The sequence below is a fragment of the Bidens hawaiensis genome, unplaced genomic scaffold (genome assembly GCF_021521415.1).
Source record: "Bidens hawaiensis isolate Kalapana, Puna unplaced genomic scaffold, B.hawaiensis_p1.1 tig00013302_1, whole genome shotgun sequence".
NCBI classification, from domain to species: Eukaryota; Viridiplantae; Streptophyta; class Magnoliopsida; order Asterales; family Asteraceae; genus Bidens; species Bidens hawaiensis.
The window spans coordinates 373,402-444,801 of NW_027492128.1; the positions used below are offsets into that span (position 1 = coordinate 373,402).

General features: G+C 35.8%; 5 protein-coding genes and 3 pseudogenes across 8 annotated transcripts; 1 reads left to right on the forward strand and 7 right to left on the reverse strand.

The window, feature by feature from the left end:
* Positions 1-1,215: 1,215 nt before the first annotated feature.
* Positions 1,216-3,932, reverse strand: LOC143543818 (uncharacterized). Of its 2 annotated transcripts, none has more exons than XM_077036054.1 (8): positions 3,608-3,932; positions 3,300-3,405; positions 3,028-3,105; positions 2,464-2,824; positions 2,268-2,380; positions 2,029-2,193; positions 1,722-1,954; positions 1,216-1,583 (listed from the first exon to the last, which is right to left on the reverse strand). In XM_077036054.1, exons 1-8 carry the CDS (start codon positions 3,637-3,639, stop codon positions 1,424-1,426), a joined length of 1,248 nt encoding a protein of 415 aa, XP_076892169.1. In that variant the 5' UTR covers positions 3,640-3,932; the 3' UTR covers positions 1,216-1,423. The 2 variants fall into 2 exon arrangements, with proteins under 2 accessions (XP_076892169.1, XP_076892170.1); XM_077036055.1 differs by having other exon boundaries at positions 3,300-3,480.
* Positions 3,933-17,146: 13,214 nt separating this feature from the next.
* LOC143543819 (salutaridine reductase-like) lies at positions 17,147-18,464 on the reverse strand. The gene is made up of 4 exons (XM_077036056.1): positions 18,225-18,464; positions 17,909-17,977; positions 17,621-17,809; positions 17,147-17,548 (listed from the first exon to the last, which is right to left on the reverse strand). Exons 2-4 carry the CDS (start codon positions 17,945-17,947, stop codon positions 17,150-17,152), a joined length of 627 nt encoding a protein of 208 aa, XP_076892171.1. The 5' UTR covers positions 17,948-17,977; positions 18,225-18,464; the 3' UTR covers positions 17,147-17,149.
* A 1,852-nt stretch (positions 18,465-20,316) lies between these two features.
* On the reverse strand, positions 20,317-21,791 carry LOC143543833 (salutaridine reductase-like; annotated as a pseudogene). The gene is made up of 4 exons (XR_013137148.1): positions 21,543-21,791; positions 21,079-21,147; positions 20,788-20,976; positions 20,317-20,715 (listed from the first exon to the last, which is right to left on the reverse strand). The product of XR_013137148.1 is annotated as a salutaridine reductase-like (transcript).
* A 1,572-nt stretch (positions 21,792-23,363) lies between these two features.
* LOC143543834 (uncharacterized) lies at positions 23,364-30,586 on the forward strand (annotated as a pseudogene). The gene is made up of 23 exons (XR_013137149.1): positions 23,364-23,368; positions 25,140-25,481; positions 26,221-26,289; positions 26,380-26,517; positions 26,609-26,726; positions 26,800-26,882; positions 26,961-27,056; positions 27,136-27,304; positions 27,376-27,518; positions 27,637-27,723; positions 27,783-27,968; positions 28,048-28,215; positions 28,282-28,402; positions 28,490-28,559; positions 28,637-28,724; positions 28,803-28,923; positions 29,008-29,201; positions 29,293-29,401; positions 29,495-29,650; positions 29,719-29,821; positions 29,905-30,078; positions 30,165-30,310; positions 30,378-30,586. The product of XR_013137149.1 is annotated as an uncharacterized LOC143543834 (transcript).
* A 425-nt stretch (positions 30,587-31,011) lies between these two features.
* LOC143543820 (uncharacterized) lies at positions 31,012-33,444 on the reverse strand. Its single transcript, XM_077036057.1, has 8 exons — positions 33,340-33,444; positions 32,431-32,841; positions 32,216-32,336; positions 31,818-32,127; positions 31,673-31,745; positions 31,502-31,592; positions 31,338-31,417; positions 31,012-31,256 (listed from the first exon to the last, which is right to left on the reverse strand). The coding sequence occupies exons 1-8, from the start codon at positions 33,403-33,405 to the stop codon at positions 31,119-31,121; spliced, it is 1,290 nt and encodes a 429-aa protein (XP_076892172.1). The 5' UTR covers positions 33,406-33,444; the 3' UTR covers positions 31,012-31,118.
* A 1,139-nt stretch (positions 33,445-34,583) lies between these two features.
* On the reverse strand, positions 34,584-38,704 carry LOC143543839 (uncharacterized). The gene is made up of 13 exons (XM_077036067.1): positions 38,634-38,704; positions 37,842-38,085; positions 37,713-37,754; positions 37,557-37,628; positions 37,330-37,465; positions 37,077-37,234; positions 36,908-36,992; positions 36,644-36,813; positions 35,916-36,077; positions 35,647-35,796; positions 35,290-35,550; positions 34,933-35,205; positions 34,584-34,814 (listed from the first exon to the last, which is right to left on the reverse strand). Exons 1-13 carry the CDS (start codon positions 38,702-38,704, stop codon positions 34,584-34,586), a joined length of 2,055 nt encoding a protein of 684 aa, XP_076892182.1.
* A 4,236-nt stretch (positions 38,705-42,940) lies between these two features.
* LOC143543835 (formin-like protein 3) lies at positions 42,941-49,887 on the reverse strand. Its single transcript, XM_077036065.1, has 18 exons — positions 49,184-49,887; positions 48,400-49,103; positions 48,091-48,312; positions 46,107-47,788; positions 45,893-46,016; positions 45,636-45,714; positions 45,010-45,123; positions 44,853-44,935; positions 44,639-44,771; positions 44,457-44,536; positions 44,302-44,388; positions 44,106-44,230; positions 43,949-44,009; positions 43,776-43,829; positions 43,600-43,680; positions 43,430-43,535; positions 43,209-43,357; positions 42,941-43,120 (listed from the first exon to the last, which is right to left on the reverse strand). The coding sequence occupies exons 1-18, from the start codon at positions 49,254-49,256 to the stop codon at positions 43,022-43,024; spliced, it is 4,056 nt and encodes a 1,351-aa protein (XP_076892180.1). The 5' UTR covers positions 49,257-49,887; the 3' UTR covers positions 42,941-43,021.
* A 4,304-nt stretch (positions 49,888-54,191) lies between these two features.
* LOC143543836 (secreted RxLR effector protein 161 pseudogene) lies at positions 54,192-54,928 on the reverse strand (annotated as a pseudogene).
* Positions 54,929-71,400: the final 16,472 nt, after the last annotated feature.

Genomic DNA, 71,400 nt, shown 5'->3' on the forward strand with positions numbered 1-71,400 from the left:
GCAATCTAGTCTGATTCTCACGCCGGAGGGTGGTCACAAGGAGGAACCCCCCCCCCCTTCTCAGTGACGAGCTTACGGTGTTTGTTTTGCAGGTCCCCTGAAGAACAACTGTCTCTGTTGGACCTCATTCTCGTGGGAAACATTACTTAACCCCCAGATTATCTATAATCTGTACCGGGTCACTTAGTGTTTCTTCAATGTGTTAACAAAAATTCAGTGTTTATTTTATGCCATACATAGGCTAATAATGCGTTAACAAAATTTCAGTGTTTAAGGAGTAAATTATGTCCGTATGCGAAAATTTTAACCACTTGTGCAACATGGCATTAAACAAGTGATTCAAAATAGGGCCGCAACATTTTACATGTTAACATTTCTATTTTTCGTATTCGAAAAACATGACTTTGAAATTGAATATGTATTTCATCGTAAAATTAACTTTGCCACTTAGTGAGAAATGTACATACACTAGCAAAGTAGCAATTAATGGCAAATAAAATGCCATCACAATGGCAATTCATTACATATTTATCTAGTGGCAATTTATGGCATATTTAAAAGCCTTTATCTTAATTATGCATCGATTAAGTTTCTCCATGGAAATTGATATGCAGAAAGATGATTTTCCCAACTCAATGATCTAAATTTGTTACTCTAAAGCCCGGTGTTGACTTTGAACAAGTTTTCTTAGTTTTTGTTCTTTTACTTGATTTCATTTTCAATTGTAAAGGGCATGAATCATTTCTTTGACTAACTTGTCAAAAATCGGACTCTAATTCTTCGACAAGTTCACGTTGGAATTAAGCCCCAATATGTGAACGGGAAGGACCTTTTCGAACAAGTAACCAAGGATCAAACCCATCTCTTCTAATTGATTAGAAGTGGTGCCAATACCGAATACTTTGCGTTTATTTAGATTTACCTTGAGGCCTGTGATAAATTGAAGCAACGAAGAATCCTTGCAAAAAAATATAAAAAAGAACGTACTCCTTTAAAATATTCCACAAAATATACCGTAAAGGAAAAACATACTCAAACACCACATAGGTTCCAAAAACGGGTCAAATGGCCCTATTGGACACGTTCTAATATATTTCTAAGTCATTTAAGAATTTAGTTTTTGATATTATGGGCTAATTAGGAACTTAAAATTAGACTGTAATTCATGCTCATATAAGAATAGTATGTTTGTGTTGACTCTTATCCCACAAATGATAAAAGAAAAGTGACACATTATATATATACTTGCTTCATTTTAAAAAGATACATGTGCCAATGTCCTTTTCAAGTACATATAATACCATGTGAAACAAGGTGGAAGCTACCTAGGTAGTACACTACACATCCTTTTAATTTTCAAAAGTTAATGTACTTGATGAGCCAATATCCCTCAAACTAAGCACTTGATGAAGTTAGATCGGATTTATTGAACCATTAAGCGCCCTTTTTGTCCTCGAGATTTCCACGACGACTCAAGTTGCAACAAATGCAACTTCTCCACAAACGGTTCCAGGACTTCAGCTTCTTCTTCGGGTGCAAATGCCATGCAAATGCTTAGTTCTTGAACCGCCTTCCCATAATCCCTGGAAAAGATAATGTTATGTCAACCCAACCTCAACCACACCAAAATGACGTATTTTGGCCTAAACCCATTTTGACACGTTACCGACACATCTAACGTGTTCATTATGTCACTTTTATATTAAGAAAGGATCTCATACCTACTATAGTACCACATCATGCCATAATCCCTCCTCAAAGCCCAATTATGTGGCTGCAGGATCACCAATCTCTCCGAGGCCATGATAGCCAACCTAAGATCTTGAGGGCACAACAAGGGCATGCTAGAACCATTAATCTTACTCCGTTTCTCATTATCATCATGAACGGGTCTAAGTGGAGAAGTCAGCATCAATCCATGGTTCGTTCTTGAGGCGCGCTTCCAATGAAGCCTCTACAAATATGTTAAAGAATTAAGAAAAAAGACCAACAAATGAAGTTTTTCTCATAGTTTAAGTAACTTCTTACAATCAAATTAGCAAGATAAATCCCTATTATGTCCCGGTTTGTAGCAATATCAAGACCCAGAAGTGAATTGCCGGTTAAGTCAGACGCCATTGACCTCGGGTCCTCAACACATCGTCCATTAACAATCCCAAATAAGCTATGTCCTGAATTCACCTTAAAAAGCTCCTGGACACAAAAGTTTTCATTTTTCATATTTCGTTATATGATTAACTGATTATTTGATTTAACGTCAAATGTACCTCTGGATTCCCTGTTTTGGGCCAAATCAAAAAGTCTTCACCGACCCGCGACCCAACGATGGTCAAATTCAATCTTCGACAAATTTCAATGTATATTATGCTAAGCAAAATCGCTGCCAAAAAGATAGTCATAAATCACATTCAAAATATCTTAAAAAATGCAAGTTATATATAAATACAATGAACATATACATACCACTGCCATATTTGGAGCATAAAGCAGAATGCAAGTATGAACATTTTGAATCTACAACAAGTGATCTTCTGAAGCCAATAGATTCAAACAGAACTTTGTTAACAGCCTCCAAAACTTCAACCAAATGGCACCCAATGTCTCTTGAAATCAACTCAACTTTAACTTCTTTTGCTATGTTGTCTAGTTCTAACATCCAATCATCAATTTTCTTTCCTGCCATAGGCATAGATTCAATGCCGTCCCAATCTTGATAATCAGACAACACATTAATATCGCTCCTTTCGGTTTGGAATGAATGTGCATCCATCTCACGGTTATAAGCCATAAACGCTTCATCTTCGGCTGAAATATAAAGCAAAGTCTGCAAATCGCGTATAAAAAAACAGAAACATCAAGATTTGCTATTTTCTTAGAATAAATAAACACTACAAACGAAAGATTTAGCGTATGCATTCGTATAGCCCGATTTCCATGTAATTTTTCTGAATAGTTAACAAAATGTAACAACTCAGAATAAACTTTAGTGCTTTATTGATATAAAACAGGACAAGAAAGAAAGTTCACCTTAGCAAGGGATATATCTTTATCCTTCGACCGAAAAGATATTTGTTGTGTAAATTTTTCCCTTGCCGCAATAAGAATCTGAAAATGTTCCATGATCAATAATTATAAGCATGTTTATAAACTATAATCAATCATTTCAGTCACCTACAACAAAGTAATTAAAAACCAAGGTGATCCAAGCACTAATATGTCTAAATTAAATATAAAGTTACATAAATGCATAAGGGTATTAAAGAAATGACACAAAATGTAAAGTTAACATGTATTCAAACCTCATGGCAGGTTTTTGAAGCATTAGATTCATGAGTTTGCACGTTGGAGATCGTTGTCACCGGTGAAAAGCTTGATTTCCTCTTAGTAGGTGTGTGATCACCATACCTGAATATGGTAATTCAGAATAAACCATATTGCCATATGCACAATATCTTCTCCAATTCACTAATATATGCCATACTAGTAACAAATACAACTAAATAATATCAAATTATTGAAAGTTCACCAAAAAGAACCAAATCCCATTTTCAAGATTTTTTTAAATTTTGGAATTGTTATTTAAAAAGAGCCTAATTATAACATGTACCTGATGGTCAGCATTGAAGATACAAGCAACATTCTTTCTTCAAGAAAAGTTGAAAAGGTTTGAACTTTACAAGGGCCAAGTGAGATAATAACAAGAAAGATAGAAAATTTACGAACTTAATTGGAATCTTGAGAAGATTAATGGCTAGTTGATGATGATGATGACATCAAATTAAAAAAGAAAGTTCCCAATGGCAAGGAAGACAATAATGGTGATGATGAAAAGAAAGAAGAGTGAAGACAGAAGCTATAGTGGAAGATGACATTAGTAGAATTGGCAACATCCATTGGATTATTTTGGATTCTTTATTCTGATTTTGATGCTATTTTTAATTTTTTATTGCTGTTTCTTGGGATTTAATTTCTTTCTCACTCTTTACATTTACATACACAGAGACATATAGATGTCTAGAGAGAGATGATGATGATGAAATTATGAATCTAATTTGTAAATTTATAGGGTGTGGGGCTGGAAGTGAAACAAGGAAGGGGGGCCATGCTAGACATATATGGGTGATGATAAGGTGTGAATTTTGAAATTATATCATCATATTGACAAATGTAGGTAAATGTACTGTTACCCCCACCAATCTTAAATAAATGCTAGCTGCTTTTGTTTGGATCTAAATATTTTACTTTTTACATCATTAATTATTTATGAGATGGTTTATGAGTTAGATCTAACAAAAACTAGCTCTTTACAGTTTACATCAATGTTTTTTACTTATACTAATTGTCTAGAACTTGAAGATGTTTTTAGAAGCAATGTCCGTTAGATTTATTCGCTCCCGGTTTTGAGGTTGGCATGCCCATTAGGTCTATCCGCTCCCGGCTTTGAGACTGAGGTGGCATCCGACTAGTGGCGGATGTAGTGTTATGTGAGGGGTAGCCTTCGCTACCCCTCAACTTCTCGTCGGTAGTGTAAAAAAAATAATTTAGGTCGTTTTTCGTGTTTCGTTACCCCTGAAAAAAAATAACGTTACCCCTATGCGTTTTAAGCTCAACCATACTAATAATTCAACCCGACTAAAGCTCAAACAAAAGTTTAAAGCCCCAACCAATAAAAACTATTGACCCTTAAAATAATATATGCTACACTTAAAACAAAATTGCCGGTCCTCAATTAATCAAAAACTCCAAGCCACCACCGTGACCAGACACCACTGCCCTGTTGTGGGCTTCCCTCTGTCGGTCTACCCTCCTCCTCCGGTCACATGAACGGGTGACCTCCACCGCTCCACGCTGCAGCCGAGAAGATGTGGTTCACCAGTTCAAACCCTCTTTCATGGTTCGACATATAGTTTGTCAAGTTAGGTATTCTTCAACTTTTAACTAAAATCATAAGTGCTTATAAATTGTTAATGTGAAATTATTATGGGCAATTGAATAATTGATTATGGTTTATTGAAATTGTTAATTGGAATTGGTTAGGAATTTATGGGCTATGTCTAAATTGGAATTGATTAAAGATTTAGGGTTTATGTCTAAATTGGAACTGAATTGAATTGATTAGGGAATAGGGATTTAAGGTTTATGTTTAAATTTGAATTGACTATGATTTTATGGTTTAAATTTTGTTTAGAGAACTTGGTGGATGAGTAAACAAAGTATTATTAGCAATCTTTTTAAACACCAAAGAAAAGACAATGATGATATCGGTCCAACACCAAGTTCAAATATTCCAACTCCAATTTCAAATATTGTTGATGATACGCAAAATTGGGTGGAATGTGTGACCTTGCTCGTGTAATGGTGGAAACCGAAAAACACACCACTTTTCCTTTGGTTTAGCGTATATTGAAGCTAGCGTTGGTTTTACCGGTTGCAGCCGCAACAATTGAAAGATGTTTTTCTAAAATGAAGCTTATCAAGACGGATTTCTGCAATCGAATGGTGATAGGTATTTGAGCAATGCTTTAATTTGTGTGGTCGAAAAGAAACGCTTAATAAAGTAAAAGAAGATGATGTAGTAGTTCGATTTCAAGCTTTCAAAAATCGAATGGGAGAAATATGCAGCTCATGAATTTAAATTTATTTATCATCGTGTTTCTATTTCTGTTTAGTTTACATTGTATGAAATACAATTAAAAAAAAATTTTTGAGCGTTACCCCTGACATTTGGTTTTAGATCCGTCACTGCATCCGACCCTGTTCTTCATTATTGGGCAAGGTCGTTTTCGGAGTTGTGGTTTCATTGACGTCTTAATAAAAACGATATTTAATATTCATAAGAGTTGTATTTATTTATTTAAATAAATAAATAAATTTATTAAAATATTTTAATAAATATTATTTAAATATTTTTATAATTGGTATTGTATGTAATGTTTAAAGAATACCAAATTAAAAATAAATTTTTGAAAATTAATAATTGGTTATTAAAAATAAATGTAAAGTTGGTGATGATCGATGCTTCTCACGCTATTATATTTGCTATCGTTGATGTAATTTCCAAGATCACCCCCCCTCTTTGGTATTTCAATAAGTTGAATAGTAAAATAAAAACTTTTGTATTAATACATGTTTATGTTACTTTAAAATCGATATAAGTATCTAACTAATATATTAAAGCAACACATGTTTCACATGGCTTTTAAATATGTCATCCCACATAGGATGTCAACTAATCAATATTTATTTATACATATTCCACCTAATTAACTAATATTTTAGTTACCATTCATTCAATTTAATAATTATAATTGTTTTATATGTTTGATTTCACTTATAACCTGTATCAAATGTGTAAATATTTTTTATTAACATTATATCATTTTCTAGCCCATGTAATGCACGGGTTATTAACCTAGTAACACATCTAGAAGTCAAAAAACAATCAAATTGGGGTTTCCATCATATGCTTATTAAAATGATACAAAATTAAAATACTAAAATGTCCAAGTATCTATGAAAACGAGTGACTATAATAGAAAAATATAATATATAGAAAATCAAACACTTAATTGTTGAGATAACAAAAACAAAAATATATAATATTTATATCTTCTTCTCTTTTTTTTTTTAACAGAAAAATCCCGCATTTATCTTATGGCTTTGAATGCATAACCTCATACACTGATAAGTCAAGATTAATGATTATCATCCTTAAAATTTTACTTTGGCTACAAATAAAATCATCAAACTAATTTGTTAAGAGTATTGGAGGTAGACGGATAATTATGGTGAATTATGATAAATAATCAACCAATGAAAAAATCGAAAAAATCTCACGCTAATAAAGAATTATAATGGAAAGATATATTTGAAAAAAATATAAAAAAATAAAAAGAATTATTATTTACAGATGGCCCAACTCTTTTCTCTCTCACTCTCCCCCTTCACCCCCTCTCCATTGGGTCCCCATACCTAAAATCTTACCCGAGTTGGCATCCTGATTTAATCAAGATGCACACCGTATTCAAGTTCAACAATCTTGAATGAAGCTGATGGCCGTTGTAAGTACATGTATTAATTTTCTACTATTTACCTATAAATATACATACATATATACTTAAACTAAAAGTAAAAAAAAAATAATTTTTTTCTTTTAAGTTTATAAGAAAGGAGTGATTCTTTTTATAGTCATAGTATTTTATTTTATTTATACGTTTTTAAAATTGAAAAAAAATGAATGTATTTTTTTACTCCGTATTTTATTTAGAATCTCGTGTATTTTAGACGTTTAATAAATGTAATGTTATATACTTACTACTATAATGTGTGAAAACGCTCGTAGTGTATTGCACGGGCTAAATAAACTTGTGTATTACATGGATTGAAGAAAAATATAACTTAATTTGTTAATGCATGCAAACACATCGAGGTATGTGTCTTAAAATTGAGCTTTGACGTGACGGTTATAAATTTCGTTTAGTTACTTTTTAAAACATTTTTTTTCAACAATTTTATTTTTTTTTTACAATAATTGATACATGTTAATTCAATTAAAGTGCACTAAGTTCTTTAAATATACTTTAGCATAATTAAGTTAATTTAAATTGCAATTATAAACATATAATATATATATATATATATATATATATATATATATATATATAAAAGTCATAATTTATAACTATCAATTTATAACTATCAATAAAAGTCATAATTTCCACTTAACCAAGTTCGATTCCTGCCCCCGTCATTTAGTTTCGGTGGCACCGGGTGATAATGGTAGACTAGGCGAGTATGTGGCGTTCACTAGTTAGATCCTTGAATTGAAGGGGTTTTACCTCACCGCGCTGTCATGCCTTCAAGCGAGTGTTCACGGGTGTGACCTTAGGTGAGGGTTTTCCTCAGATCAAAAGGCGAGTGTATCTCGATGTGGTGAAGTTAGCCAATAGCTCATTTGAACGATTTGCTGGCTGTTATAACTATCAATAACTAGTGCGTTGCCCGGGGCGTTGCGCCGGGGGCAGGCTCGTAAAACATGGGCGGTGGTGAAACCCAAGTGTTGAGTCTGTAACTTGACGCGAATTTGGTCGGTTTCGGTTACATGCGCTATTGTACCGGAACCAAAACAAAAAATAAAACAAAAAAGTTATAAAAATCGAGGTGGACCAGTGGGGCGGCGTTAGGCCCTGGCGTCTCAACCACTTGAACAAGAGATTATTGATGTATTTTGTGTGTGTGTGTGTATAAAAGGGTTCAAATAAGAATAAAGAGTTTCCTAAGAATGGTAAGAACCAATAGATTTTGACATTTGACATTAAAACCTATAGTAAAAGAATAATTCTAGGAAACTATGTCGATTATAATGTTGAAAGAGTAATTCTAGGAAACTATGTCGGTTATAATGTTGAAAGAGTAATTCTAGGAAACTATGTCGGTTTTTGGTAATTTTAAATCTCAACCATTGATTAACATGATCAAATGGCTATGATTTATTCATAGTTTTCCTAGAAGACTATCTCTTTTATTTTAACCCACCCCTATATATATATACATACTAGATTTTATCCCCCGTATTACGGGGGTTGTTTTACATTATTCGCTTTTAATATTTATATATGTATATTTGGATTTTAATTGTATTTATTGTAAGAAAGTTAATGATTAATATACTTGATGTTTGATGATGAAATGGTTTCACAAATAAATGATATGTTATAATCCGGTTTAAAAGCTATCTGGGTTTGGTGATACCCATTACCCGTTTATTTTCTTTATTATAAATTTGTTTCTTAATTATAAATAATATCTTTTTTTAAATAAAATAGGATATTAATTTTTAGTATATTCCTATTTTATAGGATTTTCATATCAAATATTTGATGAGATTATTTTTTAATATAATGCGATGTTATAATCCGTTTAAGAGCTATCTGGGTTTAGTGAGACCTTTACTCGTGAATTCAGGTCAAATGCGTGAGAAACCTTCATTTACAAATAAAGCAATCTGATGGCTTGAGAGAATGGTTGTTTTACATTTTTTATTTTTTAATATTTATATTTTGGATTTTAATTTTCTTTATTGCAAGAAAGAAAATAATATACTTAGGGTTTGATGATGAAAGGGTTTCATAAATAAATGATATGTTATAACCCATTTAAAAGCTATCTGGATATGGTGACCCATGATCTGCTTATGTTTTTTACTATAAAATTGTTTATTAATTATAAATAATATCTTTTTCTTTTTAAATTGGATATTAAATTTTAGTATATCCCTATTTTATAGGATTTTCATATCAAATAATTGGTAAAATTAATTTTTAATTTAATGAGATGTTATAACCCGTTTAAGAGCTATCTGGTTTTGATAAGACCCATATTTATGAAATTGGGTTAAATCAATGAGAGACGTCCATTTAAAAATCAAGCAATTTGGTGGCTTCCATAAAAGAGGGGAGCGACCACATCGCGACACATTGGATTTTAGGGGTTTCGTTTATATATATATATATATATATATATATATATATATGTGATTATAAAATAATATAGTATAATGTAAAAGGATGAAAAGAGAGTGCCATGGATAAGGTTGTTAGCCAGAAAATATGGAAATAATTGACACTGACGCAGCTGGATGCCATCATACTTGATTGATGAAAATTATACACAGATATGTTAAACCTTTGTTAAAATGTAACCAATTTCTTAATGATAAAATAATAATGTTTGATAGCACATATGCATTTATTTTGGATTATTTTATATGTTATTATCTTACCTATAAAAGATATGCAAAATAAATAAGTATCTAGAAAAATGTAATATTAGTTTATTATAAATACGTATATATTCAAATCCTTAGGGATTGGATGATGACTAGATGACTTATATTATTCCAAAATGATTTCATTTTGGTCCCTATTATTTCAACTCATTTTGATAATAATGTACAAGTTGATGTCATCTTTGTCACTTTATTTCTTTAGTAGTAAATACGCAAAAAATTATTATAGTATATATGGATCCAAATCATTAAGAAATTGGTTAAAAGCTTACATGATAATACAAAAGGATAGAAAAGCTTAAATACAAAAGGGTTAGAAAAGCTTATAGTATATAAGAATTTTAGCTTCGAAAGCCAATTCAACATGTTTGAAATCCAAATCACATGGCTATGTGATCTCAAGTACATAACGATAGAAAAGCTTATGGAGAATACAAAACCTTATCCATCATCACAAAATTACATTGATCATCTAATAAACTCGATAATCGACCTACGAGATTTCATATTAGTATGTATAGACCTCCCAAACTCTAATCCTTATCATTAGAAACCTAATAATGAAAGTAATTTTTTAATTTTAAATAATCAAAGACGAATATTTCAAGGGTTATCTTCTTAATTAAATTTAAGTTAAATATTCAGTTTGAAATTCAACTTCTTCTTCAAGTCTTCAAAATGCTAATGAGATAAGATGTATATAAATTAACATAGAAGTCGTAGTTAACCTCGTCAGTGGCAATTGCTTTCTCGGTCAAAACCTCATTAGTGGAAACTCTAATCACTTGTAACTTACTCGGGCGGTGACAAGTACAATGAAATTAACTATGTTGGTACCAACCGATATCAACTCGATCCATGGGAATTGATCATTCACCTTACGTATGGTCGACTTCAACGAGTTAATTGCTATAACTCGGTCAACATTAACTTGATCGGTTGTAACTTGTAACTAATCAGCAGTAAGTTCCTACTATTGATGCCTTCAGCAATGACTCATCTTTCTCTTCTTTGATACCAAATTGCATCGAATTGATGGCAGCAACTTAGTCATACAAGACTACATCATTATATTCTAAGTATTCCGTGAGACATGATTACTATATGCTTAACTAATTAAATCCAACTTTAAATGACATGAATACTTGTGTAATTCGCTATTAGAATCTCATTTCTTTTTATTCTGTTTAAATAGGACACGGTTATACAATGCATGGTAGATAATTGTTGCCATCCTGTAGATCAGTACCGTGTTCAGATCAAAATCAACATCTTGGAGTTGTACCTAATACTCAATTCAATTGCTATAGAATACCCATCATTGAAGTATAGTGACTTATTGATATGTTTAATCCCGCATGTCCACATTTACCTAAACACGCAACTAGCATTTACCATAAAATTTAATCTTTAAATGTTATAGTCAGGTAAATATGTATTTTTTTAGAATATTTTAGGTGGGAGACTGTTTTGTTGTGAAAGAAAACGAAAACATTAAACATGTAGTTTTTATATAAATTTGTCTATTAAAACTGGAAATAATTACAAAAACCACATTAGTATATATTTTAACTTATTTAATCATAAGTCTACCACCATCTTCGAATCATTAAAGAAATTACCAAGTGGTACTAATTTATACATATAACCAATATAAAGTTCACTTAATTATTGTTGTCATTCAAAAAGAAAGTAAAAAAGATTGTAGGAAAGGGACATGCGTGGCTAGTAAATTATTGCCCTCATAGCTAGAGAGAGTGACACAACAGACACAACTAAAGCTGGTCTCAAAACTAGTTAGGTAAAAGCAAAAACATGCAGATTTACGGCTGGTTAATTAAGCTGGTTCTAGTCAATTCAGTATGTTTCAAACTAGTTTTAACTTGCCAGGATTTGGCTAGATTTTGCAGGATCTGGCCACAATGTTACTAGAGTGCTTTGATGGAATATGCAAGGCATTCTGGTTGCACATCGGCTCGCCTCATCTGGGCACCTTGGTCGTTTTTTACTAGGATTGTTCAAAAAACTCGCGGCCCACTTAAAGCTCGCTCAGAAAAAAACTTGCTCGATATCAGCTTGTTTGAAATGAAATTAAAGGAGCTGAGCTCGAGCCAAGGTAAGCTTGACTCGTTGGCTTGTTTAGATTAAAGCACAAATCTTAATATACCCTATGGTGAAACCCAAAACGCAGGATTCAACCCGTTGATGGATGTTTCGCAGGAATGACCCTTGTGGTGGTCCTTTTTTTGCAATTGGGTTTTCCATCCGGTCAAACGTTTGGTTGACCGTTAAATTCTAAATCCTTGAATAATCATCAACTATAGTAAGAAAAAACCTAAATCCTTCGCTGCTTGGGATCTTATAAGGACCCAAACGTCTAGATGAGCTAATTTTCCCAAACATTTAGTCTTGTGATCACTCAAGGGAAAGGGTTCTCTATGTTGCTTAGCTTTGTGACATACTTCATAAAGGGTATTGTTTTCAACTTTAGACAACTTTAACGAATCTTTTAAAACGTTTAAAACTATATTTGATGGATGTCCTAATCTAGCATGCCATAAATCATTACTGCTACTGCTACTACGCTATCAGATACAGCAAAATCACCACAATATAGCCCATCAAGTTAACTATCAATAATTGGTTTCATTAAATGACACAATTCGTTTACAATCCTTTGCTAGTTTATGTACAGACATTAAATTCACACAATAGTCAGGAACAACAAACACATCACACAATGCTACACAACTATTTAGTTTATGTTACCAATCTTTGTTACAACAACACTAGTGCCATTGGGTGTCTTACTCTTATATTGAGATCAGACACATCAAGTTGATTAATCAAATTCATATCAGACATAACCATGTGTTAGTTTGCCCCTGAGTCAACAACCCAACCAAGATTCGGCTCATAATCACTTTTACTAGCAAAGCAAAACACAGGCTTTCTAGAACTAAAAGAATAAAACCAAGGATTAATAATACCTAACACATTACAGCTTTGAACACTGACAAGAGTTTTTTCACTCAGAAGACTCAACAACTTAGTGACATGATTAGGAGTAAGACCACTAGAAGGAGAGCTATTTGATGTACCTGAATTATTACTAACAGTGTTGTTACTAGAAACAACCTTTTCCCTGCGTTATTTCTATGTTTCATCCAAACAAGATAACCAATAATTTCAAAACACTTATCCACACTATAACCCATTTTATTAAAATGAGAAAACTTAACAGCTTGGTTAGGATTTCTTACAGTGTTCCTTTTGTTGTCAAATACTTTATTTGACTTGGAAACAAAACCAACTCCTTGGGTTTGTCCATTCAAAGAACCACTGTTATAATTCCTATGATAATCTTCTCTAGACACAATAGCAAAAGCAATATTGACAGTAGGAAGTTGTTCTTTTAATAGCAGACTTGTCTTAACAGCCTCATAACTACTGCCAAGGCCCATTAAAAATTACATCAACTTTATTAGATGATTTAAGTCATTAAACTGTTTTAAAGCCTCACAAGTACAAAGAGGCAATTGTAAAATTTGATCCAACTATTTCCACATTATGTTTAACTTGTATATATTGTTTATTTTGAGTAAACATATTAATTTTTTTTATACACATTAAAGACTATAGATCCATCCACTTTATCATATGTTTTATTTTAAACCATTCCACACTTCTGTGGCTAATCTAGAATAGACCTGCCCTAAATATAACTCCTCATACACAGAATTTAATAACCAAGTGAGAACCACATAATTGCATCAATCCCATTATTGTTTTGCAAGGACTTCATGAGTGGTAGACCTAACACACGTACCGTCTATAAATCCAATTTTATTTTTCACCTATAATGCCAGGTTCATAACATTAGACCAAACGTTATAATTTTCAATCCTTGTTAGTTTTATGCTAACAATGGCAAGACTACTTGAATCACTTGCACGCAAGTAAAGCGGATCACTAGCTTCAAGTTTACTAATCAAGGTATTATTATTATTTTCATCACCCATGATAACAATCAATTAAGAATGAATTATCACATAAGCACACTCAAGAATACAGTGAAGATTCAAACAAAACCTCACAAGATCACCAACACAGTGATCTGAATCTCTCTAATCTTAACCTATTAGACTACTAATTCAATCATTATGATGAATCTAATCCCGAATTACAAGAATACAGAGAGTACAACTGAGAAGAAAAAATGTGTGTTAGAACCCTAACAACTGCTTTATATATACTGAAACAAACTCCAAAACCCAATTACATGTGAGACTCAGAATTTGTTAACTTGTCTTAGAAGACGGCACAGGTAGGCCCAACAGCTTCACTCTTCAAGCCCAATACCTCCGTAAACCATCACAAGTCCAAAGAGAAGTATCCAGCCAAAATTTATATAACAAATAAACACCAAACATTAGATACATTAACAGTTACAAATTTAGTATATTTAATTGAAACAAATAAGAAATTACCAAATTTGTTAGCTCTCTCTCTCTCTCTCTCTCTCTCTCTCGTTTCAGCATATATGTTAATGTTACCACATACTCGTATTCACAATAATATTTTGAAATTTTTCTACAATTGGTTTTATGTAAGCACTGAAAAGTAAATGGCTTTATTCGGCCTCTGGTTTGGTTGACTTGTCGATGGGTGATTACAAATTTACTATGGTGGGAGCTAATGGTTAGAAAATGAGTAAATTGGACGGATTTCTCATCATAGGAAGTATTAATTGGAGTTGGTTCCTCTTCTCGAGGTGTTGGCTTTGGATAGATTAATATTGTAGTATAAGGTTTTGTTTGGAAAGAAGTAATGAAATAAAATGAGGTATTGAATTGGACAATGGAATGAACTAGATCGCCATCATTTCATTGAAATATTTGTTTATCATGTGAGAATAAAATGAATCATTCCTTTGCGTTGTTTGGTAAATTGGAAAAGGCGGAGGAATAAAATAAAAATGGTTGTGAGTGACGGTGGTGATGATAGTGGGTGGCGATGGACGGTGGGCAGTGATGGTGGCAGGTGCCGGTGGTAAGCTGCGGGCAGTAATGGTGGTTGGGGGTGGACGATGGGCAGTGATGGTGGTTGGCAATGGTGGCGATGGTGAGCGGCGGGCGGTAATGGTGGTTGGTGATGGTTGGGGTTGGCTTTGGCGATGGTGGTGGCAGTGCAGTGGTGGGTGGCGATAGGTGATGGGGACAATGGTGGTTGTGGTGCTTGTCGTGGGTGGTGATGGTGGCAGTGGCAGTAGTGGGCGGCAGGCGGTGGTGGCGATGGCCGGGGGCGATGGCTGTGGGCGATGGTTGGTGGAGGTGGGTGGGTGGTGATGGCGTTGGTGTGGCGGGTGGTGGTGGCAATGAATTTGCGGGTGTTTTAGAAATAATGTAATGGACTAGGTAATAAATGATTTTATTTCATTAATCAATCTAACATTTTTTTTTTCCATTCATTTACGATGGTTCATTTCGTTTTGTTTCTCGTTACTACATACCAAATAGTGCCTAAATGTGGAATAATTTTGTTTCAGTCCCTTTAAAAGTTTTCTAATTCTGTGAAGTGGATGGTTTTAATCAAATTATGGAAAGAAAGATCATAAATGGAACAAAGAGAGTTTGTTCTAATGAACGGTAGTCCTTCATGTGAGTTTTAACTGGAGAGAGACCTTAGACAATGTTACATGCTGCTTTCCCATATATTGAAGTAAAATGTTTATTTGTGGGAGTAGAAGTAGGTAAGGAAAATTTTATTTGTTTCACCCGTGTTATGCTAACGATGCTTTGATTACAGGGGAATGACGTATTATCAAGTGTTTTTATTTACATTATTTTTAATTCCTACGTTTAAATCAAATATAAGATTTTGAAATAGTAACTATTATAACAATACAACTTAGGAAAAAGTTAAAATACAAATGGAGACAAAAATGAGAAGTGTGAGAATGATTTTTGCACACAAAAGAATCCCCTAAACAAAATCAAAAAAGCTAATAAAAAATCATAACTTAAAATATAAATAAAAAACTAAAAATGTTTCTCACGTCATTCCAGTATCATAAAAAACTGACGAAAATACAGAATGCTGAGAAAAAGACACAATAACGAAAATAAACAAAAAACACAATGATAAATTAAAAAAAAAAGACACAATAGCTCACAAACTATAAGACAATGCCGAACAAAATGTAAAAAAGGTTGAGTAATATATTACACAATATCAAGAAAAAAATACACAATGTCAAGGAAAAAACACACAACCAATGACGAAAATAAACAAAAAACACAATGATAAATAAAAACATACAATAATATTTTTTTTCATAACATTGTGTCTTTTATTATTATTATTATTATTAGAACGAGAAAGACGGTGGAAAAAAAACTGTGTTTTTACCCTTTTTGTTTTTTATTAAATTTTAAGTTATGATTTTTTATTATTTTTTAATTATTTTTAAAGATTTATAGTTCTCTCTTTATAGAATATCATGGCCCTATAACTTAGCATTTATATATAAGTCTCCCTCTTCAAATTTACACAATAATTTAGATATACTAAATATAACAAAAATGAAATCATTATGAAAGCAGTAGTTTTTTTTTCTTTTTACATCCTTTGTGTTTGCAAGTTTGATTTCATTAATTTACAAAATGTTTTTATAACTATTAGGGAGGTAGTTGTGCATCTAAATTGGAACCCGCCAAGAGAGGAACCAAGGAAGATAACATATAAACGATCTAATTCATGAAATGTATCAAGTCAATTACCGTAAATATAAAGAGGGATGTGAAAATAATTGGGCAACCTTACATGCACACAATACACAAATAAATAAGCATATCCCGCCAATAATATCACAACTATCGAGTACGGTTCAAGGAGAATAAGATAACGATAAACCTTAGGCTACCGAATGAGACCCCTTATAATTAAAACCAAAAAACCAAATTTTTACATGCATACAATATATAATAATAAATTGCCCCTAAGATATTGATAGGACTGATTCAAGATAGTCAATCTTCCAACATAATTAATCCATTGAATGGATCAAGTTTCAAAGAAAGAGATAAGAGAAGAACAAGAGACTAACTTTGCTGACATTTTTTTCTTCATTAACTTTTCAAAAGGGAATTACACAAAATAAATATGCATAACTTGAGTGTAAAACTTCACTACTCCACTAGCTTATTTTAAGGACATGCATGCAATACCACTACTTCCTAAAATGCACGAACAAACAACTAAATTAAATATGTGACAATTCAACTAAACAAACAAAACTAATCCAAATATTGACCCCAAGTTGAGTCGGGTCATGGGTTGGATCATATCATGATCACCTTATTAGATTGGCCTTTCTTCTAATGTAAATGGAGCTATTTCCATTTTATTGAAGTAGGCACCAGAAGGTCCGTCATCCGACAACAAAGCAGCCAATACTACAGGTTTAGCACCTTCTTCTACTGTAAGGAACAACGTCTGATACGTCAAATCTGTTACCACAAACCCGGGATGCACGGCATTCACAAGAATATTTTTAAACTTTTGTGCAATTAATCTTGTGTAAGCATTAATAGCTGCTTTTGAAACTTTGTAAGCAGAGGCTGTTAAAGGCCATCCGTTCTCTCTCAACTTGGTCGCCTTAAAGTCACTCAAAAACCAATGAATAACCTCATTTATTCTTTCCTCGGTTAAGCTCTCGACATCAATCAATTCTTGTTTCAACTCCTCGTTGTGAAACCACTAAAACAATAAAGAATTTGTTGGTGGAAATTTCAACATTTTCATATGGATATATGTGATTAAGTAACTTACGTGCAAGTCGCCAAAAGCAGAGCTAACGTTCACAATTCTGGGTGATTTAGAGAGTTGGAGAAGAGGAACAAAGGCCTCTGTAACTCCTTTGGTTCCATAATAATTTATATTCAAACATTCTTCTCCCAAATCATAAGGTTCTGCCCAAAAGCCCCTTACAAGGTCTACATTTTCATCGGTAACTTGCATCTAATAAATATACCAAATTAGCATCACATCAAGAAGTTTGTGGGGAAACAAGAATAAAAAGGGATGATTATTTAATGAAATATATAGAGAAATACTTACATATCCTTTATCGTCTTTATATTTTTTATCATCAACCATAACAACTCCATTTACTGCTGCATTATTGACCTGCATACAAAATTCATAACTTCTTTAAAGTAACAAAAGACGTTTATTTTAAGATATTGGAGTTCAATATCTTTATGTTGTAATTTAATTTTTTCAACCTAAAACTAGTTGTGAACTTCCTTTTATGTCACAACTCGCAACACAATATGTGAGTTGGATTATATTAACTCGTTTACATTATTTTTACAAGGATTATATTCACGCTTTTATATATAGTTCCATCTCTGAGTTTTTACTTTTTACTTACCAAGATATCGAGTTTTTTGAAGCGTGTTTCAATGAATTTGATCAAATTTGCAATGCTTGTTGAATCTTCGATGTCCAGCTGATGAAAAACAACATTCAAGATGCCAGAATTGTTGAGTTTTTATACAGCTTCAACCCCTCGACTCTCATTTCTAGCTGTTAATATGACATCGATGCCGTTTGAAGCTAGTTGCCGACATACTTCAAATCCAATCCCTTTATTTCCTCCAGTAACTACCGCGCATCTAAAATTTCAAAACGAAAAAAGATTCTCTCTTCAAGCCTTTTGAACTTAACTATTTATGCAAAGAAAAAAAAAATGAAATGTACCTTCTTGTCTCCTCCATTACCTCGTATGAAGTGGACAATAAGAAGAAAACCTATTTATGTTTGCATTAATAAAATTCGCAGCCACATAAGTTTTATCTAGATGTGATAGGTATGCATGTGGCTCATAATGATTGTACGGGAATGGAGTCTTAAAACAATATTTCAAACATTGTGAGTGCTCTTAAATTTAAAGTGTTTTTATTTACATGATTTTAAGTTTCCTACTTCAAATCAAATATAATTTTTTTCGATAAAGTAGCTATTATAAAAACTTAACATCTATATGTAAGCGGGTCTAAGTTATTTACAAAAGAGGACAAAATAAGAAGATTAAAAAGAATTTGTAGGAAAAAAAATGTAAATAATGTAAAATAAAAAAAATCATAACTCATATTTTAATGCAAAAATAAAAAATGTAAAAAGACAAAAATGTTTTCACCGTCTTACTCTTTTTAAAAAAATGTTGTGTGAAAGAAAATCATTGTATCTTTTTGTTTATCATTGTGTTTTATGTTTATTTTCGTCATTGATTGTGTCTTTTTTTTTTCTTGACATTGTATCATTTTTCTTGATAGTGTGCTATACTCCTCAACATTATGTCGTATTTTATTCGGCATTGTGTTATATTTTGCGATATATTGTGTCTTTTTTTGTTTATCATTGTGTTGTTTTTCATTTTTGGCATTGCGTCTTTTTTCTCGGTATTGTGTCTGTTCGTCATTTTTTTTGAAAGGGAATGACGGGGGAAACATTTTGTTTTTTTAACTTTTTTTGTTTTTTATTTATATATTGAGTATTTGAGTTATGATTTTTTTATTATTTATTTTGAAATTTTAAGGGTTATTTGCGTGACCACAAATCCTTCTTACACTTCTCATTTTTGTCCCCCTTTACATTTTAAATTTTCTCATATATAAACACCTCTCCTCAAATTTATATAATAAATTAATTATACTAAATATAACAAAAATAAATCATTATAGTATTTTAATTTGGTGAAAGTGAATACGGTGCTGTCAGACGTGTAACCTCACACGTTAAGCCAATCAAAACTACGTAATTTTGAGTAAAAGATCACATCTTTTATTTTAATTAAAATCCCCTCCATACATATTTACGGTGCAAAATGTATCTCTTTGAACGGAATCCTTGATTGCAGTGATTTTCATCCAAAAAATCCGTTTTGCAGGTCTTTTATAATAGAGTTTTTGTCCTTTTAATGGATAAACTTATTTTCCGTTTATTATTATTGAAGTATAAATATTATTATAGCCTCATTAAGTTAATATGCATACCATAAAATCCAAAAGAAAATATAAAATAAATCAAGAAATCACAAACACTAATGTATGATTTATGAAAAAAAAAAAAAGTTTTGCAGGTTTTTCAAAATGGGGGTGTTTGTGATTTTAACGAATAAATTTGTTTTCCAAATACATATAAAAAATCAAATACTAAATATAATTTCACTGAAAGTAATACAAAACTTCGAAATAATTCAAGAAATCACTAGCCACTGTGCATGAGCATGACCCAAAATTTATGGTTTGTTATCGATTTAAGGAAAAATTACAGCTGAATGGATTCTAATTTGAAAAGATAAAAAATATCCATTTCTAAGTTGAGATCTTTATAAAAATGGAAAAAATTTAATTGAATAATAGGTCTTTTGATCAAAACTACGTAGTTTTGATTGGTTTGACGTGTAAGGTTATACACCTAACAGCACCGTATTTACTTTCCGTAACAGTAAATTACCCTTATTAGAGTGGCCTTTCGTCTAATGTAAACGGAGCTATTTCCATTCTATTGAAGTAGGCACCAGAAGGTCCATCGTCCGGCAACAAAGCAGCCAAAACCACAGGTTTAGCACCTTCTTCTATAGTAAGGAATTCCGTCTGATATGCCATATCTGTAACCACATACCCGGGATGCACGACATTCACAAGAATGTTTTTAAACTTTCGTGCCATTAATCTTGTGTAAGCATTAATAGTTACTTTTGAAACTTTGTAGGCAGAGGCTGTTAAAGGCCATCCATTCTCCCTCAACTTGGCAGCCTTAAAATCCCTTAAAAACCATTGAATAATCTCATTTATTCTTTCCTCGGTTAAGTTCTCGATATCATGCAACTCTTGTTTCAACTCTTAATTGTGAAACCACTAAAACAAAAAAGAACTTGTAAGTAAAAATTTCAACATTTTTATATGGATATGTGCGATTAATTAACTTACGTGAAAGTCACCGTAAGCAGAGCTAACATTCACAATTCTTGGTGATTTAGGGAGTTCAAGAAGAGGAACAAATGTATCTGTAACTCTTTTGGTTCCATAATAATTTATATTCAAACATTCTTCTCCCAAATCATAAGGTTCCTCCATAAAGCCTCTTACAAGGTCTACACTCTCATCGGTCGCTTGCACCTAGTTATACCAAATTAACATTATATAACATTGTAACAAGTTTGGGGAGAAACAAGATGAGCAAAAAAGGATGATTATTTAAAGAATTGTAGAAATAGTTACATATCCTCCTTTGTCTTTAAATTTTTTCTCATCAACAAAAACAACTCCGTTTATAGCTGCATTATTCACCTGTATACAAGATTTATAATCTCTTTAGATTAAAAATGCATTATGTGTATAACTTCTATATATTAAAGAAAAGGCGACTATTCAAACAAGAGTATTGCTCAATATCTTTATTTGTAGTTTAATTTTCTAAACCTAAAATTAATTGTGAATCTTCTTATATGCCACAACTCAAAAACACATGTGTGTTGATATCTTTTATAGTAATTAGGGCACCAAGTTATGCAATCGGGTTGTTACCTTTCTAAAGTAGCCTGGTTGGATTTTTCAGGTTATATATATTATTTTTGTAAAAGGACTCTACTAAGTTCATGTGTAATAGTGAAAAATACTTGATTGATAGTTATAAAGATAAAAAGAGAGCTAGTTTGCATGTCCATGTATGAGTTTTTACTTACCAAAATATCGAGTTTTTTGAAGCGTGTTTCAATGTATTCTATCAAATTTGCTATGCTTGTTGAATCTTTGATGTCAAGCTGATGAAAAACGACATTGAGGATGCCAGAAGTGTTGAGTTTTTCTACAGCTTCAACACCTCGACTCTCGTTTCTAGCTGTTAATATGACTTCTATCCCGTTTAAAGCTAGTTGACGACATATTTCAAATCCAATTCCTTTATTTCCTCCTGTCACAACTGCGCATCTGAAATTTCAAAAAGGAAAAAAAAGTTATTTCTTCAAGCCTTTTGAACTTAACTACTCATGAAAAAAATGAGATCTACCTTGTTGTCTCCTCCATATATATTTGCTCATATGAAATGGGACAATAAGATGAAAACCTGTTTTATGTTGCATTAATAAAATTTGCAGCCACATAAAGTTTTATCTAGATGGGATAGGTATGTATGTGGCTCATGAAAAAGCAAGACTAATTTGAAAAACTTGGGTTGTTCATTGGTTGGTTTACACATGTAGAGTGATGTGCATATAGTTTAATCTCTTGTTTTTTTGATGCTGATATTGTGAGCTTTCAACGAGTAAGCTTTCTTGCAAATTACCGGTGACTTCAAGTTGGGCACTCGAAGCTTTCTTAATGTTTTACTTAAAACACAATTTAGATATATATGCTAATTGGTGCACTCATATTGGGAGCTTTATTATCATTAATTATTTAAAATTAGATAAAAGTATCTTAATTTATCATCCTATATCTTATTTTATTTTATCTTACTCTTCTTATAAAGTAAAATAATGCAAGACCACATTCAATTCTGTCTAATTTTCTCTTCTAATCTTTAAGACCACTACTAAAAAATTAGCCTAATGCAACATTTTTGTTAGATAATGCAACTGTTTTTCAAATGCAACATTTTAAAAAGGTTGCATCTGAAAGAAATAGTTGTTTTATATGATAAAAAGGTTGCATTAGGTCTAATGCAACTTCACCTAATGCAGCTTTTTTTGTATAATAAAGGTTGTCTTAGGCCAATTTTTTTATAATGCATAGTCAAAACTCTTCACATTTGGACGTGTTGCGACACGTGACGGTCCAGTCATCATTGAAGAGTTTTGTAAAAAACCCACAAAAATATTCATCAACCGCCATCTTTCTTAAAGATTCCTCCTAAAAAATATTCAAATACAAAAATTCAGTATCTTCCCACGAATTAGTAAACTAAACAGATTCCTTTGAATAAAAAGTTGTGGCTCAATCTTCAGAAATTGTATCGGAAATATGAAATACGTATACATAGAAAAAATACGGGAGAGAAAAAAAAGGTGTGGTAATTTGTCTGCTTGACTAGTTAAGCATGCAATAATTCATAGATATTTGGAGTTTGATTACCAAGGAATAAAAACTTCAAGTTGAGCACTAGCTAGAAGACTTCATAATTATGTTTTATTTATACACAATTTAAATATATTCTAACTAGAGCACTCATATTGAAGCTTTACTCCATACTCCACTCTTAAAATTTAGAGAAAAATATAGAAAATAATTAAAACTCTTAAAATTTAGAGAATAATTAAAAGCTATTAGATCATATTTACATCTCATTTACAAATTAAAATCAAGTACGGCAACTATCATACGATTCAAGTCTATAAGAGTATCACCAATAGAGGATTCTTGAGATGTTTTTAAGGAGAGAGAATGTGATGTTGATGAGAGAGGGTATGGAGTGGAGGAGAGGGTATGGTGAAATTCTTAGTAAAGAATGTACGAAGAATGTGTTTGTGAGATGAGTAGGAGGAGAGAGGGGAGAGAATAGAGGATAGATGAGGTATTATTGTGAGGTTAAATGCCAAGTGGCACGTAAAAACACTTCCAAAAACACCATCTTTTGAAGATGGTCTAAAGCTCTAGCAATAAAAACCGACATTGACACGTATCAAAGCTTATCTTACAACATGAATATGCTGTGGAATTAGAGATATTCCAAACCAACTCATTATAATATAACAATATTTATAAAAACAAGATTTTTATTAAAACTATGGTCACTTATATAAATTTGATATATGAATACCTTATATATTAGTATCCTAAGTTGTTTCCTCATTGAAAATACGACCTTGGACAACCCAAATTGTTTAGATTTTTAAATTAAGACGTGTCCAACTATTTCAATCACTTACCTTTTTTTTTCTCTTAACACTTCAATATACTTCTATAAGATATCCCCATCTAATTTCTTTAATCGATAAAATTATTATTTGAAAAGGGATAGATAGTCAAGATCAAGCAACGACCAAAGAGTAAAACTAAAAGTTGTTCTACAATTTCCATCTTTCTAAGGGAATGTTTAGTAGCCTCTAAATGATTTCTTTAAGAGGCCATCTCTTAATCTTAGAGGTAGAGTGTTTCTGATAGACACATCTTAATGACTCATAAAACCCCTTAATGATTATGTTTCAGAGGCATGCTTATTCCTAATTCTTCTAAAAGCTTGTGTTGGTGGTCACTACCAATGTCTTATCCCACGTTCATGTTAGCTTATAGATCCGTTAGTAAGCTTTAGTGTATTTTTTCTATACGTTATGTTTACGAGCTTTATGCAATTATATATGTTGTATGGTATTCACAACCTTGCGAATAATAGTTTGTGTGTTGGTTTATTCTATATTATGCTTATACTAAAATATATATTATAACCAATGATCGTGCATGTTTTAGGTCGTATGTTTATTAACTAGTGATTTCCCTGTCAGTACACGAGTATGAAATCAGTGACTTCCCTATCACTCAATGTATATGTTATAAATGCACGTCATGCATCAACCATGAATGATTAAGTAAATAACACACTTAATCTAGTATGCTTATGTAACGTAACTATGACCGAGTGTCACAATATGAACGGTAATGTCCAATAGCTTTCGTGAAGAGTAGATTCCAGGATAGTGAATAGTTAACTGACAGTTTACAAGTCCTGTATGTGACAAGAAAAACAACGGTTCCGACAATTTTCTGCCAACCAGTGGCCAGTTTTGACAACTTCACTTATAACACGCATTTACATATACATTAACGAGAATAAAGTCCGATGCATGATATTCAACCAAGTTAATAATGAACATGAACACGACTTTTTCAATGTCTAAAAATAAGTATAAAAGAAAACAGTAGTAGATTCGTTAGTTTTTCACTATCAACCAAACACTATAGTGTGTGTGTCTAGTACACGTGTGTACAAAAGATCTATCATACATTTGTTACATAGTCCTATTGTACAATGTCTGATTATAAATAAATAAATAATTAATTAATATCAGCACAAATGACAAGAACAACAACAATCATTACACCCTCATTCCACATCTTTCCCACTTCACTTTCCACTCATACTTGTCTCTTCCCAAACCTATTTCCAATCTCACCCAATTTCTGTAATATCCTCAGGTACCAATTAACATCGTCATTTACATTACAAGATCATTGTCTAAAGCCTAAATTATTATTATTATTATGCATATGAAAATCTTGAATCTTGATGATTATAAAAGGCACAATTTTTGATCAGCAATTGAGATATTTTATTCACTGTTTTGTAGAAACAAGAACAATAATAATAATAATAATAATAATAATAATAATAATAATAATAATAAGAAGAAGAAGAAGAAGACAGCTAACAGAATATTATTAAGGGTTAAGATGGGAGAGACTAGTGCAGAGGTCAAAGCTGGTCAAATGGTGTTTGAACCAGTGCTTGAAGAAGGTGTTTTCAGGTTTGATTGTTCTGCTGATGCAAGAAACTCATCATTTCCCAGTCTTTCTTTTGTTAATCCTAAAGTAAGAGACACACCTATTGTTAATAATAATAATAATCACAAAACTCCATCATTATCCCAACTTTTGAAGTTGTGGCACAACAGCAACTTGTGTGTTTTGAGGTTGGTTATATGCTCTAGAAATTTGTTTATGTTTTGTTCGTTTTTGTATTATTAGGGGTGCAAACGAGCCAAGCTACCAGGGCCATTTAAATGCCTCGGCCGGGCTGAAATGAAAAGGCCCTTGGGTCCTAATGAGTAACGAAATAAAAAGACCCGTAGGCCCAATATCTCAAATGTGTTATGGGTAAAAAAAGATTGGACCTAATATCTAATAAAAGGATTAAGATTCGTACCTATTTTAAAAAATATATAAAAAATTTTTGTGCCCCCAAAAGTTAAGTGCCCGGCTGGTCGCCTGGGTTGCCCAACCCAAGAGCCGTCTCTGCAAGCTACTCGAGATCGGATCAATAAAAAAACTTGCTTTTTTGAGCCTGAGTTCAAATAAAGCTCGTATAGTTATCAAGCCCAAGCTCGAGCCTTGTACGGAAGCTCGTTTAGGCTAGTTGAGCCTTAACGGGCCTTGTGTATTTTTAAGCTTTACCTTTTTGGGCCACCATGTATTAACTCACATTGTACAGCCGAGCTTTAGCTTGTTTAAGGTATTACATGAGTTCGAGCCGAACTTAGGCTTGTCTTAATAAACTTATATAAATTGATTAATAAATAATAAACGAGCTGAGTCTTAATAAACGGCTCATGATCCGAGCTTGAGCTTAGTCAAGCTCTGGCTCGGCTCGTTTACACCCCTAGTATTTATGTAAGATTTAAAAGCTAGTGAATAACTGAATATGCTTATTAGTTTCCAGCAGGAACTTCATTTTATGGAACAGGGGAAGTTAGTGGACAGCTTGAAAGAACAGGAAAAAGGGTTTGTTGTTTTACCTTTTTTAAATTTTTTTTTGTTTTGTTTCAGTCATTTGTTTATTTTTTCATAAATTAATGGATGCAATAAACATAGGTTTTTACTTGGAATACTGATGCATGGGGGTATGGAAGTGGAACAACATCCTTGTACCAATCACATCCTTGGATTCTAGCTGTTCTTCCTAATGGAGATGCATTCGGGATTCTTGCGGATACAACTAAACGTTGTGAGGTGGTTAATATCAGTATTTTTTTAATTATTTTGCTTAATACTTGTCATAATTCATAAACATATATATGATATTATGAGTTACTGTCAACAGATTGATCTGCGTAAGGAATCGACAGCAAAGCTGATTGCGCCTTCGCATTATCCTGTTATTACATTTGGTCCTTTTGCTTCGGCATCCATTGTTTTGACATCATTGTCGCACGCAATTAGTAATTGTTTGAAATTTGTGTTTTTAAACTTTATGAATGAAGTTTGATTGTGGTTTTATTATTTTTATTTAAGGAACTGTTTTCATGCCACCCAAGTGGTCACTAGGATATCAACAGTGTCGTTGGAGCTATGACTCTGATTCGCGTGTCCGCGAGGCATGTTAGAAAGAATTTTTATTTGCCACATTAATTTGATTTTTAATATGTATCTTTAATTTGATTTTTAATATGTAGATTGCAAAGACTTTTAGAGATAAAGGTATTCCGTGTGATGTCGTGTGGATGGATATTGACTACATGGATGGCTTTCGATGTTTCACATTTGACAAGGTAAATATTGTTTGATTATTAAAGCGGATGATTTAATAATCAGCTTGTGATTTTAATGACTATTGTTTTTACTTTTTAGGAGCGTTTTCCTAATCCAAAGTCTCTAGCGGATGATCTTCATAATGCTGGTTTTAAAGCTATATGGATGCTTGATCCCAGGATCAAGCATGAAAAAGGTTACTTTGTTTATGAAAGTGGATCAGAAAATGATATATGGGTTCAAACTGCAGACGGAAAGCCCTTTATTGGTACGTTTACTAAATTCATATTGAAATGTTTTTTTTTTATCAATTCTCATAAGTTACATTCATTTTTACAGGAGAGGTATGGCCCGGACCGTGTGTTTTCCCTGATTTCACTCAAGAGAAAGCCCGTTCGTGGTGGTCAAACTTAGTCAAAGATTTTATATCTAACGGTGTGGATGGTATATGGAATGATATGAACGAACCAGCTGTTTTCAAGGTCATGTTTACACAATTGCACCTTTTATTTTAAATGCTTTCTTTGTGGATTTATTATTATTATTGTTGTTGTTGTTGTTGTTGTTGTTGTCTGAGTGGTTTTGTATTCATTTTTTTAGTCAATAACAAAAACTATGCCCGAGATTAACATTCACCGAGGGGACGCTGAACTCGGTGGGCAACAGAATCATTTACACTATCACAATGTAAGCCGGTTCATTTGACCAACACAATATCTCAATTTGACTAACATAATCTTATATAGGTTTATGGCATGTTAATGGCAAGATCAACATACACAGGAATGAAGTTAGCTAACCCAAATAAACGCCCGTTTGTTCTTACACGAGCTGGGTTTATAGGCAGCCAAAGGTATGCTGCCACGTGGACCGGGGATAATCTTTCCACTTGGGAACATTTACATATGAGCATCTCCATGGTACTCCAACTGGTAAGGTTATATTATATTACTATCAGTTTTTAAATCAATTAATATTATATGAATTCGCGTTTGCTCGGTTGCTATTTAGGGGCTTAGTGGTCAACCGCTTTCCGGGCCCGACATTGGTGGCTTTGCTGGCGATGCAACACCCAAATTATTTGGAAGATGGGTCGGTGTCGGAGCCATGTTTCCGTTTTGTCGTGGGCATTCCGAAAAGGGGACCGTTGATCATGAACCGTGGTCTTTTGGGGAAGAGGTTGGGCCCGTTTTTGAGTTTAGTTTGTTTTAAACATGTTTATTTAAATTTGTGTGCATTTTATAGTGTGAGGAAGTATGTCGGCTGGCGCTAAAGAGGCGGTACCGACTAATACCGCACATATATACACTTTTCTACTTGGCACATACAAAAGGTTTACCTGTGGCAGCTCCTGCCTTTTTTGCTGGTATGTTTTAATGTGACAAAATTAATTTTATGTTTATTATTGTTTAACATAGAGGGGTTGCTTAAAATTTCGTATTTTATTCTGCAGATCCGAAAGATTCTGAATTAAGAAAAATTGAGAATGCCTTCCTATTGGGATCGATTCTTGTATATGCAAGGTTGGTATATTTTGTATAGCTGTGCGGTCCACTTTTGAGTAATAGATATGTAATGAAATAATGTTGTAATGTTGCAGTACCATGAGTCAACTCGGTGTGCATCAAATGAAGCATGTGTTGCCTAATGGCACGTGGAAGAGTTTTGATTTTGAAGATTCCCATCCAGTATGAAAAATGTCTTCTTTTGCCGGTTTAATTTGCATTATGTAAATAAACGGTTTCATAATTTTGTAAATGTTTCAGGATTTACCTGCACTGTATCTACAAGGTGGATCAATTATCCCGTTTGGTCCACCTCATCAACATGTCGGTGAAGCTACTATTAATGATGATCTGTCATTGCTTGTTGCTTTGGATGAAAATGGTAACAAACTAACAATAAGCTTATGGACTCAACCGCCACATGCAACAGACTTAACACATTACATAACTGAATTTGTTACTGCAGGTAAAGCTGAAGGTGTTCTGTTTGAAGATGACGGTGACGGCTATGAATATACTAATGGCGGTTATCTCCTAACAACATATGTAGCCTAGCTCAAATCTTCAGTTATTACAGTTAGGGTTTCCAAGGCTGAAGGATCGTGGGTCCGGCCAACTCGTCAGTTACACGTACACATATTACTAGGTGAAGGAGCTATGGTATGTGTATTATACTTTTATTTGTATTTAATTTGTCTATTTTTTAATCTTCTTTTTTGATTTTTAAAATTTTTTTACTTCCTGTTTTCAGGTCGATGCGTGGGGTACTGACGGAGAAGATGTACAGATTATTATGCCGTCAGAAATTGACGTGTCGAAACTAGTTTCTGCTAGCAAGAATAATTACAAGATACGAATGGGTAACATATAATCTGTTAATTAGATACAATACAAAGAGTGAAAGTTGATTACATCATTTTATGATACTCTTTATTTTATAATTTAAAATGCAGAAACCGCGAAGATTATTCCCGATGTGCAAAAGGAATCTGGAGATAAAGGGGTTGAGCTTTCGGGAACTCCTGTGGAAATTAAAAGCAGTGAGTGGGCCCTCAAAGTGGTCCCGTGGATCGGAGGCCGAATTATACATATGGAACATCTTCCTACTGGTAAATTTAATCAGCTCGTCACACTTTATTAAACATTTTTTTTATAAACTAAAAGATATAAAAAACAGGAACTCAATGGCTTCATAGTCGGGTTGACATTAACGGGTATGAAGAGTATAGTGGTACCGAGTACCGTTCTGCTGGCTGTACCGAACGGTATACTGTTCTCGAGTGAGTTAATATTAAATCCTAAATCTTTTATAATATTAAAAATTCATTTTTTATAGTAAAAATAATAATTTCATTTTGTATAGTCGAGATCTTGAGCAGGCCGGAGAGACTGAGTCTCTAAAAATGAAAGGTGACATTGGAGGCGGTTTAGCTATCGAAAGAAATATATCAATTTCACAAAATAACCCAAAAGTTTTTAATATTGACTCGAGCCTAGTAGCGGTCAATGTCGGTGCTGGTTCTGGAGGTTATTCCAGGTCTGTTTTGAGTTTTGACAGCATGGTTGACTTTTTTTAGTTTTCATTTTTACTAATTTTTGACAATTATTATTATAATTTCCTAGGCTTGTTTGTTTAAGAATACATCCAACATTTAATCTGTTGAACCCAAGCGTGTCATATATCACGTTTACTTCCGTCAACGGGTCAAAACATGAAGTATGGCCAGAATCGGGTGAGAAGATGTATGAAGGAGATATTCGTCCCAACGGTAATATTAATAAGCTATATTTTTTTAATTTAATTTTAGATAGTGATGATTAATATTATCTTTTCAGGTGAATGGATGCTTGTTGACAAATGCCTTGGGTTGGGTTTGGTCAACAAGTTCAACGTTGACCAGGTTTACAAGTGTCTTATTCACTGGGATTTTGGGACTGTGAATTTAGAGCTTTGGTCAGAAGACAGGCCCGTTTTGAAGCAATCTCCGCTTCGTGTTTCTCACAGTTATGAAGTTAGGCGGATTCCGTAGTGGTTTGTTATGTAAGTTGTGTGTTTTACTTGTTGCTTCTAGTGTTGTACTTAACTAGATGCTGGATATGTGCTTCCTATATCTCTTTGCCTACAATAATAATTGATGCTGAAGCATGTTACATGGTTTTCTGTACATATTACTTGATATAATTAAGTAAAGAACAATGAACCAGGATACTGATTCCAAATTTTGTTTAATTAATGTTTCTTTTATTCAAGCAAATCAATTTCAGACAAATAAAATCACTTAAGACAAATAAAATCAATAAAACAGTTTTATGTTCACTTGACAGTCCTACTTTTATATCTTGATGTTGACTAATTTAGAAGTTAATAAAATGCATATATTAAAGTGAGCATCATGTATAGGCCACCAACAAGCAAAGCAACCCTCAAATGCATCTTCTTCTTAAAAGATGATAATTCATCACATCTTGGATTCCTATCAAGAAACACAACTAAGTACAAACACATTAACCTCTCAATAATCCGAGTGCCAATATATTTACACCGATACAAAATCTATAATATATTTCTTTTAATAATCAAACCGCATTAGATTCCCGAGGCAGCACTTGAGCCTGCCAAACATAGTAGCGGATGTACAACGCGTTGAGAGTCATAGCCAATCCAAACCCCAAAACCGAAGATAACATTAAAGCATAGATCGCCTTCAACTGAAGCTGCAACAAACAAGACAAACTATTAATACATTTTATTTTATGTATTATGTATTTTTTTCAAATATATAGAGACCAACTTACCCAAGAATAAAACAAGTGCAGAATTATAGCCACAAGTGCAAATTCAAGAGCTGCATATGTCCAAATATACTCCTTGATTGCTGCAATTGAACAAGCTCATGATAAGTATATATTATTGCAAGTTTGCCACATTTAATAACGCGAAAGCTATAAACAGATCATACCTAGAATAACCGCAAATGTAGACGATAGAAGACCAAATGTAAAAGAAAATGGCGCAGCAATCACCACAGCTTGCGTTTTCAGGTCATTAATCTACAACAAACGTTCGGTCAAATATTAAAAAAACAGAATAAATAATTAGATATAACACATAAGTACATAACACGACTCACCAGAAGCTGCTCGAGGAAAAAGAAGTAGCAAACTGTACTAATCAAAACTAGCACCACAAAATCCTGCCAAGCACTGTATAAACAAAATAAATTTGATTTAATAACTACATAAAAGTATTAAAACTTATGAACAGACCAAACCGACCTTATGGTTCCTGAATCCAAATTCTGATGATTTTGTGCAGTTACGTTTTGTCTTTGAACATGACTTGACATACGAAGCAAAGTAACCGGTAAATTTGAAACTTCCCGACCACAGACGTCACAGTTCTTATTCCCTTTGACACTAAACCATTTAATCGCACATTCTTCGTGCACGAGTTTAAGTGCACCTTTGCAACTGCACTCCATTTTAAGTTGATTCCCTTCATCACATGTGTCAAAACAAATCCTGCAAACCGCTTCTTCCTCATCAATCTCCTCATCATTTTCCACTTGAACCGTGCTGATTTCATCTTCATTTCAATATAGATATTATCTCTAATAAGTTAAAAAGCAAATTATAAGTAATGATTTTAATTCAAATATAAGAGTTGAACATACCATCATGATTATCAATTTGATCATTATCTATACGGACTGCAAATGAAACCGATCTTACAATAACAATATTCCTCCCAGGCACAGAAAGCGACCTCGAAACCGAAGGTTGCACCGTCCTTGTCTGCCAACAGTCGTTGCAATTTATTAACTTTTAATAAATAAACGCGAGCATATCATATTATATTGTATTATGCGAATTGTAAGGAATATCATACCTGTGTTTTTTGTTGTTCACTATATGTCCTAGCTGACACGGGGGTAGTGGCGGAAGGGGAGGGGTTTGACCCGTGTTTGACCGGAAGAGACGTGCATCTTTTCCCATATAAACTCGACATAATATTGGTAACCGCAGGGCTGTCGGGTGGTTGTGCGTTTGTGTCAGGGTGAAGAAGAGAACTACTTTCACCATCAGCAGGGTGCTTCTTTTTAAAGCTTAAACCTCTAAATATGCCCCGAGACATGGGCCCGCCATTGGATGAAATACCGGGAGAGTGAAGTGAAGCCTTCCCATTTCTACTACCAAAATTCGAATGTCTCGGGGGTATGTTTAGGGACAAATCCGACTGACGTGTGGTTTTTTCGGTACTTTTCGCTTCGTTTGCGGGATCTTTCACACTAATATCAATCTGCAAATACCAAAAATTACCAATTGTAATTGATGTAACAAGTTATGTATTTTATTATTTGTAACATTCTAAACATATACATCTAGTTTGTATTATTTGATGTTATAATTGGAACTAAGGAATGGTGACAAGGATGAAATAAAAAAATGTAACATTTGACTATTCAATTAAAAATTTAACATTTGACTATTTGCAGTATAAATTCAACAAATTTATACAGTTCAAACAAATCATCAAACAAGTAAAATCAAGGTACAAAAGGGTTTCTTAAAATATCAAAAGATCTAATAAAATTATGATTTTTTTTTAAAAACCCTAAAAGATCTAGGGTCAATCAAGATTCAACCCCAAGAAACATGCAAGCAAAGATCCCAGAAATTTGAGGTAATCTGAATCTGGGTAATTGATAATAGTTCAAGATTTAACCAAAAACATAAAACCCAGAAGCAAAAGTTGCAAATTTATCAGCAAAATGAATAAAAGAAGACAAAGAAGAACCTCTGAAGCATTTGTGTTATCGCCGTTGGCAACCTCGGTCATGGTTTCATGGGGTGTTTGCATCATCGGTAAGCGAAGAAGCTCTGGTGGTGGATGCTTGCTGGAATTAATGCTATGGTTTAATATTATTTATTATTATTATTATTACTCACCGAGTCACCGGCACCAAAGAGTACCTTTTTTTGTTGTTAAATAATTTAATGCTTTTAACTTTTTGTTTTTTAAGAATATTTTGTATGGTTCATTTTATCGTGGCTCATGATTATGGATGTGTACTAGGAACATGAAAAACAAGTGAAATGACAATGTTGTTTTGGAATAATATTAGTTGTTACCCGGATTTTGCTAAAAGTTTATTTCTATTTATTGTTTTTTCTTATCGTGAGTCATTTCACATGGTATATGAACGTATAAATTTGATATTTTGATATAAGATTTATAGCTTTGTTATGTAGATACGTAGTTCTTGAATACCCTACGGTCTATGGGCGTATAAACTATTTTATACTGACGTATAGTTTTCAAATCAATAGGAACTAATCAACAAAGTGAGGATGTGTGTATAATCTATTAATCTCTCACCTTCTGTGTTCTATTTATTAGTTTATTTCTTTACTATGAATCAAAAATATTGTCAGTTTTTGTTTAAAAGAAATACATATATATCATGAAAGTTATTATAATATTTTTATGAAAAATTACTGAACTAGTTATTTATATTATATAAATATGATCAATTTTGCATTTCTTTAAAAATAAAGCATATTTTAAAAGTCAATACGTTCAACTCCACCATAGAATTCAGAATAAGAATAATAATAATAATTCGTGTAGCCTACGGCGAAAAGAAAATGAGATAGATGCGAAAATCAAAGGAAATTACTCCCAACTCTCAATTGAAATGTTATGACCTGGATATTAAAGAAAAACAAATCTTGAAATAGTGGTTTTGTTTCTATTATATACAGTGGACAAGCGTAGCTGACAGACATGATGTAACCTTACAAAACAAGGCAATTTAAAAACAAACAAAAAAAAAAGAATCCTACAAAACAAAATTTTACTATCTTATCATCTTGGTTATTTGTTTCTCGGCACAAAACTAGTTTTTACATATGGAAATGACTAAAATACCATCAATCTCATATGAAACTTATCTTCAACAACCTCATTTCATCATAATGGTCAGTTGATTCCTATAAAAATGTACCATAATCATCAGCATATACACACTTTCATAATCGCTAAGATCGCGCTAATTTGTGAAGAAATCTGGATATACAAATCCACATTGTGTCGGGAATCCTACGGTTAGAATGCAAGAACAAGGCCGAAACTATATCAAAACAAAATCTATGAATCTCGGGGTTCAACGCCATCCGAATGATCATGGCCGTCCATGCATCCGGTGCCATTTTCACAGCTTGCCAAAAGTAGAAAAATCCATTAACCACCCTTTTCAGAGTAGCATGCCCCTGCAAACATAATAATAATAATAATAATAATAATAATAATAATAATAATAATAATCAGAATAATCAGAATAAAGCAAAATATATGAAGTTATGAGCAAATATATATATTCAAACCAACCTCAGATTCCACTGTAAACCTTGGCTCAAGATTCTCATCAAACACGCAAGAAGTAACTTGATCTTGAAGAAATATATCTGCCACTGAGACTATATCGCGTATGATAAAAAGACGCACACGAAAAGCCTTATCAGATAGGATAAACTTTATAAGATCTTCGGTAGCAGCAACAACCGAATGCATATCGAATGAATTCCCCTCAAGTGGACTCGTGGACGGTTTCTTGGCATCTTTATCAGATTCATTATTCGACTGTTTAGATATTGCTGCCACCTGGACCGACCAAAATGAAAACATTACACGTGTTTTAGATATAAATTTATGCATGCTTCAACTTTTGAGGATTAAAGAAGTTACCAGGCGTTCTAAACGGTTCCATCTAACGGAACCATTGTTACGAATGAGAAGTTCTCTTAATATTTTCCGCATGTCGGGACTGGGGTCCACTAGAAGACGTCCAATAACAAAAGGGTATGCACTCTCAACAACCTTAAATTCAGGGTCCAATGTTTTAGCGGTCCCTTCGAGTGAGCCGAGTGCCCTAATTACCAACGCGTAATCGGGAGGAAGTGCAAAGTTGAACTCGTACATAACATCATAAAGTTGGTTCATTATCGCCTTCCAAAACAAAAAAGTCAAATTTTCAGCATTAGCCAAATTTCACAAACACAAACAAATACTATCAGAATATAATATAATTTTTATAATTGGAACCTGGAAATCTTGGGACTGTCGGGTGCCATCACCAAATGATGCTTTAAGTGCATCGGAAACCAACTGCATATCGACACCTTCCGAAAGAAACCCCAAAGATAGAAAATCATTGGCCAAACCAAGAGAGTCACGATTCACGAAGTGTACAAGCTGATGAAAAATAATTAAATAAAAAAAGAAACAGGAACCGAAACAGCGAAACTTGCTGAGAAGACGAAAATAACAACAACAACAACAACAACAACAATAATAATAATAATAATAATTACCACTTGAATAAGTCCAACACGGTAATGACGTGGAATATCCCCCATCATCCCAAAGTCAAAGTAAGCAAGAGCACCCTCTTTTGTAGCAACAAGGTTTCCCGGATGCGGGTCCGCATGAAAAAACCCCACCTCGAGTAATTGCATCAGGGAGCAGTACAAACCCTAGAAGGCTAAATTCAGTGAACAAAATAAACATTCGGGTCCAACTGAACCTTCATGAAAAAATGCACTTTACCAAACACAGCATCAATTTAAACACAATAGAAACAAAACTTTATACCTTTTTCCTGATGTTAGCAACAAAATTAGAATTAGAATAAAATAGAAACCAACCTACAATCAATTAACAGTTGCATTTAGCTTCTTTTACCTGTGGATTGCTGACATGGCACCAGTTCATGCCCCATGCTAGCCACCAGACAGATACATTCACAAAAATGCTTAGCGAATAATTAAATCTGTTTACAAGTTCTAAAAATAATCCTTTTGCCTTTTAATTTATATTCAAAAAGTAACTATAAGATGCCACATCAGTCGCCAGTCGCCATCATATACACACTAAAATGTCAAATAAGATGCCATGTCAGCATGTTGAACAGGTCATTCACTGCTTCCATTGTAATAAACTAGAACTTGGTTTCTAAATTCGGTAATACATTTGAAGTTGGCTTCTACTTTATGCCTTATTTACAACTGGTTGCTTAAATCAGGAAAATGTATTAAGTTACCTTATCTATTAGTTCTTTTCGGTTTAAAGAGGCCGCCTTTAATGCAGCGTCATTATTAAGCTTGATACCATCCAACCATTCCATTGTAAGCACAGCTTTTCGTGTATAGTTCCAATATATTTTTGGAACTTTAACCCATTTTTCTTGCGGGTATGTGTCTTCCTGTTGAGCTGCAATAATCATCACAAAACTAGCTATTCGGACCAATAATAAGTAATTAATGACACATAAGAAGCTGCATTATAATAATTAAAGATTACTTACAGTCACGAAAACCATACAGAGAAGCAAATCGCTCAGCATTTTGTCCTTCAAGGATGTAATCGATTTCTTCAAACATATGTCTAACCTATTCAATCAAAATCTTAAGATACGAAAAATAACATACGAAACAAAATTGAAATAAAAACTGTTGTATTTGCAGATGACTCACCGTCTCATTGACTGCAACAATAATGTCCCTTCTTGCTTTAGCAAACCGCTTTAACTGACCCCCGATCATGTTAAACAACAAGGCGTCAAGGGTCAAAGAAAGTGACATGCCGGGCCTTTGCACTTTTACAGCTACTAACTCCCCTGTATGCAAATGAGCTGCAAACTTGAAGTAACCACGAAAGCCTATTAGATTAACAAATGCAACCTCAAAATATCTAACTACTTCATTTCACAACCTTAAAATATCTAACCTTTATACACTTGCCCTAAAGAGGCTGCAGCAACCGGTTCCGGGCTGATGTCAGCAAAGATTTCTGATATTGGAGCACCTAATTGAGTTTCAATAGATCGGATTGCAACCTTTGTTGAAAATGGAGGTATTTGATCCTGATAGACAATCAATTTAACAACTGTAATTTGTAAACCTTAAAGCAAGAAAATGAAAATTCTTAAAAACGTTATAGTTTAAGGTGCATGCCTGTAGTTTAGCGAGCTCGTTACGGTATACAGATGGTAATATATCTGGCCTTGTGCTAAGCGCCTGTCCTAGCTGGCAGTCAAAAGGCAAGTAAACGATTGATTAAAGTAAATACATCTGCAAAACTGCATAAAAACTAACATTCAGAGGACTTACCTTGATATAAAAAGGACCCAATCGGATAAGGGTATCACAAAACTGCATTAACCGGTTACATGTTTAAGGATACTTGATATATTATGTTATCTAACTGCTAAATATAATATCTAGATCAATCATTTATACCTTTGCTGAACGTTTTTTAATGTCATGAATGAAAAAATGGCTCAAAGTAAGCTTGAAGACCTCATATGAAATATATGCAGCTCTATACAAAGCCAAGAATGGGCCAAAACTATAGTACATTGAGAGACGTTTGGACCGAGAAGTAAGCGCATTTCCAAATTCACTTTCAAGTGATTCCTTTCTTAACTTGGCATACTCTGCTGAGGGTTTTTCCCCATGTACACTAGAGAATCTTGTTGAGTAACTGTAACAGACGCTAAATTATAAATCAATATGAACTTAACAACAGTTAACACAATACATACTAGGGGTGTCCAAATTCAGTTCAGTTCAGTTATGATTGCTTAACCATAACCATAACCGAGCTTCAGTAATAGAAGGTTGCTTAATTAGTTAACCATAACCATAACTGAATGCTCGGTTAGCCATTGGTTATGGGTTGGTTTCGGTTTAGTTCGGTCAATTGTCCAATGTATTTTTTTCCCTTTTGTTCCAGTTAAAAATGGTTTGGTTATGATGTACGAAGCTCAATTATGAAGTTTGGAAGAAGATATATGGCGGTTCCAAGCTTGATTACAGACAAGTGCAGCACGAATTCAAACGTTCGAAGTTGGAAACGGAGGTACAAAAATTGGAAAAACACAAATATGCAAGGCTCGGTTTGGTTTCGAATGGTTGGTTAATCAGATTCACTTGTCAGTTTTGTTTGGTTAACGGTTCGATATTCGGTAATGATACAGTATTTGGTCAGCCCTAAATAAAATTACATAAAAGAATGAATCAACAAGTCACCTTCTGTGGTGAAGAGGAGTCCCAAATGAATGTGCATTCTGTAAAGCTGCAAAGGCAGAAACAATAATCATATTCTCTAATACGATAAATACTTGAGGATGAATGTCAAATTAGAATAATAACAATAATAAACATTTTAAAACAGATAACTATTTGAATTCAATTAAGCATAAATATTATCCCCAAAATGACTTAATTAGAATTATCCAGCTTAAAGGCACCGTGAAAAGGAATTGCGAATGATAGGAATCAATTAAAAAAAGGAAACCTAGGCACACCTGTTTTCGTAATTGCAGCGGCAATTTGACGGTTGAAGCGTGCAACCGCATTATTGTTTCTCATGAGTGGAAGAGGTAGAGAGGATCGGCGACGAATAGTAATAATAATAATAATAAAGGAGATGGGAGGCGGTTGGGTAGGGGGCTAGAGGTGGTGACACGTTTGTAACCAGGTGGCTTCCTCTCAGGAAACATTAGACGCACCACTCCCCTGCCTTTCCCTATGTTAGGGATGTTTTCCACAGCCTTTTTTTTTTTTTTAATTAAGGATCGGTTATAACTGGATAACGCGGCTAATTAACGTCATATGATACGTATAGGTATATGTAGGGCCGGCTCCGAGAACTTAAAAAACATTTTGGACTGAAGGCGAAAATGTTTTTGAGTCTCAAGTTTAAGTAGTATTTTGTTGGGTTTAAACAATCTAATTTTTAAATGGGCTTACTTGATTATGATTTGGGTTGTGTCAAAACTTTTGTATAAAAATCAAGGTTGCAAAAGTCGTTAGGCGGACCTTAGACGGCCGACTGGGGAGTTGGGTATACTCAAAGTACTTGGGGAGTACTCGGAGAGTACTTAGAAATGGTGAATATAAAGAAAATTAATTTTTGGATATTAAATATATGTCAAATATCATAAATATGCTAATATTTATAACAAAATAAATGAATATCGATATAAAAAAGAGAATATATATTTTTAAATACTAAATTATTCTAAAATTTGCTAATCATTAACAAAAGAAAGTGACATTTTTTTATAATATTATAGAAATATGAATTATGTTTTCTTTTTTATATAAAAAATGGTCCAAGTTAATCGACTAGATGTGATTCTGGCTCGATTGACCACATTTGATCGATTTTTAGTAACTATGCGGAGTTGAAGAAACTCTCCTCGGCGCCATACCTTGTAACGAGTACTCGGGGAGTACTCGGCCTTGGAGACCTAACGTTGATAAAAATAGGCTTAAAAATACCTGAAATGAGATTGGAGCCCACAACCTTTTGGTTGAGGGTCATACCTCTTTGCACTAGACCAAACTAGTTGTTATGTTATTGAGTTTAAACATTAAATATACATATCGTTTTTCATAAAAATACATATAATTTAAAAAATAATAAAATTTCGGGCGTAACGGAGTGTCGGGCCTAGGGCCGTCGACCACCTAGCCCCACCCTTGGGTCGGCCCTAGGTATATGTGAAATTAGTTGTGCACGCCTAGGGCTGTAAGCAAACCGGACATCCAGCCATCAGTTCAGTTGAAAGTTCGTTTAGGTTTGTCTGTTTAATAAACAAACCGGACACAAACATAAAAATTTTGCTCGGTAAGCTTGACGGATGAACACAAACAAAGGCCACGTTCGTTCAATAGTCCGGTCACGTCCATTTAATAGTGTTGTGTATATTGAAATTCCTTAAAGAATCAAGAATTTGAAGCTTGTTTCTCGTGAAACACTAGAAGTTTGTGGATTTTGAACTCCAAAACATTATTTTGATTTGAATGTGTGTTTGATTACTATGTTTATTGTTAAGTATTTGGATATCATGTGGTGTAATGGTCATTAGTATTTATGCTAAGAATTTTGATATGTTTATATTTATTTGTCAATTAATGTTTATTGGTGTTTATTTGTCCATTCGTGTTTGGTTGTCCATTAGTGTCCGTTAGCGTCTATTTACAATACTAGTGAATGGACACAAACAGACGCAGGCAAACTCAGTTCTTTAATGAACAGACACAGGCACGAACTTTTGTTCGTAGAGTGTCTGTGAACCGTCTGTTTGTATGGCAAAAGCCTAACGGATGAACACCGACAATGTCTCGTCCTGTTCAGTTATGTCCACTTACAGCCCTATGCACGCCACAACATGCCACATCATTTTAAATGTCCTATGCATAAGATGAAAATTAGTCATTCGCATGGTAAGACTTTTTGATAGTAGTGTTAGTTATTTTCTTGTCGTCAATATCCATGTCATCCGGTCCTTATGATATATCAACGATGTTTATTTTATTTTCTTTTGTTTAAAAGGCATATCTTTTTATAGGTCAGTTACTGACTTATTGAAGTATTTTTATGCTAAATTTGAACAAAAAATTTAAAATTTAATAGAAATTTATTGTTGTATTATATTATAATTCTCTTTGTTAGAAATAAAAGAAGTCACTGGGGTGGTGTCCAATAGTAGAGACAAAGTCTTTTAACACCAAGATCTTGGGTTTAAGTCCTACTACTAGCAAAGAAATTTAAATTGATGCTTTATGTTGTTAAAAATTTTTATATGTTTAATATTATGATGATGGCATTAACTAAAACAAATTTCAATCATGAGATGTTTTATATAGTTAATTGTAGGGTGAGCAACTTAACCGCCATAACCATTAAACCGAACCATAACTGATATAACCGAACCGGTTTTAACTGATAACCGACACAACCGGTGGGTCGATTTAATGAATTTTTAAAAATCGCCAAATATGGGTCGGTTTTGGTTAAAGATAATTTCAAAACCGCTATAACCGAACCGACCCATTTATTTAACCAAATATGTTTGGGATTAACTTTCACCAAACATGTTGTTGGAATATATATCATTTGATGTTTTTGGTTCAACGTTTGTAATCAAGTTAAATTGAATTTCATTGTTGGATTATATAGTGTCATTCTTTTTTTGAATATTAAGGATTATATACTTTGCTAGATTATGTCATGTCGTTTTGGTACCAAATTTTAGGCCCAATTACATTGTTTTGGTTACGGTTAACCCGACCCATAATCGTCTCACTATAACCTATAAAACCGATTAACCAAAACCGCCGTAATGCGTCGGTTATCGTTATGGTTATCCATTAACCAACATATCGGTTATGGTTATGGGTTTGGCTCAAAACCGCCCCAAACCGACCCATGCACACCCCTAGTTAATTGTTTGAGTTGTGGAAACATATATATTTTTGGTAATAGTTGTATCATGTCCAAGAAAAACAAATAATAGAGTATAGCGGACAAATGCGTAAACTTTCTTTATCGTCACCATCTTCCATCAACAAGATCTCATATGTAGTCGTTGCCACCTTTATTGGGCTCACCTATCAGTCACGCCAGTGTCACTACCACCTCCCAAGTCCCAATCGCCCCCGGTATGACATCCACGTACAACCATTTCCACCCAACACCAACATAAAACAAATATAGTTGGTGTCTTGGTGATTTTGTTATGAGTTAATTATGATCAAAACAGTCATTTTAACATGCTTTAAAAGCAGTTTACCCAATTCATATTTTTTAAAAGTACTTCAACTAAAATTATATATATATACAATTAGCAACATATGTATGCATTATGGTTTGTACATTAGTCGTTAGTGAGTTGTACTCACTTTTGTTTTGTTTTTTTTTTTTATTTTAGTCTTTTACTTTTAACCCATTAGTTTTACAATTTTACAATTCAACATCAACACTTTTTTACTTTTAATTTTAGTCTTCTATACTTTTCATCCTTTTCAAATTTTTTGTTTTATGTTTCGGTGTAAATTTTGCGAGTTAATACGTCGAAACGTGCGTGTGTGGTTCAAAGTTTTACTTTCAACTTTGGTCTCTTATACTTTTCATTTTTTGAAAAATTTTTGTTTTATGTTTCGGTCTAACCTTTTTCAAGTTAACACATCGAAACGTTCGTGTGTTTTTCAACGTTTTTATTTTTATTTATTTTTGTTGTTTAACGTTGTTACAAGTATAAAAGGCTATCAACTTTTGTCTAGATCGACTTAGTATTGTTCTCTATGTTTTATGTTTCGCGTGCGTAGTTCAATGTTATTACGTCTACTTTTTGTTCGGTTATATTTTTTTATGTTTTTTGTTTTTGCCATTTCCTTCTTATACGAGTTTTTTCCGGCGTTGGTGGTTGCTAGCGGTGGTGTGGCACGGGTGCTACTTGACATGATTTTACACTCCCTCCGTAACGCGGCGGGGGCATAATGCTAGTTAGTAACAAAAAGCAAGAAACGTGCATAAAGATGTGCATTAGTCATGATCAATAATAAGTATATCACATATGTGATTTTCAACTCCGTTCATCCCAATAAAACTATACATAAATCATTGACTAATTGATGCAATAGTGTGGCAGCACATTTTGGTTATCAAGCAGTTGGACTGCCGCATTTCTATCATAAAACCAATCACCAACCGCCTCCGCAATAGCCTGTGAAAAAATGCATGTTACAAGATAATATATAGATTGAGATAGAGGCTAGAACAATGATGCATCAATCAAAGATAGCCATACTTACCTTATGATTCAGTTTTGAAGAAGGGTTTCCTAACCACTTTGTTTGATATTCGCATTGACCATGAGTAAAACAGTTGTTAACAAACCATCCTCTTCTTGATGTACCATTTTGAGCCACCAAAAGGGCTTCTAAAAACTCAGATCTAAAATCTAAACGACAAACACGGTAACAAGCTAGTGTGTTCTATGAAGTAATTAACCAAATAAGAAAAAAATTTTGACCTTGTAGCTTTTGAATTTGGTCAGGTGAACACGCGTTTATATCTTGCTTGCACTTGGCGAATTGTCCACTAGGATCGGCTTGTGGCGTGGCAAAGATGTTTTGTACCTTAAAATAGAAGAATCACAAGTATAAGATGTAATCCAGTTAAGTCAGTTAATCATGATATAACATTCAAGTATGTATCATAGGTTGAGTGCGATATAAATACAGGTGTTTGGACATATGGCATGACAAACTGTGGGTAGAAGCACTGTGTGCACAATGACATTAGGATTTCAACATATGTATTAGTAAACTATGATTAGTACTATTCCTCTTAAGAGTTATTATAGTAGCAATGCTTACCAAACTAGGCTTCATTATTGAAGTACATTCGTGATACAAGTTCTTTGATGATCCCTATAAACATAACTTTCACTTAATTTGCATGATTGCAAGTTTTATTACAACAAACATCTTAATTATATTCGTAGGCTTTAGCAAAATGTGGGATGTATACTAAGAGTTGAGGGTTGTACATGTAATGTAACCACTTGATCATAGTATCCCTCGAACTTATATTCTCCGGAGAGATCTTTTCTGTTAAGGGTAATTACTATTTAGCATGAGAACAATTAACGTTTGATATGAGACTTATGTGTCTCGATCAATAAGGGCATTAGAGGGTCGACTTACACATGAGTAAAATAACCGGCATCAGAAAAACATTTTACTCGGGTACTAGACGGAAATAATGCTTTGAACTTATCACAATGGAGTATGGAAGCCAATCCACCGGCAGAAGACCCTGACAAAAGAGCCTTTTCGCAACGACTCTTTAAGTTTAGTAAACTAGAAACAAAGAGCATATAAGTTAAAGAATTTTACTTACATTTGATGCAGATTTCATTCCTTTGCCAAGTAACTCTTCTATAATGACATTGAACACCCTTGCACCTCTGAAGTGAAGATTTGTAGCCTTCAAAACAGAGATAGAAGTCATTCCTTTATTACATAATTTGACTAATATATGCATGCATGACTTACAGGATCAACTGCTTCTATATCTCCAGTAAAAGATGACCCATCACAATACCTCATAGCCACCCTATTCCAGTTATAAAAGCCTATTGAAAACAAACGTACAATAACCTTTCGTTAATCATCAGGATATATCATCTTGCATACATAGGCCAAAATTAATAATTAATCGTAAAAATAGTTCCTACTTGGATTTAGTTCTTGCTTATTGCTCAAAATCCCTGTGAAGTTATAGTCGGAACTCTTCATCTTCTTCGACGAACCATATAGACTATATGTCCGCGTACGACAGTCATTTACCGAATTGCACCATCCTACACCCTAATATTATAATTTATGCATAATATTATATCATATACACTAGCTAGTCATAATTATGTATATATAGAATACATGTACAACCTGTATGTGAACCAACCAATTGTTAACACCTTCACCAAAACCTGCATCAAACTGGTATGCAGGTGGACTTCCATCCAAACAAACTTCACAACAACATATCAAAGCAATCAAGAACCATACTTTCTATTAATATAATAAAACATCAATATTAATCAACCTGCTCCTTTGGCAACGGCCCCTTCAATGGTGGTTATAGCCACTTGATCACTTGCACCTTCTACTTTTAGATATATGATCAATACACAATATACTTGAAGAGGTATGTACCCGCCTCAACATCGAGCGAGGCGGGTCAACCCACAAGATATAGACAAGAGGCTTGAAATCAAGATATTATGAGGGCACAAAGCCAAAACCTATGCGCATGGCGCATATCACATATGCTCACGCATATCACATATGCTCATGCATCACATATGCTCACGCGTATCACATGCTCGCGCACCATATATGCTCACGCATATCACATCTGCGCGTGGCGCATATCGCATGCTCACGCATCATATATGCTCACGCATATCACATCTGCGCGCGGCGCATATTACATATGCTTGCGCATACCACATCAGCGCATGAAACATCTGCGCGTGAGAATAAAGAGAAGACTTCGCGCATCCTCAGGATAGGCGCATATCACACGTGCACATAATCGACCTCGTCCTTATCCAAATCAGGATAAGGACAACCTTGATTGTGCTCGTCAGCAAACCTTCCAGAAGGTATCCTTTAATGAATAAGAAGCATGTATGCTGAATTATAGTGGCTGGGGAAAATAGAATTTACAACTTACGAGCATATCAGGCAGAGGAATTTTTATCTTTGTAAGCATGATTTCGCAATTATATGCTCTACGCAAATCAACCTGAAAATCAATATCAAAAAGAAAAAAAAAAGTAGCTGTTAACAAATTTGAAATAGCATTGTATAAATTTGCTAAACATATACCGCATGCCTTTCGGGTAATCTAGCTAGACCTTGAAAATGAAAAAGGACAAACGATCTACGCAGTCAAACGTTTAAGTAGAAGAAAGCCCACTCACCAATTGAACTTTTTCAGGTTTATTAATTTTTGAACCTCTTCTAGCTCCAGCTTTGCTGGTATTGTCAGAAATAGTAGCTGCTGAAAATAGACTCTCAAGCTCTGATATATCAATCTCAGGAGCCCTACAAAAAAATACTTTCAGGTAACAATTTGCACAAGACGACCAATAAATAGTATTTTTACTAGTTACTATGATCTATGACAGTAATTACCTTGACTGGTCTTCTTGTTTTTGGTTATCAGCCCATAGACTTCCTTGCATTGCTCTGGTAACTTTTACCCAGTGCAAGGGCTTCAACGATGCTTTTTTAGGAGGAATTGAAGAACCCCCACCAACTCTACCTTTTCCGCTGCTTAGAGAACCAGAAGAACGTAACCGGTTATTGGATGGGGTAGGTTGCTGCATCCCATTAGAGCCCTTTGGTCCAGGAGGTGGAGGTGGAGCGGGTCCACCACTGTTACCTGGAGGCGGAGGCGGAGGTGGCGCACCAGGGCGTCCTGGAGGTGGAGGCGGCGCACCAGGAGGTGGTGCACCTGGACCATTGCGGCCCGGAGGCGGAGGCGGAGGAGGCGGTGCACCTGGACCATTGTGGCCCGGAGGCGGAGGTGGAGGAGGCGGTGCACCTGGACCATTGCGGCCCAGAGGCGGAGGTGTAGGAGGCGGTGCACCTTGACCATTGCGGCCCGGAGGCGGAGGTGGAGGAGGCGGTGCACCTTGACCATTGCTGCCCGGAGGCGGAGGTGGAGGAGGCGGTGCACCTTGACCATTGCGACCCGGAGGCGGAGGTGGAGGAGGCGGTGCACCTTGACCATTGCGGCCCGGAGGCGGAGGAGGCGGTGCACCTTGGCCATTGCGGCCCGGAGGTGGAGGTGGAGGAGTTGGTGGTGGTGGAGGTCCTGAGATAGCACTAGCTTTAGTTGTCACACCATTATTGACAGTTGGTGGCGGAGGTGGGGGTGGGGGTGGTGGAGGGCCTCTAGAAGAAACAGATGAAGGTGGAGGTAGAGGCGGAGGTGACGGTTGGCCTTTAAAAGAAACAAGTGGAGGAGGTGGTGGTGGTGGAGGGACTTTAGAAGAAACAGCTGGAGGTGGAGGCGGAGGTGGTGGTGGGCCTTTAGAAGAAACAAATGGCGGCGGAGGTGGTGGTGGAGGGACTTTAGTAGAAACAGGTGGAGGCAGAGGTGGTGGTGGTGGAGGGCCGTTAGAAGAAAAGAGTGGAGGCGGAGGTGGTGATGGAGGTGGCGGACCTCTGGAAAAACTAGAAGCAGAGTCCAGCGGTCTTGGTGGTGGTAGCGGTGGGCTTTTCGTTGAGATAGGAGGCAAAAGCGGAGGTGGTGGTAGCGGAGGATTGGCTGCTTGAGGAGCATCTCTAGAAGAATCCGAATCAGGAGCTGTTTCAGATGGTTGTGAACCAGTTGAAACATCTTCAACCGAAACTTTATTTGGAGACACTGAAGTGTCATTTGGCAACATATCACCACTTCCAGACGATGAAACACTTGAATCAACTGCATCTGATATTTTATGCTCCATTGATTCATCAAAAAAGTTACCCACCGATGCATTATGTATATCACTACTCCTTTCAGATTCCAAAAAATCTAAACTGTCAGCAACACTAGAGGCATTATTTTCATCCTCGGAGTCAAAAGGTGATGAATATGTACCCAATTTATTCCTCAGCATTGACAATTCTTTTGCATCATTTAAATGCGACAGCTGTTTGACCAGCCATAAAGCAGTATCATCACCACCATCACCCCACTCAATCCCATTAAAAAGTTCTTGAACTTTGTTAAAAGCTTCAATAGGCAAGCCACCTTTTTCTTCTCCGTTCAACATTGTGGTTGGCGCTTTAGGTGTTGAAACATTCTCAACGTCTCCAAAAAGAACCTAATATATGCCAAAGAAAACATAAAACAAAAATCTCTTTTCGAAAAGGTTAAATGCATAAAGAAGTAATCAACTTTGTTTTCACCCATAAAAAACACTTTCAGAAATTTGTGTTTTAGGTTATGTACTCCTTACAGGTTACGGGTCAAAATGTTGACATGCAGGATGACGTGTCAGTACCTTAAAAAAGTTGACTTCCCTGATATTGGTTACCTTAAAATAGAACTTATTTAAAGAAAAGGGGGGCTTTTTATGGGTGAAAAAACAAAAGAAAATTTTGAATTTCTAAAAGTAGGATTCACCTCAGCTCGAAAACCTTTTGGAAACCATGCCTTTGAGTCCCAAAGAGTGTCCAAGTTGTCACAGTTAAGAATCAATATATTAGATCTGATAAACGCGGTGTTAAACATAATGCGAAACATCATAACTTCTCTTTCAGAATCAACGTCTAAATGTAGACACTCTAGTACAGCATCACCTTCCACCATACACTGAATATCAATCTTAATAACATCACTTTGTTTCTGCATAATGCAACTTCATTTGTTAGTCAATCACATTAAAAGAAAAGATAAATATATCAAACTATAAGGAAATTAAGCAAGTCCTACCTGGCAGTAATGCCGAAGATTTCTACCTTTTCTAGGAGTTGAATACAGCATTTGTGTCAAAAGCCCGTCTTTACTTAGCAGATTTCTACCATAAATTCGAATAATCGGTCTGCATCCGTTTTTATTATCAAAATTTGGAATAGCACGAAGAATGAGACAATCCAAAGACAAAGCTCGTTCAGGTGGGGGCCACTCTTCAGATAAATTTCTTCTTGATATATATTGCAGGTACCGAAGCTGTGATGGGTACGGGTTTAAAGGTGATAACAATTGAGATAAACCTTTTGGAGCTTCTCGATAAACAATTTCAAGAGTCTTGCGTTCTCCAGTATGCATTTTTTTGTAAATCAAGATGCTGGCTAAAAGAAATGCTAAAATAGGCCAGCCCCCTCTTTCACAATGAAGCAAAATGACATTTTGATTATTGTTTAGCGTAAGCCAGCTCTCACATAAATGGAGAAAATGATGGACTAAAGATAATGGTAATAAGGGGCAACCCTCGTACTGTTTTGGATAGTCCATGACTGTGATGTCATATTCACATAATATTTCTGAGAATTGGCTCCTTCTTTCACCTTCTTGGAAATTGAACGCAAGAAAAGATGACTCGGGAAATTCTTCATGTAACTCATTACTAATTTCATGCAAGTAAAGTTGGTACAGTCCCTCAGGTAGAACTTCGGTTGAAAAGCAAGAATCAAAAACTACATGTGTGACAAATAAAATGCATTAGTTAGCAACTTAAGGTATTAAATATTTACAAAATAAAAGGAACTTATAGTACCATAAATTCTATCTGTAAGCTCAAGCAAGCCATCTGGCGGTCTTCTATAGAAGAATCTACTGAGAAGGGACATAGCTTGTCAAACAAATCAGCTGCTTTGTCTGAAAGAGAGAAATTTGAAAGGTAAAGAGCAATTAGTCATGGAAAAATAAGTTTTGCTTTATAAAGTTAGAACATAAACAACTAGCATGTAAAATAAGACAATAAAAATGATGTACTACAGCTTTGGCATATGATTTAATGTTCTTTGATAACATTTGGATTACGTGTTTGAACATGTGCACGTTATGGCTGTGTATCAGTATACCTCATTGCACAAAAATCATTGCTAATGTGACAACGATATATTTAATCATAAATTGGTAACTGAGTTAGAAACAAAATATCTCTCTACACACAGTGCGGATATCCACAGTGGCTTATTTATGACAGATGCGTTACATTAGTATTCTACTTAAATGCACAGAGAATTCTTAGACATGAACAATTACGACATAGAAATAAAATTGACACGTTTACAGTCTTACGCACAACTGTACACCAAATGTGGCATAGTTGACTACAAAATATGGCATGTAAGCGTGTAACCAAAACTTAGAATTTTGAATTGGATCTCAGTTACTTCATGACAAAGAACAAACTCACTGACTTCCAGTTCAAACATTTAAAACAAAGATTCCATACCATCCTATGCAGTTAATGCGAAAAAACGTCAAGGACCGATATTGGAGATATCAGTTATCGCAGTGGAATATCTGTGATTTTAATATCATGCGGAATTCATATATATAGCAATTTAGCACTAACAATTTAGTATACTCTCCTACCATTAACAAATTAACCTTTTGCAACTTACGAAACACTAAAAAAGTAACAATTGTAGCAAGTAGGAACTGATCAAGACTTAAAACCCTAAAAGTCTAAAACTGAACATTAAAACTTGATAAACTAATCCCAGGAAAATCGGTGATATATCGGTCAATATCGTTGACATTATCTGTACCGATATTCTACTAGATGTCTGATAGCCGCTATAGCACCGACATTGACTGCATAGGTACCATCTAACCGAACCTTGTGGAAGCATTTCCCCACCGCTGTTAGATTAATTATTATCAACACAGCAGTGGCCCTTTCTCCCATTAATTTACCAGTTATCCGTACTAGCATAACTTTCTTCAACTACTCAACAACATCAGTACTACCATTGCCACTAATTTACAACACAAACTAATCACCACACTTAGTCTCAATCAAGTCACATACCAAACTTGCAATAACATCCTATGTCAAAAACCGCAACTATATGCTTCGAATCTCAAATTCCACACCAAATATACTCTCGCTTATCAATTCGACTCGCAATCACACTAATTGAATTCCGAACCAAACACAGCGACGGCGACCAGATCGATTCAAAATTCAAACTAAACGAGCGTTAATTACTCAATTTCAATTCAAAACCACTACACGCTACTTTAATTCAACGGTAAATGTTAACGGAAAGCGTGATAACGGAAAGAATAAAGCGAACGGATATTTAGGGCTTTAAAAGAGAAAAGTACGAAACTAGCCTCGAAGTTCACCGAAACGAATCAGACGGATGAATGAATGAATGGAGGCGGTGTAGTGGTGGTGGACCGTTGGCGGCGGTGGTGAGTCGGCCGGAAACTAGGACGCCGGTGAAGAGTTTGAAGCAGCGTATTTGCGTGATGCATCTGAAAATTTTGAAAAGAGGATTTTCCCCTCTTTTCTTTCAGGATATTATGAAATTGTGTAGTTGGACTATGTGTTATTTTCAACAAGTGCCCCTTTCCACGTTTGGTTTCTATTTATTACAATCAAATAAATAACTAAAAATGATTAATGTGTGTATCCTTTTTTTTGAATGTGTATAAGACCGCACCTAGTGGAATACGTTGTGGGCACAAGTTAGGTAGCGTTTGGTACGCAGGAATGACAATAGGAATGGAATGATTCATTACGCAGGAATGAAAAAAGTGGTGTCTGGTTACTCAATAGAATGGAATCATCCATTACACATGGAATCTCATTCCATCAAATCCATTCCTTCCCACCCCCTTCTTTTTTTTTCATTTCATTCCTCATTCACCCTACTTTCTCAACAACACCATCACCTAACAACTACCACCACCACTACCATCGGCACCACCAACAACTCCGCCGACACCACCACCGTTGCCACCACCATCGCCACCGCCACCACCATTTTCGTCGCCGGAGCTACGACCATCGCCATTGTAGGGTTTTTTTTTTGTTTAAAAAGTATTCACTTTTTTGAGATAGAAGTTTTTTATTATTTCTATTTCATTTCTACAATTTTTTTAAATGCTAAACAATAAAAATTAATAAATGATTTCATTCATGTAGGTTAATCAAACAAGAAAAATGAATGGTAATGATCCATTTCATTCCCTTGTCCATTCCATTCCTTTATTCATTCCATTCTCCCTTCATTCCATTACCTCCAACCAAACATACCCTTAGTGAACACCGCCCTCCTTTTTATTCTAGAGGTACTCGTTAAATATACACTAGTGATGGAGGAAGCCTTGCCCAATCAAATTTTTTTTTATATTTATACTAAAAAGTATTTTTGTATAAACCATGTCTGGTAAAAATATATCAAAAAGATTGGCATATTTATCAATTTTTGATAAATGATACATAACTGGTTGTTTTAAACCGGCACACTATGTCGGAGAAGCAATGGAAGCTCGGTTAGTATGTTACGGTTTGTTATAGAATTCAAATCACCCTTAGAGGGATTCAAATTCAAACTTGTGTGTTAAGCTTGCCAAACTTTATGTACATTACACCTAGCTATTTCACTAACTCTATTTTTTTTTCCATTAACTGGTTTCCATACACAAATTTTCAAATTGCAATTTTAATTAAAATATAATAGCTTCCATAATATAAATTAAATAACTATATGATTTAGTTGGATTGTATTAATCTTTGAGCATCAATAGCCAAAAACATTTAAAAACGTGTATAGTATTTTATAAATACCAAAACTCAATTAATAAAAAAACTCAATACTATTGTCATATCATCACCACATTATGTTTGTTTTCAACGAAATTAGATATTATTGTTTTTAAATACTTATCTATCTTTATGTATATTCAATAAAAAGAAAAAAGAGAAAATTGTTGTTTGCATCCCTGTGGTTTTAGGGCGGAGACACAATGAGTCCTCGAAATTTTTTTGAACTAGTTGAGTCCCTGTGGTTTCATAAACGAACAATTTGAGTCCCTGTGGTTTCAGTAAAATGAAAGTTTACCCTGAAAGTTAAGTAGCGGCAGGGACTCAAATGGTTCATTTTTGAAACCACAGGGACTCAACCAGTTCAAAAGTTTTTTCGGGGACTCATTGTGCCTCCGCCTTAAAACCACAGGAACGCAAACAGTAATTTTCTCAAGAAAAAAAAACTAACGACCGTAACTATCTTTGGTTTTACACATTCTTATGAATGAACGATGCCCCAAAACAAATAATACAAAAGATGCGTAAAAATGACAATGTTGGCCATGAACCCCCCCTTGCGGTCCCTCTCCCCCAAAACAACCATCATGGATGATATTAGTTTCAATAAGATCATCCACAATAACACACCCGTGAGCACACCCCATAGCCTATGTGGATGGTTGTCCAAAAGAAAATTGTCTCATGGCGAGGACAGGTTAGAGGCGATGGAGCCAGAGGCGAGGGGTTCGAGTACACTAATAATGTAGCAACTCAAATAAATCATACCAGTTTATTATGCACTTTGCCCCTTACAGGTTATCTGTCTAGGAACTCAGAGGTTTGTTTTCACCTGACGAATTGTTCATCCAAGCAAATGTGTTGTGGTAGTGAAGGTTTCCACCCCTTATAAGGAATGTTTCGCTGTACTCTTTAGCCGATGTGGAACTTACATCTCCACCCCCTCCCCCTCTATAAAGCCTAGCGTTCTCGTTTTAAAGTCTTATGGATTGTTGACGCAAGCTAGATTGAGGTGTGGTATTTTTTGTTGCCGTGTTTATTCTTTTACATAAAATCGGTATTTTGATTTTTGAATTTGATGTTTAAAATACTTTTGATTTTTGAAATGCATGTGAAGTGTTTTATGAATGTCAATGCATATCAAGTTGAGGTACGATTTGTTGTCTTACTTTTATATGAAATTAGTACTTTGATTTAGTTTGAGTAACCTAATTGTTGGATTTTTGGCTACGTAAATTTAATACTTAATTTATTGGGCGATTAATGGGTATGCAAAGCAAAGTTACTTTCAATTAGAAAAAAACACGAATAATCTTCCTCAACATAAGCCACATGAGTTCCATATGCATTGAAAGTAACTTTCTAAGCATACATCTTTCAAAGCATGAAAATCCATATGTTATACGTAACAATGCATACAGTCTAAGGATGTTTCTAAAACACGTATGCTTAGGAAAAAAAATTTATTCTCTTTTAAAAAATATAAGTAAAAATGCGATGTGAACAAGTTTGTGCATAATATTTTTGTAGATATTTGTTTGTCTAATGAGTACTTATGTAATTTATTATAGTAGTATTAAAGGAAAGATGTTACAAACTTCTAAATATAACTGTAACTGTAACTGTAACTGTACAAATAAGTTTAAAGGAATTGGTACTAGGTATCGAACACGAACTCGAAACACAAAACCAAATACAAACCCAGACACGTTTGTTATTATTGAGAAACTTCACAAAACTAAATTGCTCATATTACAATCTCTAAACCTCAAAGCACGGGTATTTATAATCTAACCTATCACGTTTAGACTACAATTAGGATTGCTAAATAATAGGACCTGATAATTATACTAACAATTAAATCTGAGCACATTTAATTGTTTATAGTTATTCACTCCTTAAACCATGTTACTTTGCCTTGCACGCCAAGTAACGCTCTTGACCCGAAATTCCCAACAATCACCCCCGGAATTTCGAACTCGAAACCGACAAGTCTTCAACTCCAAGTAATTCCCGCATCTCCTTGAATTTGATTCTCCCAAGAGCCTTCATCAAGATATCGGCACATTGCTTAATACCACTAACATGCTCGACACTTACTTCTTCACGATCAACACATTCCCGAATGTAGTGATACCGAGATTTAATGTGCTTGGTCCTACCATGGAAAACTGGATTCTTCACGAGTGCTATTGCCGATGTATTATCGATACGTAACACCACTGCTGGAATTTCCTTGTCGAATAACTCACTTATCAATTCCCTTAGCCAACCCGCCTGACATGCGGCTGCGCTTGCCACCATGTACTCTGCTTCACTCGATGAGAGTGCAACTGTATCTTGTTTCTGAGAACACCAAGTAATTGGTGAAGACCCAAGATAAAATACGTGCCCCGTAGTGCTTCTGCCATCGTCTTGGTCAATATTATGACTACTATCACTATAACCAACCAACACGTTTTTACCACGAGTGTAAGAAATACCAAAACCGAAAGTACCTTGAATATAACGAAGAATTTGCTTTATAAGAGTTGCATGAGATTGCTTCGGGCTTTGCATGTACCGGCTTACGACTCCGACCAAATACGCCAAGTCAGGACGAGTTTGTAAAAGGTACCGGAGACACCCGACAATCTTTCGATATCTCGTAGCATCAAAATCTTCTTCATCTTCAAATTTAGAAACTTTTATACTCGGATGCAATGGAATTTGAGCAGAATTGCAAATCTCCATTCCCGCTTCAGCTAAAATTTTCTTTGCCATACGTTTCTTGCTTAATTTTTATCCCATCCTTCCTTTGTGAAACTTCAATTCCGAGATAATAAGTTAGCTTTCCCAAATCCGACATCTCAAAATTTAAAGCCATCTCGCACTTAAACTCCATTATTAAGTTTAAACTGGAACCCGTCACGATTAAGTCGTCAACGTACACACCAACTATTAAGATATCAGTTCCAATTTTCTTTCGATATACCGCTTGTTCTTGCGTGCACCGATGAAACTTCATATTTAACAAAATACCGTTCAACTTTGTATTCCATGCCCTCGGAGCTTGCCTTAAGCCATACAACGCTTTGGATAATTTGTATACTTTGTGCTCTTCACCTTTTTAACAAAACCATGCGGTTGAGTAACAAATACTTCTTCTTGTAACTCGCCATGCAAGAACGCGGATTTGACATCAAGTTGATGCAATTCCCAACCTTCATTCGCTGCGAGAGATAATAATAACCGAACCGTTTCGAGTCTAGCCACTGGTGCGAATACCTCGTCAAAATCGACTCCGGGTTGCTGAACATAACCCTTTGCCACGAGTCTCGCCTTGTGTTTATTAAGCGAGCCGTCCGCGTTTCTTTTAACCTTGAAAACCCACTTTAAACCAAACGCCTTTGCACCACGTGATAACTCGGTCAACGTCCACGTATTATTTTTATTTATCGACTCAATTCGATTCGCATTGCTTTCACCCACTCCGGTTTCCATTTTGCATCATCAAAACAAACCGGTTCATCATCAGCAAGCAATAAAATATCTTCATCGATCATACTTGAATTCAAGACATAATCATTAAAACGTACCGGGGTAACCGTGGCTCGAGAAGATCTCCGAACAGCCGGCTCAGGTGTAACCAAGCTTGTACTAGACGGGCTTGTTGGAGCATTTTCAACAATCGGTACTTCATCATCTTCTTCACCCCCGTCACCACTTGAATTCGTAGAGTTTGATCCAGGGCTCGACCCGATGTTTTCGGTATTAACGATTCCTTCTCCGGTGTCAATTTCATCACCAAAGTTAACCCAAAACATACCTGGTGATCGATCCTGCTCGTCGATTATTTCGGTACTTTTATCCCAATTCCAACCTTGTTTTTCATCAAAATCCGTGTCACCCGCTCGACTCACAACAATTTTTCTAGTCGATGGATTTTATAAACGATACGCCGCCGAACCTTTCTCGCTTCCGAGATAAACCAAACGAGTCGAACGATCGTCTAATTTCTTAATATTTCCCGCAACTATTTTTGAATACACAACACATCCAAAAACTTTAAGAAATCTAAGATCCGGTTTCTTTCGCTTTAACATCTCATACGGTGTTTGTCTTTTAACGCTCGAGTTGGAATTTTATTAATCACGTCGGTCGAATGCCTCACCGCTTCTCCCCACATATAATTCGGAACTTGTCTCGCTTTTAATATACTCCGAGTCATATCCAATATCGTGCGGTTCCGCCTCTCCACGACACCGTTTTGTTGTGGTGTATATGGAGCGGTTAAATGCCGAATAAAACCTTCGTTTTCAGAGAACCGATTAAATTCACGAGAGGTAAATTCTCCCCCTCGATCGGTTCGAAATGTCTTAATTTTCTCACTATTTTCCGCTTCCACCATGACTTTAAATCGCTTGAAGGTATCAATCGCTTCGCTTTTTTCCTTCAACAAAAAAGTCCACATGAAACGTGAAAAATCATCTATCAAGACGAACACATACCTATTTCCAGCTATGGTACTAGGAGTAATGGGCCCGCATAAATCTCCATGGATTAGTTCCAAGGCTCGGGTTGCTCTAAAAGTCGCCGACTTCGGAAACGGTTTCCTCGTTTGCTTCCCAACTAAGCACGAGTCACAAATTTGATTTTCTTGATCAACTTTTGGCATTCCAACGACCATATTCTTTTTCACCATTTGTTTCATAGACTCGAAATTTAGGTGTCCTAGTCTCGCGTGCCAAAGCCAGTTCTCGTTATCAATCTGGGCTTGTAAACACACGGGTTTCCCCGTCTTTAATTTAATCGTATAAAGACGATTCTTGGATCGAGTAACCCGCATCAACAATTTTCCTTGATCATCATACATCATCAAATAATCGTCTTTCATACGAATATCACAACCACTTTCTGTTGCTTGCCCAAGACTAATAATATTACTTTGTAAACTAGGAATATAATAAATGTCAGTCAGTAATTGTTGCTCCCCCATTTTACCGACTAGCAATATCGACCCTTTCCCGCAAATATCGACGTAAGACCCATCTCCATATTTAACTTTGCCACAAACACGCTTATTTAATTCAGAGAAAAAAGATACATTACCCGTCATATGGTTGCTCGCACCGTTATCCAAATACCACAAGTCTTGTTCATCCGAACCACCCTCGTAATCTTTTGGTATAACCTTCTGTTCATTCAAGTACACTGTTTCTTGAACACACTGCACCATATAGAGGGACGGGTCGTTTTCTTTTGCGTCGGCCAAATTTGCTTGTTTTTCTTTCCTCCGTTTCGGACACCTCGAGACGAAGTGACCAAATTCATCACAACGAAAGCATTGAACTTCCGAGTAATCCTTTTTAACCTTTCGTTTATCCCCTTCATTGGACCCTCCTTGTGAACCACGATTCTGATTGCCACGTCCACCACCACGTCCATTACCACGCCCTCGGTTCGAACCTTTCCCACGACTCCTTCTTGATTCGCGTGAAACCTGCCTCGAACTAGAAGAGGATTCAGAATGATTAAACAAAAGTTACCTTCTTCAGAACGCAACACGTGTCCTTTGATACGCTCCTCATAAGTCTTTAACCTCCCGACAACATCCTCAAAACCGACTGTTTTAAGGTCTAACACTTGCTCGAGGGATGCTACAACTTGGATAAACCGGCTCGGTAGGCTTGTGAAGAATTTCTGAACTAGCTTCCTTTCTTCATACGGTTGTCCAAGTGTGGTTGCTTTAGAGGAGATCGCGGTTATTCTCGAGGCATACTCGTCAATTGTTTCGGTTTCTTTCATCATCAAACCGTCAAATTCACGTATTAACGTATGAAGTCTAGCATCCTTCACACGTTCCGCGCCCATATTTCTTGACTTTATGGCATCCCACATCTCTTTTGCCAATTTAAAATTACCGATTTGAAGTATCTGTTCATCGGGAATCGACTGAAACAGAAGCGCCTTCACGATGTTATTTTTCTTCGCGTCATTAGAGCCTGGGTCAATTACATCCCAAACTCCATGAATCCCAAAAATAACCTCCATGTGCATACTCCAACTCGTGTAGTTCGTTTTTGTCAAACGCGGACACTGAAACGATCCGAAGGTTGTCTCTTTACCCGTTTGGTTCGCGCCACTCATCTTGTTTCTACGGCTATAAGATTTTGAAAATCCCTTGGTGTAACTGGTTCAATTTTTCCAGCCTACACGATTAAACCCGATTCCGAATCTAACCCGAGCACGCCTTTCAGTTTCAAAGAAACACAGCCCGATCTCTTAATAGAATATATATATTCAAAATAAGAACTTTTGTCCTTTTGTGACCTAATTAAAAAGAACCTTAAAAAAAAGGTTTGGTGAGCCACTTCGAGACTTCCGACCACTTGATTGAAATCACGGAACACCGATCGTCCACCGATCAAAAAACAACTCAATCAACTCAATCGTCCACCAATCCAAAGACAACTTAAACCCGTGACCTCAACTCAAGCCACCGTTCGTCGCCGTTGCCGTGTACTGTTCCGCCGTTTGGAGTACACAACCGCACACTGATTGCTTGATCTGCCGAGCCGCCGAGGTACAGTTGCAGATTGCCGACGACGACCGATGTTTGCTGCTGCTTGCCGGTTGAAGTTCCCACACGCCACAGGTTACTCCGACCTTGCACAGGTCCGACTTTCACACCGGTTCCCAGGTATTTCGAACGCTCTGATACCAATTAAAGGAATTGGTACCAGGTATCGAACACGAACTCGAAACACAAAACCAAATACAAACCCAGACACGTTTGTTATTATTGAGAAACTTCACAAAACTCAATTGCTCATATTACAATCTCTAAACCCCAAAGCATGGGTATTTATAATCTAACCTATCACGTTTAGACTACAATTAGGATTGCTAAATAATAGGACCTGATAATTATACTAACAATTAAATCTGAGCACATTTAATTGTTTATAGTTATCCACTCCTTAAACCATGTTACTTTGCCTTGCACGCCAAGTAACGCTCTTGACCCGAAATTCCCAACAAAGTTATGGTATGTTTTCCAAGTATTTATACACCTCTTTGTTAAGATCCCACCCAAACCATAAAGCCTGCCACCATCATCAACACAAAACAAAATAACTTTTGCTAATCATTTTATTCATCGATGTCTACTCAACAACAGACCCATGATCATGAACAACTACTTCTTATAACTTTTGCTATCTTTATAGGACACTCACTCTCTTTATCCCATCTCTACAAGCCCACAACAATTCACTCTCCAAAAAGCTATTACAAGCTCAAGAACACATCAATGAGCTTTACTCACGGCGAAAAGAGGATTCAAAGGCCAATGCAAGGGTGGTTGAGATGTTCGCCAGCCACCGGCACACGTGGCAGCAGGAGGAGAAGCGTATGCTCTGCCAGATCAATGATAATGTTGAAGAGATTGCCAGTTTGAAGGCTAAAGTTGAGGATCTTGAAATTATGGTTTATGGGTTGAAGAAAGAAGTGAGTGAGAGAGAGATGAGTTGTTGAGTTTTGTGGCGAATGGGGGTTCGGATGAAGTGGTTAATAATAATAATAATAATATTAATGAAGGTGGTGGTGTTGTGGGAGATTATTATATGAAAAGAGGGTTTCATAATGTGGATGATGGGCATAACATGTTTGATCATTTGGAGGTTTCCGAGTCTCGGGTTTCGAACTTTTTAGCAGAAAGATCAAATCTTTGGCAGGTTTGTTGAATCTTGTTATATTGCTTTGTAATAATGTAGCATGTTTAGTGGTAAGCATATTTGTTTTGAAAGATGAAGTCTTTATTAAGCACAGGGTGGTTGTATTGGATGCACATAGATGTTAAACTCAACATTGTGGTTAGTTGTGTGTTTGGATGATGAACAACTGTTTTTCAGCTTAGTGGCGGTGATTGGTTTCAATCAATGGCAGTTTTTGGGTTATAGATGAAAGTTAGACCACTTCATTAATGGCAGCTAATGCCGATGAATGTGTCGTATTTGTTGACTTTTTATGACGCAAACTGAATTCATGAGCCGGTTTAGTTGAACTTCTTTAGTTCTTTTACGATCCTTGTGGTAGTTAGAGCGTTTAGATTGTTAAAATATTGTGTTAGTTGTAAGGTATCTTAGGTAGTGGTTAACCCAAGTTAAGTCAAATTGTGCTGAAATGTTGAAAGAGGCAAGATTATTTTTTATTACACTAAAAGCCAAAAGATTTGTGCTTTTGCATGCCTACATTCTTTCTATGTGCATACACTCTTTTGATTCTCAAAAAAGTTGAATTTGAACTTTGGAAGTCAAACCGAGTATGGTTTTAAGATTTCCCGTTCGCCAACGAACTTAATAAGATAATCTTGAATGATTCTCTAGAACGTAATGATATGTTTGTAAACTAAATTATTGATGACCAATATGAATCTTTTTTGCAGGGTGTACAGTATGAATCTGTTGAACCAGTTCATGATTTTAAGCATTGCGTGACAAGGTACACTCTTTAGATACGTGTGTTTCTGAAAGCATGCGTCTTTTGAAATATTGAACGAAAATGTTTATTTATTGGTTAGGAGAGAGTCCCCTTGGAAGGTGGATGGTGATTCATCCGGGGTTTCTGCCAAACTGAAACTCCTTGAGCAAGAGCTACAAAATTTGGAAAATATTAGTGCGAATGATTTGTCAAAAGTTCCATCATCAATGAAAAAACAGGCAAAAAGATATCAAGCTCTTGGAAAAATTGATGATTTATGCAGAAGAATGGTACCAACTCGACTCTATTTTCTTGCTAATTGCTATATATATACAAATAACATATAAGTTATCGGTTGGGATCATTTTAGAATTTCCAAATAGTTTAAGAACTCTTTGCAACCAATCATTTTATTTATTTTACATAATATTGAGGGTAGATTTGTCAATTACTACATGTAAACTTGTGATTATATATATGTTATCACCAATTTACATATAATAAATGATAATGATAAAACTACCCTTGAATAGTATTAAACAAATAAAATGATTGTTTGTTAGGAGTTCTTGAAGTTTTTAAAAGTTTTTGGAGTTATGGACAATTGGTGATGAAATTTTTTAGTGTTTCTGAGAAACAGTTATTGGTTCCATATGTCAGCAGGAGAATGATCCTTGTGAACCAAATGCGAGTTCGGAGTTTAGAACACGCAGACAAACCGAGTTCTTGCTGGAAGCATTGCGACTTCAGCAACGGGCATCAGAAACAGTGCAGAAATGGATAGCATTACAAACAGAAACAGGGACAGGTTTATCTTATTTATTGGAATCATCTGGTGGAAGGGCGTGCACGATTGGCCAGTAGGCTCTCGTTGAGTTCCATAAGAAACAATTTCAGGGATATTCAGAGAAATTTAGAGATATGGTTAGCAAGAATTATTAGAGATGCTGAAGAGATTTTGGCAAGTGACGGCAAACAGTATTATACATCAGTACATGCTCTTTTGGCCTAGTTGCTGATTGCGTTTAAAATAACAGGTTGTTGACCTACTTTTTGCATGCAAATGTGCAGTGGATTAGTTGTGGATACTCTGTATTTTATTTTTGATTTTACAGCATAAAGATTTTAAAACAAACTAACTCACATGCAAAACCTGTGTTTTTATGGCTTTTTTTAGCTTTAAAAACAGCAAAAATTGAGATGCTTGAGTCCAAATAGAAAGTTCATGATAGGCAAAATGAAACAAGCCTGAATTTAGCAGTTTTGATGAAACAATATTTGTGTTTACCTGTTGATTAAACAGTTTGATCCATCAACCAATTTGAAATTATTGCAGAAAAATAGAAAATATATTCGTGTTGACCTCGTCAACTCATTTAACCTACAACTAATCGCCAACACATTTACGATCTTCCCAACATGTTTGGCTCGCTTAGATGAATGAGTTACTCATATTATGTTCAGGTTACACGATTTTTTTTAAGTGTGTTTGTTGGTACATGTGTGTCAGTAGTTCATAGTCTAGCATTTGTAATCGAGTCTGTAATGTAATTATGTTTTGTTTATGTTTGTTTTGTAATGCGCGAAGTTGTCAACAAGTTCGCTATGGCGAACTTGTTGAATCAGCGAAGTTATTGACAACTTCGCCTATGGCGAAGTTGTCGTGTATATAAACTGTTTCAGACGAAACAGTTTGTGTTGGTCGTTTTAGGGTTTGTTTCAGTGTGTTTCGTATTGTTACGTGTCATCTTCTGTAATAGTGACTGTGAGTCACGTGTTCGGTTATCAATATAACGTGTTTAATTTATTGCTCGTGTGATTCTATCTCTACACTCGTAACTACCTGCGCAGGGATTCCGCACCTGCGTTGTTAGCGATATCCCGTGTACGATCCGTTCAGGAACCTAACAAGTGGTATCAGAGCCTTAGGCTCTTACGCTATGGTTCGAGATCTGCGTTTTTGGTGTTTCTGGCACGTTTCTGTGCGTTTTCGGCCGAACAGCCGCCGCAGGCGAAGTTATTGGGTTCAGGCGAAGTTGTCGCTTAAATTTTAGGGTTTAGGCGAAGTTAGCAGCCAGGCGAAGTTATGGCCAGGCGAAGTTATGAACAGGCGATGTTATGGCCAGGCGAAGTTATGGCCAGGCGAAGTTATGGCCAGGTGAAGTTAAAAAAAAAAAAAAAAAAAAAAAAAAAAAAAAATTGTTTGGAGTTTTCGTCTGTATGGCCGGGTGTACACGATTATTGTGAGACCAAAGATGTTGTTCCGTCAACGAGTGATCTTGTTATCTCTTGGTCTTACGTGTGAACAAATACGTGTCAACTCTGGATTTGGAGTTGAGGTTGTGAATGGGATATTGTTTGAAACTGGATATTGACACATATTCGGGTGTTTGTGGGCAATGAAATTGTTGTTGTTCGTGGTTGACCAACCGAAGAAAGTCAAATTGAACTGAAGGTTTTCGTCATTACTGGATTGCGGTCAGAGCATATTATTTATGTTATTTTCAAGGCGTTCGAGAATTGGATCCTGAAACGTGATGCTTATTTATACGAGTGAAGATTCTGGAACAAGTTGGATTTAACCGGGAATTAAAGTGTCTATGTTCTTGATTGTTATCCCTGGTGATTGAAGATGCTTCGGATTAATTAATGGTCATGTGTTAGATTCTGTCAAGGTGGTTTTGTGATGAAATTGATCACCTGATGTTGAGTAGTTGAAGATTAAACCTTATCGTATGCCGACGAGTTGGTGAAGTTGTGGAGGAAGCCCAACTTCATGTGTTGGTGAAGTCAGATGGACTCACGTGATTGGTTGAGATGATCTATTGGCACGAGGATGCATGCATTTCAAAGACCTCAATCGTTATAGTCGGAGAAGCTTACACTGAAGGGGAGATCTGATATGGAAGACGCTGGGTGATTGGTAGATTTGTGAAGCTACAGGACAGATTCAGACACGGCTGGTTGATGAACAAAACAGAAGATCATCAGTTAAGAGGGAGTCTGTTAGTGCATGTTTTGTAACAGATGATCTTTCGTGTTTGTTAGAATTGAGAGCAACGGTCAAAGGGGAGACTGTTGGTGCATTCTGTGACCGTCGCTATGCAATTCTGACCAGCGGATCGTCACAGGCGAAGTTAGCACAACTTCGCCTAGGCGAAGTTATAACAACTTCGCCAACGGCGAAGTTGTAACAACTTCTGCCTTAGGCGAAGTTATCACAACTTCGCCCTAGGCGAAGTTATGAACAACTTCGCCTACTGAAGCCCAAGCCCGTGAAGATTGTCTATATATACATGTGTCGTGTTAGGTTATGGTTAGTGAATCCAGTAATTCAGAAAGTGTGTGTTACAGTTTGAGTGTCAAGAGAGAGCAAGAGAGTGAGAGTCGTGTGAGACGACCCGAGGTAGAGCTCACCTCGGGTCAGTCGTGTTTCTGTTTATGTTACGGTATGTAACGTGTTTTATTATTATATGAATCTGCAGATTTGATTATCCATTCTTGTATTTGTTTGTGTATTCTCGTATCGATCAGCACCGGGGCGAAGTTGCCGTCGCTGGAATTAGGGTTTTTGGCGAAGATATAAGGATTAGCGAAGTTAACTACAACTTCGCTCACTTCATAAGTTCGCCTTAGCGAAGTTATCCGCAACTTCGCTTCATACCCAAGTTCGCTCAACTCATAAGTTCGCCAGAGCTAAGCGAAGTTATTCTTAACTTCGCCCAATTCAAGCGAATTTAAGATCTCAGCGAAGTTCTCTTTCAGCGAAGTTAACCTTCAAGCGAAGTTATTCTTAACTTCGCCAACTGAGCTGTTTTAATATTTTTTTTGTTTTTCCAGGTTTTTCAGGTTTTTGCAAGGATGTCGTCGATCAATATCTCCGATTTGGTCAAGATGGAAGTAGAAGCGGGGTCTGCCACTAAGGCCCCGAGGCTTATGAAAGGAACTGACTTCGTGGCATGGAAGGATAGATTCATCCAATACATCAAATACCAGGATGCCAAAATGTGGGTGTGCATCCAGGATGGATATATCCCTCCTACTATGCAATACGAAGGCCGTGACGTAGTTAAGAAGTACAGCAAAATGGAGGACGAAGAAAAGAAAATGTACGAGGCCGAAAGTAAGGCCCATGCTGCGATAACAATGGCACTTCCTCAAGAAGTTCTCCATACGTTCCGAAAGTACACTTCTGCAAGAGAGCTTTGGGATGCTCTTGAAAATAGATTCGAGGGGAATGTGGGTATCCGTGCATCGAAGGTAAAACTTTTGAAGACCCAGTTCTCCGTCTTCAAATTTTTGAAGAACGAATCGCTGGATGATATTATCACCAGATACTATCATCTAATGACAGAGCTTAGCAATTATTCGATTGCTTACCGAGAAGAAGAGATCGTTGAAAAACTTCTCGATGCTCTCCCACCGAAGTGGGAAATGTACACCGTTCTTATGAGGGAAGACAGAGACTTTCCTAATTATGATCTTGAAACGGCAGTGAACAAGCTCAGAACTTATGAGCTTAATATGGTTCGAAAAGAAACACCTACAGATCAGATACAAGACCCTGGTATGTATGGTGCAAAGGTTAACTCAGGCTCAAGTTCAAGGCCTGAATCTGCTGCTTATTACTCTAAAGGGGAGTCAGGCTCTGACTCGTCTCATGAAGGAAACGTTTCTGTAAACACGAATGGTGATGTATGTTTCGTTGCTGGAGGATCTAGTACTTCAAAGCCTCAAGCATCCACAAGTAGTTTTTCTGCAAATGCATCAAGCAATAGTTATTCCAAGATGCCTATGAGTGTAAAATCTGCTGAAGAGCAGTTTGCAGTCTATGCATCATTTATTGCTTCCTACGAAAACTACATCCAGGGGAAGATTGTGGACCCTGCTGTACTAGATGAGGATTACGACCAGATCGATGCTGATGATCTGGAGGAGATGGACTTGCAATGGCAAATGGCAATGATTGTGAGGCGTGTGAAACGGTTTATGAACAAAACTGGGAGAAAGTTTGTTGGTGGTCGGCCTGGGTTCGACAAATCCAAGGTAAGGTGCTATAATTGTCAACAGTACGGGCACTTTGCCAAGGAATGCAGAAATGAGAGGGTTGAACGAGGACAAGGTCGGCCTACACAACATTCTGGAATTAACAGAGAGATTAACGCCATGTTGACCAGAGAAGCAGGTGAGTACAACTGGAACCTGCATTCAAGTGGTTCTGGTGAGCAAGCAAACATGGCTGAGACTGAATGTGAGAAGGTTGATGGAACTGAGAAAGCTATTGAAGAAGAAACAGCTTTCATGGCAAATGACAAGGACACTCGCTCCGAGGTAAGAAATAAAAATATTTGTACTAATTGTGAAAATTTGTCTGAGCAACTAACAACTTTGACTGATCAGTACGTCCGTTTAGATGCTGACTTTAAAACTATTAAAGAAGATCACCATTTTACAAAAGCAAGAGAAACAAGTTATAAAATTAAAATAAAAGCATGTGAAAAAGACATTCAAAGCTTAAAGCTTAAACTTGCTGAGAAAATTGAAATAATTGATCTTAGTTATGAAGTTTTGGAGGAAAAAACTAAAGTGATTGCTGATCGGGATAAACAGATTGCTGACCACCAGGTAAAGGTGGTGGAACTGAACCGCAAACTTGAGCAGTTCAGGAATTCCTCGGCAATCCTTGATCACCTCGTGAGTGATCCAGGTACCTCTGCAAAGAGGGGAGGAATCGGATATCACGAAGTTCCACCACCCTTTAACCACAACTATACTTATAATCCAAGTGTTCAGAAATCTGTTGATTTCGAGGTTTCTCAGACAACTCCTATCAAGATTACAAGTGTTGAACCAAGTGTTAGCTGTGGCGAAACAAGTTCGCCTGTTTCTAGGTTGAATATTTCTGTTTCAAGTCCAGTCTCATCAGATTCGGATAAGTTGTCCGAATCTGGTCAGACAAAAGAGAAGGTAGGTTTACCCACCGATGGAGATAAAAATGAAGTTTCTAAAAAGAGTTCTCCACTCAATCCGTACGTCCCACCTTATGTGAGACGAACGGCTGGTAACACTGCCTCTACATCCAAACCAACATTTGACAAGAAAATGGAGAGTCGATGTTGCTTTAGATGTAACAAGTTAGGACATCTAGTTGCAGATTGCCCTTTGAAACCGAGATTTAGAGATGAGAAGCCAAATAAAACTGAGTATAAGCGTCATTATGCTACTGCTAAAAATGAAAACTTTAAAAAATGCCAAAATGTATCGAATTCATGTTTTCATAAAACCAAACCTCAGTTTTACAACCAAACCACAAGATATAACACTTTCAATTCTCAAAGGTTTGGAAGGCATTACACTCAATCTGCAGGGAGATTCCCTAACAGGACTTACAGAAATTATCCTGATGCTAACTTGAGAAAGCCAGGGTACGGGATGTATCGATCCAAGACCAATTGGTCTTGGGTCCCAAGATTCTAACTCTTTGTTTTATTGTGCAGGAACAGTTGAACAGGGCTGCCAACAATCTTTGGATTGTAGATAGCGGCTGTTCCAGGCACATGACGGGCAACAAACACTTGTTGCAAGATTTAAAACCTGTTCAGGGAGCAAGAGTTAGTTTTGCTGGTGAAAGCGGTGGAAGGATTACCGGTAGAGGAACTGTGTCGAATGGGAGAATGACACTTGAAAATGTAAATTTTGTGGAGGAATTAAAGCACAATCTGCTGAGTGTGTCGCAGATTTGTGATAAAGAATACACTGTCCATTTCACTAAGAATGAAGCGATTGTATTGAAGCCTGGCTTTCATATACCAGAAGAATGGATAGTAATGAAAGCTCCACGTGAAACGAATACATACGTGATGGATATGAGGTCTACTGAAATGGTCACCGGAGAATCCTGTTTAATGACAAAGGCAAGCGAATCAGAATCAGAATTATGGCACAGGAGAATGGGACATATTCATCTTCGTAAGATGAACTTCATTGTCAAAAATGGGCTTGTGATGGGCGTTCCCTTAAAGAGTTTTAACTTTGAAGATAAATGCATAGCATGCAAGAAGGGAAAACAACACAAGAAAAGCCATCTCACCAAGACGATCAACTCAATTGCTGGTACTCTAGAACTACTTCATATGGATCTCTTCGGTCCGGTGAATGTACAAAGTCTAGGTGGTACTTCTTACTGCTTGGTGATAACTGATGATTACTCGCGATACTCGTGGGTATATTTTCTGAAAACGAAAGACGAGACGACTCAGATGGTGAAGAATCTAATTACAAAAGTCGAGAACGTCATGAGTAAATCAGTTAAATTCATCAGAAGCGACAATGGGACAGAGTTCAAGAACTTTGAGATGGAAATCTTTTGTCTTCAGAAGGGTATTGAGCATCAATACAGCGCTCCGTATACTCCACAACAGAACGGAGTAGCTGAAAGGAAGAACCGAACGTTGATTGAAGGAGCCAGAACTATGCTGGCAGACTCAAAGCTTCCTGTGATGTTCTGGGCTGAAGCAGTTGCTACAGCCTGCTATGTTCTAAATCGGGTGTTAACCGTTAAGAGACTTGGAAAAACCTGTTACGAGCTTATGCACGGAAGGAAGCCCAACTTGTGCGGTCTTGAACCTTTTGGGTCTCCTTGTTCGATTTTGAAGACTAATTCGAAATTTGGTGAAGTAGCTGATGAGGGAATCCTAGTCGGTTATGTTGTTGGGACTCCCAACAGACGGGTCTTCAATACGACAACTTGCAAGGTGGAGGTGGTTTGTAACACCGACATTACTAGTTACCAACCGCCAAAACCAAGCAATGGACCTGCTGAGCTGTTTGACTATGTTAAACTTTTTAAGTCGTTTAACGTACCTACTTTGGAAATTTCTGAAGAAGACGAAAGAGCAGTGACGAAGATGATATTTGATGAGGAAGAGGAGGTAATGCAACATCAGATGACAGAAAGATCTCAGCCTTCCACATCAAACCCTATCGATACCCCTGCGGCCTCAACTGAAGATGAGTTTATTAATCCTTTTCACTCTCAGCCTGAAACTACTATAGATGAGATCTCTTCAAACTTGGAAGACAATTTACATGTCGGTGCTGTTCCGACCACGAGAATTCGCAAAGATCACCCATTGGAGAACGTTATAGGTGATATGTCCTCCAGTGTACAAACCAGAAGTAGCTTGAATGAGCACACCTGTGTTTATACAAGCATAAAAGAAACGGGTATAATGAATGAATGTTTGTACTCCTGCTTTATAAGCCAAATTGAACCAAAGAATTATCAAATGGCTTTAAAGGACAACTCGTGGGTCGAGGCCATGCAAGAAGAGTTGGCTCAGTTCGAGAAAATGGAAGTTTGGACCTTGGTTGAAAAACCAAGAAATGTGCATGCTATAGGCACAAAATGGGTGTTCAAGTGTAAGAGAGATGATAAGGGAATTATTGTAAGAAATAAGGCGAGGCTGGTTGTTAAAGGTTTTAATCAGCAAGAGGGTATTGATTACAATGAGGTGTTCGCTCCTGTCGCCCGGTTAGAAGCGATTCGATTGTTTTTGGCGTTTGCTGCATTTAAAAAGATGAAGGTATTTCAGTTGGATGTGAAGAGCGCGTTTCTAAACGGGAAAGTTGATGAGGTTGTGTATGTTGAGCAACCTCCGGGTTTTCCTGACCCAGACTTTCCTGATCACGTATACAGGTTGAGCAAGGCGTTATATGGGTTACATCAGGCACCTCGTGCCTGGTATTCAACGTTATCGGACTACTTGCTGGAAAATGGTTTTGAAAGGGGATTGATTGACAGTACGTTGTTTGTGAAGAGAGAAGGATGTGACTTCCTACTGGTTCAAGTCTACGTGGATGATATCATTTTTGCTTCATAAAGAGTATCCATGTGTCAGGATTTTGAGGCTGTCATGAAGAAACGATTCGAGATGAGTGCTATGGGTGAACTAACCTTCTTTCTAGGATTGCAGGTTGATCAGAAGAAGGATGGGATGTTCATTCATCAAACAAAGTATGTTCATGATGTGCTTAAAAGATTCAAGATGGAGGACAGTTCTCCATATGACACCCCAATCTGCGTCAATCACAGATTGGGCGCTGAATCAGACGGTGACGCAGATGTGGACCCTACTCTGTATCGGGCGATAATAGGTTCATTAATGTATTTAACTGCTTCTAGGCCCGATATAATGTTTTCTGTTTGTCTTTGTGCTCGTTTTCAGGCAAACCCAAAGGAATCTCACATGAAAGGTGTGAAGAGGATTTTGCGGTATCTTAAGGGCAAGCCGAAACTAGGGTTGTGGTACCCAAAGGGAGGAGACGTTGAACTGGTGGCGTATACAGATTCTGATTATGGTGGCTGTAATCAGAGTCGGAAGTCAACAACAGGAGGCTGTCAGTTTCTTGGAGGAAGATTAGTTTCCTGGCAGTGCAAGAAACAGACATCAGTTGCAATTTCAACATGCGAAGCTGAATACATGGCAGCATCCAACTGCTGCTCTCAGGTTTTGTGGATTCAGCAACAATTGCGCGACTATGGTCTGAATTTCTTACTTACTCCTATTTTAATTGATAACACTGCCGCCATCTCAGTAATTAACAATCCCGAGAAGCACAGTAAAACTAAGCATATTGACATTCGTCATCACTTCATACGGGATTGTGCTGAGAAGAAACTGATAAAGATCGAAAAAGTTGATACACTTGAAAATTTTGCTGACTTGTTTACAAAAGCGTTTGATAAATCCAGATTTCAAAACCTAATTGAGCTAAACGGGATGATCAATCCCGAGTAACCATGTCTTTGTTAAAAAAAAAAAAAAAAAAAAAAAAAAAAAAAAAAAAAACATGGGTCATTTTTGCTTAAAATTAGTCGGTTACCTCAGTTTGATGGACATATCCTAGGATATGTTTTGGTCCTCGTTTCAACTTAGAGAATGAGGATAGCCATTAACCGGAAGACTGAAAGTGACCGGGGCAGCTATGACGTGTGTTCTTTCAGTTGCTGAAAATTAGTCGGTCATACTTAGTAAGAAGGACACATACTTGTATGTGGTCGGTCCAGTTGATCCATTGGATCTTCAGGATAGCCGTTTACCTGACGACTTTGACGTGATTGGGGCGATTGAATTTAAAGTTTTTTTAGGGAAATGAAATTAATTTTCAAGTCTGTTACTTCGTATGAAGTTCTATGCTGTGTTTAAGAGAAAATTGATCCAACCTTGGAAAATGATATATATACTGATTGTGTGTGCTTAACTAGTGAAGTTATTAGGCTTAAAAGGCTTTAGAACAGTCATTGTATGTTATGGTAATTTTTATGGTGCGTAAAAGTGTATGTGATACTAACTTAAATTTACTCGAATTTACGTGGAAACTCCTTAAGAGTTTTGTATGTCTTCATACATATCTTTTCGAAGGATAGGCAGAAAAGCGACTACCCAGTCATACACGAGCCAGTGAGTGTTCTGATTCCCGTGAAGAAAGCATTTCAAGATACTGCAGTGATCCAGATTCGGGACTTGCAGTGATTTAGTACTCCGAAGTCGATAAAAATGTTTAATTCAAAAAAAAAAAAAAAAAAAAAAAAAAAAATATATATATATATATACGTGTATATTTTTAAATACTTATGAGACATAGTAACAATCAAGACTTCTCAAGTCTGGAGTTAGACGAAAACGGGAGGCAGACATAGTGTATCTACAAGATAATCAGACATTATGGGTCGAAGTCAA

Coding starts and splice junctions, on each gene's coding strand:
- LOC143543818 (XM_077036054.1), bottom strand. CDS start 3,639: ATGTTGCTTGTATCTTCAATGCTGACCATCAG. Junction 3,106..3,299: donor CTTCAAAAACCTGCCATGAG/GTTTGAATACAT, acceptor GAACATTTTCAG/ATTCTTATTGCGGCAAGGGA. Junction 2,194..2,267: donor CCAAAACAGGGAATCCAGAG/GTACATTTGACG, acceptor TTTTGTGTCCAG/GAGCTTTTTAAGGTGAATTC.
- LOC143543819 (XM_077036056.1), bottom strand. CDS start 17,947: ATGGTTGATGATAAAAAATATAAAGACGATAAAGGATAT. Junction 17,810..17,908: donor ATAAAGACGATAAAGGATAT/GTAAGTATTTCT, acceptor TATATTTATTAG/ATGCAAGTTACCGATGAAAA. Junction 17,549..17,620: donor CTGCTTTTGGCGACTTGCAC/GTAAGTTACTTA, acceptor TTATTGTTTTAG/TGGTTTCACAACGAGGAGTT.
- LOC143543820 (XM_077036057.1), bottom strand. CDS start 33,405: ATGATGCAAACACCCCATGAAACCATGACCGAGGTTGCCAACGGCGAT. Junction 32,128..32,215: donor TCAAATTGATAATCATGATG/GTATGTTCAACT, acceptor ATTGAAATGAAG/ATGAAATCAGCACGGTTCAA. Junction 31,418..31,501: donor TACATTTGCGGTTATTCTAG/GTATGATCTGTT, acceptor GTTCAATTGCAG/CAATCAAGGAGTATATTTGG.
- LOC143543839 (XM_077036067.1), bottom strand. CDS start 38,704: ATGATTATTGTTTCTGCCTTTGCAGCTTTACAGAATGCACATTCATTT. Junction 36,814..36,907: donor TCTGTATGGTTTTCGTGACT/GTAAGTAATCTT, acceptor TGATTATTGCAG/CTCAACAGGAAGACACATAC. Junction 34,815..34,932: donor GGTTTACAGTGGAATCTGAG/GTTGGTTTGAAT, acceptor TTATGTTTGCAG/GGGCATGCTACTCTGAAAAG.
- LOC143543835 (XM_077036065.1), bottom strand. CDS start 49,256: ATGTCCCTTCTCAGTAGATTCTTCTATAGAAGACCGCCAGATGGCTTG. Junction 44,537..44,638: donor TAAGCAAGAACTAAATCCAA/GTAGGAACTATT, acceptor TGTTTTCAATAG/GCTTTTATAACTGGAATAGG. Junction 43,358..43,429: donor CCAAATTCAAAAGCTACAAG/GTCAAAATTTTT, acceptor TTTGTCGTTTAG/ATTTTAGATCTGAGTTTTTA.